Raw genomic sequence first — 70,840 nt, forward strand, 5'->3', positions numbered from 1 at the left:
ATAAATAGATTCTAAGAAAGAGAAGGTTGTCCAAGTGCCATGGTCATGGCTCGAGTGGGTTGAGGTGCGTTCAAAGACATAAATATTTGAGCAGTTGGAGAAAAATGACCTGTCACACACAAGGAACCCCAGGCATAGTAACAGCTGACCTCCCATCAGAATCAAAGATAGGCAGATGACATGTTCAAGTACTCAAAGCAAAAAGCCATCAACTGAGGCTCTTATATCTAGCACAACTATCCTTCAGAAATGAAGATAAAGAAACTTGCAGGTAAACAAAAACTGAGAAGGTTTGTTGTTAGTGGGCCTGCCGAATAAGACATACTGCAGGAATTTCTTTGAGCTAGATGCACAGGACCTCAGACAGCAATTCAAGTCCACATAAACCCATGAACCAAGAGCATGGGTTCCCGGGGGTATGGTTTGAGTCCATCAGGGCCTTTGGCTGTAAATTCTGTTCCATTTTCTCCTGTGTGATTACGTTTCCTAGGATTGCTGTAATGAAGTACACACACTGGGCTGCCTAAAGCCATAGAAGTTTATTTTCTCACAGCCTAGACGTGAGTGCCCTCTGGAGCTCTGGGGGAAGATCCTCCAGCCTCATACTAATTATATAATTAGTATGTACTTAATTATAGAGACAATACAATTACATAATTCTTTTTTTTCCTGACTTAAAAAACTTTGTAGAAAACAGTATCTATAAAATTGTATCATTGGGCCTATAATACACCTGACCTTTGTCACAAGGAGGGGGTAGAACTGATGCTATGTTGTAAACAACAGCAGATGAAACCTCAGATCTACAGAGGGAAATGAAACTTAAAAATAATAAATATAAGGGTTAATATAAAAGTCAATAAACATATTTGCTTCCTACATGTCCTCTGAAGGTGGGGGTCCTCCTCCCAGCCTCCCTTCTCTACCCCCTGGAAACCATACCTGGACTTTGACTGTTTTATCACCTGCCCTGTTTATTTTACCTCCTCCTTGCACAGTGTTGTTTCATTTTGCACGGTTTTTAATGCTGATAAGTTTAATCATACTAAGTACATTTTCTGTTACAAGCGTTTTTTCACGTGGCTTTTTGTGTGGTCACTGACGCTGTGGCCCCAACATTTTTAGGGTCAGACAGCATTCTGGTCACATGTGTCTGCTCATTGCAAGTAGAATTGGGGTTATTTGCAGTTCTATTTGCTTTTTACTGTTATATAGGTCACTGTTGTTATAAATGTCACTGCTGTAAACATTCTTCTGGGGTCTCCTCACACAAGTATTTGTATTCCACAGGAAACACTAGTCTTTGGACAGCCCCCATGCACAGCAAATGAAGACACTCATGGTAGAGGCAGCAGGCCTTGGCTGAGGTCACTGCAGCCCCGCTGGCCTGCCCAAGGGAAACCCCATCAGGGCACATCTACCACCAGGAACTGCATGCTGACTGGAGACCCCCCAGGGCGCTGCATGCTGACAGTTTATGGTGAACAGTGTCCGCTTCGTGATCTCCGAAGAAGATTTAGCTTCGGGACCAGGGGCCAGGCTTGATGACTCAAGAGTTTTTGTGCAGCAGAGTTTTATTAAAGTGAGAAAGCTTCTGACATAGACATTAGAAGGGGGCAGAGAGTGTCCCATCCCTAGTCTTAGCAAGGGAGCTATATACTTTTTAACTGGTTATTACAATAAATCAAAAGAATGTCTCAAGGTTATAAAGATCTTAGTAGACCCAATCCCATAATATACATTTTAAGATAACAGGATTAGTCAAAAGGTTTTCAGGAAGGAGAAACAGGTCCTCAAGCAGGATACATTATTGTTATATAATCCTTACTAAGGAATGTAGAAAAAAAAAGTTTGTCCTTTCCTCCTTGAGAATTCCAGACCCCTATCTCCTCTTTGAGAGCCCCAGACCCCTTTCTCCTCCTCAGGGACCCCGGACTTCTTATCAACCTGCATAGGAATTGACTCTCTCAATGCTGACTGGAAGACCCTCAGGGTGCTGCACATGGACTGGGAGACCCTCCAAGGAGCTGTACACTAACTGGGAGACCCTCCAGGGTGCTGCACGTGGACTGTGAGACCAGGAGCCAGTGAGGCTGGAGGATCTTCCCCCAGAGCTCCAGAGGGCACTCACGTCTAGGCTGTGAGAAAATAAACTTCTATGGCTTTAGGCAGCCCAGTGTGTGTACTTCATTACAGCAATCCTAGGAAACGTAATCACACAGGAGAAAATGGAACAGAATTTACAGCCAAAGGCCCTGATGGACTCAAACCAGACCCCCGGGAAAGGAGCCGCAGCTATTGGGCCAAGGTGGAAGGACACCTGGGCAGCAGTCCTGGCACCCCAGGGACACGGCCGCTGGCCCTGGTCAGGCATAGGCATCTAGATGAGCACGATGTACATCCCTCCAGACCTTGGTTCTAGAACCATCTCTGCAGGTTTCAAAAGGAATCCAGCTCCCTGGGGACGTGGCTGGTCCAGGGCAGAGCAGAGAGAGGGTGAGCTGGAGCCTGGTGCTCAGAGAAGCATAGACACAGGGCTGGTTCCACCGAGTCCTGCCGGCAGTCAGGAGGCCAGCGTGAGCAAATAAAATCTCAGCAGTCACAGGCCACAAGCTACAGAACAAGAGGAGAATCCGCGGGTACCCACAGCAATAAATGCAGGAAAAGTCAAGGGGTGCAGGAGGAAACTCTCCCTTAGAGCAGAAAGCAAACAACTGGAGATGGAACAAGGAAATTACAAAAACCACCGTTACAGAAGTCAGAGTCAGAGTCGTTTTCATTAAGAATCATCAAGGATATTAAACACTTGTAGGTGAAGGTTTAATAAGAAATAGGAAATTTAATTTCTCAGGTATAGGAAAAGCACGTTCCCCAAGAACATGCCCAGAAGATGGTAACTTCTCAGTGGAAATCTTGGTTGATGTCCCTTTACCTGGGAGCTGATCAGCCATGATGTTCCTGGCAGGACATATGGACCTCAGGAGGCTCCTGATCCCATGTCCTAGGAAGGGCGCAGAATTCCTGCCAGGAACACACAGCTTGAAGCTGATCAGGAGGGAACATCAGGCAAACCCAAAGTGAGATGCATTTTACAAACTAAGTGTCCTGATTCCTCAAAAAAGTCGTCAGGAAAGGCAAAGAAGAGGTTGAAGAGGCCTGACAGCCAGACCTAAGACGTGATCCCAGGCTGACCTAGGCAGTAGGGGTGTGTGTGTGTGTTTGTGTGTGTATATATATATATATATAATTTTCCTCTTTGCTGTAAAGCATGCTACTGTGATAATTAAAAGCACTTGAATATGCTCTGTAGATTAGGCATGTTATCTGGTCAATGTTAAGTTTCTGATGCTAATTATGATACTTGCTTAAGTAGAAGCAGACCCTCAATTATCAGGAACATGCAGGCAAGACTGACTGACCTGACCCTACAGAGCCCTGGGGGTGAGTGTCTCTTGGAGGCAACAGCATTTGCCATTGTGGCTCCTGGACCCATACATCCATGGGGGCTGCGGCTGCCCCACGGGGTGGACCTCGCCTCCCAGGTGTCCATAAAGGCTACTTCAGTGGTCAGGGCCATCCTCCAAAGCAGGTGCAAATGCGAGCCTCCAGTGCTGGGGATGGTGAGCTGGCCCATGAAGGGGTCCAAGCAGGGCACTGCCAGGCCCTCCATGGCCACTACTTGGCGTGTGCAGGAGGCCAACGGGATGGATGGGAAAAGGTGCAGAGACACAACACCTGGAAAAGAGGACACAGCACCCGACTGGACTGCACCTGTGGAACCCCCCAGGATGCAGGATAAACGACTACAGAAAATAAGTCTAAAGTGTCAGGTTATGAACTCAGTGTGGGGGGAGATGACCCAGCTTGCAATAATAAAATAACCTAAGACAGAGAAGAATAAAGTGAAACAGTAGACCCTTTGGCATAAACTGAACAAGAGCTGCCCAGAACATGTGAGAAAACCGTGGAACACCCCTGAGGACACGCCTGCCCTGACGTTTCTGCCTGTGGTTGTCCCCTGGGACCCCCACCTCGATGCAGAGGCTCCACCTGCCCCACTCCGGGGCTCAGGCCCTGGACGAGGCTGGGAGGGGGGTGTCTGCACGAAGCCCCGGTGGGCAGCAGAGGGCGCCCGAGGCCCAGCACGGTCGCCCATCCTGAGTGACCATGCATGATTTCTCCAGGCATCCCCCGTCGTCCTGAGTGTCCAGCGGATTTGGTGGGAGGGAGGGGTGCTGACCAGGAGCCCCGCACCCAACCTCCTGCCACGGCCAGGGAGAGGGCCTGGGGGGAGCAGAGAGGGTTCCACAGACAGAGACCGCCCCCCAACTCCAGCCAGTGTCAGATGTGAGAGCCTGCTTCCACATGTACGGAGGACACTGGCGCCAGCCCATGGCCCAGAGAGACCCTCGGTCCTGGTGCTGAGGCCTGGGGTTGTCAGCCTCACGGCTGGGGGATCAGAGGGCCTCATCTCCCTCGGCCTCTCCCTGGATGGAGCCCCAGACCCTGCACACACCCGTAGCCCGGCACAGGGCAGACTAGGGCTCCCTGTCTGCCCCACACCCTGACCCACCGACATGTAGTGGGAAGTGGAGGCTTTAATGGTGCTTCCTTGGAAAAATTTAAAACCATGGCCCCTGGAGGCCACTTTCCCTGGAACATCGGTGTTCTGTTCTGCACATTCTCTCTGGGGTTTGACTGGACAGCTGAGGACGAGCAGAGGCCAACCAGTCCCCACGTGTTCCAGAGAACCCCAGTTATTCACCCCGAGCACACGCCTACCCCCTACGCATGCTCAGCGGCGCTCATCCCAGAAGTGAAGCAAATGTGGGAAAAATGGAGACCAAATGTGGACTCAGGACTGGTGTCCACGTCCTCCGGCCTCGTGGGGAGCTCGCCAGCCAGACTCCAGGCTGGCGCCATGCCCCTACCCCCACCCTGCTGTCATTACCACCCCCACCCCTCCAGCTCCCACCCTGAGCGAGGCGGGATTTCTCTGGACAATTTTTGGAGCTGATGTGGCTGGCCTGAGGTCACACAGCAGGGGACAGGGCTGGACCTCTCCAGTCTGACTGCCCCGGCTCCTGGGGTTCTGGACCTTAGGTAAACTGGCTGGACACCAGTAGCTTCCTAGAGCTGTGGTTCACTCAGACTGAAGGTCGAAAGTGCTCAGTGGCCCTCTGCAGATGCTCTGGTCCTGGGACTATCAGGGCAGGAAGCAAGGAGTGGGCCTTGCTGGCCAGGGGCCACGGTGACCCAGGGCTGAGGTCAGCCTGTGCCTGGCCAATGGAGGGGGCTCCCTCCTTCCTTGGAATCCTCTTTTGTGTATGGGACCCTGGATATGGGGGCCTCACCCTTCTGGAGCCTGGTTGCACCTCCAAGGGGCCAGGACAGGGCTGGCCACCCCACAGGGCTTCTGCCTTGGGACCCCTGGCCCAAATAGCAGCAGGGCAGGAGTGACCTTTGTCTGCAGGAATGCTCTGGCAGCCGGGGCCCTAGCGGGTGGGCTATGGGCCCAAGGGAGACAGTGGTGGGCGGCTGGGTCCGTCGCTTCCTGGGAAGCCCCCTCCCCCTGGGTCCTGGCTGGGCCTCCCACGGGCCCCCAAGTTCTGTCTAAACCTTCGCTGTCTCCAAGGCAGGCAGCCAAGCTTCTCCCGCAGCCTCAGAGCCCATTAGAGACATTTTATTGCCAGATGTTTTGCTTTTTCCACAGAACCAGAGGCCAGCATGAGGTAGCCGGGGTAAGATTAACCCCTCCAGACCTGCTACTGGGTCCTATGTCTCAGCCTCTCCTCCAGATCCTACATCTACCCTCCCAACCCACTCAGGGCAAAGAAACTTCCTCTGTTTACAAGGGCGGGGGGCGCCCTCCCCAAAGACAAGAAGCACCCCAGCAGAAGCCCCTGGGAACTTTGTGAAACAGACGGTTATGGGTGCTCGACCAGCCTTGGACGGGGTATGGTGTGGTTCCCCCATGCCAGCCCCATTCCCCCACTGTCAGAGGCCGTGTCTCAGGGTGACCCAGGGGGCGACCCTCAGCCACAGGTCTATCAGACGGGCAGTGGTTCCAGCCCCACCACCCTGGATGCGGGGGCAGCCCCCACACAATGTCCATTGCAGACAGTCTGTCTGGAGGGTGCTTGCCCCCTCCCCCTCCCTCCCCCGCCCTCCCTCTCCCCTTTCCTCTCCCTCCCTTTCTTTGCCTTTTCACTGTTTTTTCAAACACAACCACAGCCTCTATCTGATTCCAGCCGACCAGAGGACCCGGCTCTTGGCTCTTGAGCAACACGACAGAGTAAATCAGGCCAGCGCATGTCTCTGGGACGCCGGCCAGTCAGACTCATGGATTTTTCTCGGGGCCGCTGGGGTGGGAGGGGTGGGGCAGCCTGGTGACAGCCCCTCTACGCGGTTTCACGGGGAAGCACACAGCCCCGCGCTCATGATGAACAGGGCAGCACAGAGGGCTGTGAGATGAGGCTGAGCCCCTCCTGCCCAGGGACCCGGTGGCCAGAGGCTGGGTGTTCAGAGCCTCCCCTGACAAGTGGGGAGCCCTGCCGGGTCTCCACAAAGGGACTGCTGCCCCTACCCCAGTGCCCCCACAGCCTCCACTGCTGCCAACACTCCCCCTGAGCTCCCCCCAGTTCCGTTCTCTGCAGCTGGTGGACCTCAGACAGTGAAGGGCCCCATAATTTTCTGAACAATCCCTATTGTTGATTTTTCTGGGGGTGTTGCCACATTTTTTCAATTAAAACCCATCATTTTCCTGTTGGTTTTACAAATACGTTTGTAGGATGCCTTCCTGGCGATGAACTGGCTCTAATTCACATTCCCTTGCGGGTGTGCCCCACCCACTCTGCAGACTGAGGCCTTGGGGGCCTCCTGTCATCCGGAGTGGTCAGCATGCGTGGGCATCAGGGGGCACTGCCCTTCCCATCCTGGCCCCTTCTTCCGTTGGCTGTTTGCCTTTCTGTTGCCGGCGAGCACAAGCCCCTTGTCAGTTAGGACCTGAGTCACTCCTCGAGGGGTCCCGCCTGCAGGGCAGCGTGACTCAAATGCCCCATCTACCAGCGCTTCCTCCTGGGCAGGCAGCCTGGCCATGACCGGTCCACACCTCTGAGCCCCAGGAGCCTGGAGGGAGAGGCTGCTCCACGCTGAGGGTGGGGACAGGAGCCGGGCCAGTCTGGTGCCCCCAGTTCCAACCTCTGCTCAGTTGCACTGCCATGGAAACCACATGTGTAGCTGCAGAAAACGTTTTCCTTGATGAATCATGTTCTAAGTTGGGAGGGAATTCACTTGATAGTTGAGGCATTAAAAAGAACTCAAAAGGGTTTTGTTCAACAGATGCTAAGAGGGTTTGAGTCTTTGGTGTTTATAAATGAAGGCAGCTTTCCATCACCCACACACAGGAGCAGGACATTCTGGAAACAGCCTCCATCATCGCTCAGGAAGCCAGGCTCCTGGGACACTCCTCATGTCACTCTATCCCTGGGGCCCCCATCAGTCTTCTGGGCCCTTCTGGTCTAGAAAGTTCTATCAGGAGGAATCTGAATTTTTGGAGACTGTGGAGGACAGCTCACCCTGGTGTGGGTCCAAGTGGCCCTGGGTGGGGCCGGACAGTGTACATTCAGCGGCGAGGGCTCAGCAGTGGGCAGGGGCCTGGGTCTCTGTCCGTGGGTCTCTCATCCACTGTATGGCTGAGACACCCCTCCTCAGTTTCCCCACCTGGACAGTGGGGGTAATCTCTGCCTACCTACCCCCGAGTCAGAGGAAGCCTTGAACCAGGAGACATAGGGAAAAGCCCTTTCGGCCTTGAAAAGCAGTGCTTGCAATTATAAATGTACAGTTTTTCCCAGAAAGCACCGTTCCAGACCACAGAACCAGCATTCAGCAAAGTGGACTTTGCTCCCAAGGGCAGTGCCATCTGACCCATCAGCTGACCGCCGCCGTGGGGACTCTAACCCCAGTATGGGACAGAGGAAGGCCCTCTGGATTCCATCCATATGGTTGCTTCAGACCAGAGACCTCACTGCACATGCCCTGTACCCTGGGCCTACACAGAGGCAGGTGGACTGTTGAAGGTGGACAAGAGGGAGACAGGTGGGGGCTCTGGAGCTGCCCGGACCAGCCTCCACGAAGGGCCTGGGCACCGAGAGTGCAGAGCCAGGCCTGAAACAGTTGGTTGTGTGTTTTGGACCTTACACCAACAGGCTGCCCAGAGAACTGCCACTTGGCTGGTGGCATGGGGCACAACATGGGGTCACCCACAGGCCACCTTCATTGTGGGGACACAGTGCCACGAGCATGTGGAGAGGAGGTTCTGGGGGATACACTGCCCGTGGCAAGGCACACTGCCCGTCTCATCCTCTGTAGGTGTGAACTTGTTCTAACAGCCAAGGAGCAAAGACCTTGAGGCCTGACGGGTGTCTCCACGGCCCACGAAGCATGTCCACATTCCCCACCTGCCCAGGCCACCCATCTGGGAACATCACCCATCTGGGCGTGTCACCCACCTGGAAGCATCACCCACCTGGGAGCATCACCCATCTGGGCGTGTCACCCATGGGGAGCATCACCCATCTTGGGGGCATCACCATTGATGCACCCATGTGGAGACCATAGTGGGAAGTGGTCTGCTTTGCTCTCCCCTCCTTGCCCCTGTAACCTGCTCACCCTCCATTCATAAAGGCCCTGGGCTGTAACCCTGCTGTACTTCCTGGGGGTGACTCTGTCTGTGGGACCTGACTCCTGGCTGGGGCAGGCTGGTAGCTCCCCCCCACAAGATCCTGGAGAGGGTCCCACAGCTGGAGGAGTGGAGGAACATGCCCTGGGGGTCCTGGCACGACCCAGGCCCTGACTGTGGCTGGAGGGGCTGCAGGAGGCCGCCTCCATACTTGCTGCCTGAAAAGGGTGGGAAGACAGGGGAAGGAGGACAGCTGAGGAGAAAAGAAGAATATTAAGTGCAGCTGGTAAAGAATCCGCCTGCTGTGCAGGAGACCCCAGATCTATTCCTGGGTTGGGAAGATCCCCTGGAGAAAGGATAGGCTACCCACTCCAGTGTTCTTGGGCTTCCCTGGTGGTTCAGCTGGTAAAGAATCCGCCTGCAATGCAGGAGACCTGGGTTCGATCCCTGGGTTGGGAAGATCCCCTGGAGAAGGGAAAGGCTACCCACTCCAGTATTCTGGCCTGGAGAATTCCATGGAACATGTGATCCATTGGGTCACAAAGAGTTGGACACGAATGAGCAAAATCACTTCCCTAGAAAAAGGCCCTGTCCTGCCCTGAGCTGTGGTGAGGACGTCCACAGGGTGGAGGGGGCGCTGCTGCTCCATGGAGAGGAGGGAGGGGGCGGGGAGGTCTGCCGCGCCCTCCCACCCCCATCCACTTGGCCTGGGCAGCAGGCCCTTCCCGGCTGCGGACGCCAGCCGTTTCCTCCCAGCTTCCACCCACTCCATGGTTGGGTTTTAACCCCAACAACCGCGCTGGTGGATAACTTCCTCTTGCCTCACACCTACTTTTGAAGACTTCTGGTGACTTAGGGGTCGGGGAGGCTCAGGAGTCCATTCGGAGGGTTTCCCGGAGGGCTCCCGTCAGAGGCCCGGGGCCCAGCCAGCCCCTCAAAGGCCTGAGACCAGGGAGTGAGTCACGCGGCCTCTGGGCACCACAGGGCACAGGACACTGCAGGCTGCACCCTGGGGCCAGTGACCCGTGCTTCCCTGAAGCAACTACCCAGCATGGGTGCAGGTTTCCTATCACCACCCTGCCCTCCCTGGGGACAGCCCTGTCTCCAAGCTCCTAATCCCTCTCCAGGGCCTTGGCTCCCCCCCTGGAGACCTCGGCCGCTGAACAGGGTCACAGGGTGGTGGGGTGGATCCCTTCAAACCTGCAGGAGCCCTGCTACCTGCCCCCAACTCCTGCCCCCCCCCATCCCTGTCCAAGTGGATCTCGACCTGTCTGTCGCTCACCTCTCATGGATGCTGGGTGCCAGGCGCAGTTGGGGGGTGGGGTGGGGCTTGCATCCTCGGGGCCGAGTATGTCCCAGTGGCACCCCCTCATGACCCTGGGTTGGGGGGTGATTCTGGTGCTCCCACCAGGCAGCCTCCCTTGTGGTCCCCGCAGTGCTGTGGGGAAGGCCCACTCCCCCAAGGCTGCTCTCAGACTTCACATGAGTGACACCCCCGCCCTGGGGAGGGGTCAGCAAAGCCCCAGGGGGAGCGAGAGGAAGAGACAGCGGCACCCGGCCGCCTGTCCTCTCTCTTCTCCACAAGTTGGGGACTGCAGAGCCCTGAGCCCCAAACTTCCTCCCTACACCCTGGCAGATGGTCCCTCAGGGCAGCTGTGCTGTCTGCCTGGCTCCCTGGAGCCCTGCAGGGACGGGGGAGGGGCCTGGCTGGGCCCTGCGGGTGAGGGTGTTGACATTGCCAAGGCCAGTCCACCTCGTGTGTTCAGAACCACCCAGACTCACGGTTCCTGGTTTTGCACAATATGGTTCAATTTCTTCTCCAAACCTGCAAGAACCTAAGAGTTGCTATGTCTGCAGATAAAACAGCTCAGACTTGGAGAGGCCATGGCAGGTAACAGCCTCACATGAGGAGCTGAGGCCCTTTGTGTGACTTGGAAGCTGGGCGCCTGCAGCAGACCCCGAGGCACAGAGAGAAGTGCCCACAGCAGGGCTGGTGAGACTCGGGGCGGGAGAAACCACCCTAGTCAGCCCACAAGCTTCAGAAAGTAGGTACGGGGAGACATTGGAAGAGATGCTACAGCAGTCACTGAGACGCACGGTTTCCAAAGTTCTCCCAAACTTCTTACGGTTGCACGATTTCTGCATGTCTTAGACTATAAAACATTTCGGCTGATATCAGACCAGTGTGAACAGTGCCAGCTCTGGGAAAGATCTAGAATGTTCTCTGGGGCAGGGGTGGGGGTGGCCTCACCCGGAGCCCACCCCCAGCAGGCCCCAGGGTGGGGCCTTCCCACCTGTCCTCAGAAGCAGGGCCTCGGCTCCTCCCTGCGTCTCTGTCTACACTGGCACTCCAGCTTCCCCAGTGGCTCAGCTGGTCAAGAACCTGTCTGCCAGTGCGGGAGAATCAAGAGACGCGGGTTGGATCCGTGGGTCAGGAAGATCCCGTGGAGAAGGAAATGGCAACTCGCTCCAGTATCCTTGCCCGGAAAATCCCGTGGACAGAGGGCCTGGTGGGCTACCATCTACGGTGTCACAAAGAGTCGGACACAGCTTGAGCAGAAGCACACACACAAATGTATGTGTAGTTATTGTTCTGCGCTTCCCCAGAGTAAACACGAAAGATCTTTTCTCAATATGTATGTGACTAAACCGTGAAGAGGTATTTATATGACAGCTCGCAAGCCAGACAGATCCACGGAGTTGAAACATTTAAACAAACAGCACCACTTTGTAGAAACTGGTTAGTGAGGAGGAGGTGAAGAGGCGGGTGGATCCCATGGGAAGACTGGAAACGCCCAAAACATGTTTTAGGGAAATTCGTCTTCGGTTTGCACTCTTTTTCAGACTTCTTAAACTCGACATGAGAACTGTAAGCAAATAAAAGTCCTCACAAACCAGGGAGGTAAATCCTCCAGCCGAGCGGCTCCAGGGGGAGGGGAGAGGGAGTGACTCACCCAGAGCTGGGAGAGACACCCCCTACCAGGCTCCTCCTCTACCCTCTCCTCCCTCCACCCCTCCCTCCCGCCTGGGCTGAAACTCCGGAACAGAGCAGACACGACTTCTCTCTGCCCGGCCAGCATCACGGTCACTGCAGCCCACCCTGCCCCCGGCCCTTGCTCCATGGTGACACGACAGCCGGTGACATGAGGCTGCGCCGTGCTCTGCTCCCCCTGCTGCTGCAGGTCTGCTGGGCCTCCGCGCAGGACGACCCCGCGGCCTCGAGGGCCATTGCCTTCCAAGGTGAGTGGACTTGCTGCGTCTGTGGGGCAAGGCCGGCCTGGGCCAGACGCATCCGGCGTGAGGTCCAGGGGATCCGGGCCCCTGCCATGATGCTCAAGTGCTTAGATGCGGCCCAGCTGGTGGGGGACCCTGGGGAGGAGGATGGGCCTCACTGGTCTCAGCTCGTGTGCCCCCTGAGCGTCTGTCCTCAGCGGGCGCTGCACCCCCTCTGCCTCCATCATCGGCTCCTTCTGATTCCTTCCTGGTGGTCAGTCAGGAAACACGGTCACCTGCTCCTACCCACCCTCTCCTGAAAGTCAAGCCCCTCACTGGTAGTTTTAAGTTCAACTTGGAAACACAATGAGAACGGTCTCCTTGCTCTTTCAGAAGTGTCGGGGTACTGGCTGGGCAAGTGGCCAGTGGGGCTGGTGGGGGCTCACCTGGGGAAGGGGGAGCGCAGGGCTGAGCCTCTCCTCCTGTCCCTGGCCCAGACTGCCCTGTGGACCTGTTCTTTGTGCTGGACACCTCTGAGAGCGTGGCCTTGAGGCTGAAGCCCTATGGGGCCCTGGTGGACAAGGTCAAGTCCTTCACCAAGCGCTTCATTGACAACCTGAAAGACAGGTAGGACCTTGTCCTCCTCCTCCCGTCCACCATCCTCTTGGAGGGCGGGGGAGACAGGCTGGTGTCTCCCATGCCGCAGCCAGCAGGCAGAGCTGGGCCTCAGTGTCCCCATCTGAGAAGGGCAGTGTTGGCAAGGCCACTCGAGTCCCCTCCCCTGGGGCTGTGTGGTTCAGATGGGCTAGAAAAAGAGTGAGTTGAGATGGAGCCGGCTGTTTAGCCAGGAGGGCCAAGGCGGACAGTGCTACAGCCTGGGCTCCCCAAACGCAGTGTTGAACAGCTCCTCTCCCCTACCCTGAGCCGGCCTGGGAAGCTGGCCTGAGGCCCTGTGGGTCTGCCTGGTACCTAGAGGGGGCGCCCCTCACCAGCCACCTGGACACTGACGGCTGCCCAAGTAGACGGTCACAGCCCAAGTCCCAGACCCGAGGTCTCAGTGTTCCCCGTGTCCATTATCCTGGTCAGAGGGGCCCCAGCCTGGTGTTGGCTTTGGGGGCAACATGCTCCATCCATCTATCCATCCATCCATCCACCCACTCACTCACACATGGGAGAGGCCCTGGCAGCGGGTGTGGCCGAGGGCGGGACACGCCTGCAAGGAGGCGGGGCCAGGCCAGGGGGCGGGCTAAGCTCCGAACCAGGCTCCACCCCATCTCCCTCACCTGCACGGGCCCCACCCCTCCTCCCACTCTGACCCACTGGCCTGCTGACACAGGCCCCCAGCCTCCCACCCACCAGAAAGGCTTCAGGGAAGGAGGACCGTCTGCCCAATGCAGGGCACTGTGGGACCGAAACCCCAGACCTCCTGAAATGCCCGGGTTTGTGAAGGCCCAGGTGTGGACCAGTTTCGCAGAGCGGGCAGGGGCAGTCAGGTGACCCAGCACTCCACTCTGGGGGCTCTGGCCCCGTACCTCATTCACTCCAAGTGTGAACTGGGGGCTCTTCCTGCCTTTGGGGCTGTTGGTGCCCCACGGAGGCCTCTGTCACCCGTCTGCTGATGGGCTGGAGGGGCCTGGCTACCCCCTGAGATCCTCGGCCAAAGTGGCCGGGGCAGAGAGAAGAAGCCACTCGATCCAGGGGCCCTATCCCCTCCCTCCCCCTGTCCCCTGTCACGGGCTCCACTGCTGTCTATGCAGGGTCTGTTCCCCACTCCATGGCTTGGGACAGGGTCTCGTCTCGCGGCTCCTCATCTGAGGCCCTGCAGATAAGAGGACATGGTGGTCACTAGCTGGCTGGGCCCGCCCTCCTGGCCACCGCCTTCTCCCGGCCAGGTGCCCCCCGGTGCGACGGGGCCACAGGCTCCTCCCTCTCGGCATGAGAGGGGCCCGGCCGGTCGTCCCCCTGAGACCCCGCCGAGCAGGGGAGGAGAGCGTCCGGGGCATGGGGAGGCCCGCTCACCACCCCGGGCCCGCAGGTACTACCGCTGTGACCGCAACCTGGTGTGGAACGCGGGCGCGCTGCACTACAGCGACGAGGTGGAGGTCATCCGCGGGCTCACGCGCATGCCCGACGGCCGCGGCGCGCTCCAGAGCAGCGTGGACGCCGTCAAGTACTTCGGCAAGGGCACCTACACCGACTGCGCCATCAAGAAGGGCCTGGAGGAGCTGCTGGTGGGGTGAGCGCCGCCGCCGCCGCCCGCCGCGCGGCCCTGAGTCACTGATGCCGTCCGCCCATCTCGTCCTCTGCCGCCCCTTCCCCTCCTGCCCTCAGCCTTCCCCAGCATCAGGGGCTTTTCCACTGAGTCAGCTCTTCGCATTACGCGGCTAAAATACTGGAGCTTCAGCTTCGACATCACTCCTTCCAATAAATATTCGGGACTGACTCCCCTTAGGATAGACTGGTTTGATCTTGCAGTCCAAGGGACTCTCAAGAGTCCTCTCCAACACTACAGTTCAAAAGTATCAGTTCTTCGGTGCTCACCCTTTTTATGGTCCAGCTCTTATCCTTTTCTGTAAGCCCACCTTATAGCCGGATCAACACAGAGAAACTGGAAACAGTGCTCTGAGAGCCACCCTTGGGTCTGCACCTCCCTCTGGGGTCTCTAGCGCCCTGCCCCTCACCTCCAGTCTAGGGGTCTCAGCAATGTGGTCCCAATGGGGCCCTGAGCTGTCAGGGTCAGCGGTGGCCTGAGGAGGCTGGGCCATGTGGTCTCCCCTCCTCCACGCCCTGCAGGGGCTCCCACCTGAAGGAGAACAAGTACCTGATTGTGGTGACTGATGGGCACCCCCTGGAGGGCTACAAGGAGCCCTGCGGGGGCCTGGAGGATGCTGTGAACGAGGCCAAGCATCTGGGCATCAAAGTCTTCTCCGTGGCCATCACGCCCGACCACCTGGTGGGGCACCCCCCAGGGCCTGCCGTGGAGGGAGGGGGTACCCAGGGACTACAGTGGGAGAGGGATTGGACACAGCCCAAGGGACGGGGGCTCCAGGGGAGTAGAGGAGGGGAGGGCCCGGCGTTCCCCCTGTCACTGACGTTTGCCCTCGCGCTGGTTGCGTCCACGGCAGGAGCCACGTCTGAGCATCATCGCCACGGACCACACGTACCGGCGCAACTTCACGGCGGCCGACTGGGGGCAGAGCCGCGACGCCGAGGAAGTCATCAGCCAGACCATCGACACCATCACGGACATGATCGTGAGCGCTGCCTGAAGGCCCGCCCCAGCACCCCACCAAGCCCAGGTGCCCAGGAGGGAAAGCTAATTTGACTTTTCTCTCTCACTTTTCAGAAAAATAACGTGGAGCAAGTGGTAAGCCCCTCCCTGCCCTCCTCCCGCCCCCCCACCCGGCATCACCAGCGCCCGTTCCTTCACCAGCCGTCTGAGCGCGGGTGGCCGGCGTGGCCGTGCCCACGCTTCCTGACGTGTCCCTCTGTCTTCCTCCCGTCCCACAGTGCTGCTCCTTCGAGTGCCAGGTGAGTGTTGCCCTTGCCTGCCCCCACCCCTGGGCTGCCCCAATGGTGCCCCCACTGACTGTTTTATCTGTGTCTTGCAGCCCGCCAGAGGACCCCCCGGGCCTCGAGGTGACCCCGGGTATGAGGTAAGTGGCCACATCCTGCTGGTGCTTACCTTGATGGAGGGGGAAGCCTGGGAGAAATATCTTGCAGGCTGGTGCCAGGTCTAGGAGTGCAGCTGGACCCCAGACAGCTGCCCTCAGCACCCACCACCCACCTGCTGTGCTGAGCAAGTGTCTCAGCCATGGGAGAGGGTCTGGGCGTGGTGACCCCACAGCCGATGTGGTGGCCGTGGCTGCTGTGGGGTGGGGTCCACTGCCCCAGCCTCCTTCCCGTGGTGGAGGGCATGGCCTTCCTGGAGTGAGTGTCCCTGTGGTTCTGCTTCTGGGCCTCCATGGGATGGATGCAAACATGGGCCCAAGGCCAGACTGGAAAACAAAATTCATTGCTCATATTCACAACTCAGGAGCTCACTCATGAAATTCTACATTTCTGGCTTTTCCTGCAAAGTGTCAAGTCCAGTGGCCATGGAGCCTTGTGGCCACCTCCCACAGGGGGCTTCCAGGCTGCGTCCACCCTTCCCTCCCACCTGCCCCTGGGGGCCCAGCACGGCAACAAGAACAGGCAGAGAGAAAGGATTCAGGGTTATTTGGGCTGGCGCTGGGCAGCCCCAGGGCTTGGTGGGTGTGTAGGAGAGACCCTGGGCCTGGCCTCACACCCTGGGCCACAGGAAAGGTGCCTGGAAACCACATAGACATTGGAGATGGGATGGAATAGCTTCATAGATCTCCTTTTGTTAGCAAGCAGGGGCTTCCTTTCACTAGCTTTTTAGAAGTAAATGGAATTTGTCCTCTGACCATGATCTGCTCTTTGTTCTAGGGAGAAAGAGGGAAGCCGGGGCTCCCGGGAGAGAAAGGAGAAGCTGGAGACCCTGTGAGTGCTGGGTACCTGACTGAGGGGTGGGGACGCTGAGAAGCCAGAGGCCAGGAAGCCAGACTGTGGAAACTTCCAGAAGAATGACTGGTTTCATGAGCACCATATGGCCTGATCCTCAGAGGACACGGCTCCTGTGGGTGATGAGGACTGGGGGGCACATGGCACAGCTGGCCCTCCAGCACCCCCACCAGGCAGACCCCACGCCCCTCAGCGACCCCCGCAGGCCTGCCTGCTCACAGAGGACAGGTGGCAGGGGTCCCAGCAGGTGGCCTCTGCTTCAGCCGTGGTGGTCTCTGCCCTGGGCAGGGGGGTGGCCCTGTGTCTCTCCCTCCCTGGAGCTCCACTGAGAACCCCCAGGAGTGGGGTTGGGCTTCCATAGCAGGGCGCTTCTTGGACACAGGTCAGTGGTCAGCCTGCCGGGTCTCTCCAGCTGACCAGGCCTGAGTAGGGTGGGGATTGAGGGGACTGGGTGGAGGTTTCCTGCTCCCAGGGCTGTCTAACACGCCCCGCTTCTCTGCTGCAGGGAAGACCTGGGGACCTTGGACCCGTCGGCTACCAGGGCATGAAGGTGAGTATCTCCTCCCCCACATGGCCTTGCCCTGGGCCTCTGGGCATCAGGCCTCCGGCACCCCTCACAGCCCCTTCCTCTCTTCTGTTTGCTGTGTAGGGAGAAAAAGGGAGCCGAGGGGAGAAGGTGAGTGACCTGCGGCTTTGGGACGTGTCCCTGGGGCACGGAGCGGCCCCCCACTCTGGACAAGGACACTGCTGCCCATTCCCGGCATGGCGGGGCTGCAGTGAGCTGGGGGTGCCTCCCCCTACGATGGGGAGACCAAGCCCCTCACCCTCCCTTTCTATCTCCACAGGGCTCCAGGGGACCCAAAGGCTACAAGGTGAGATGCCAGAGGGGCACAGCCAGTGGGGACACTCCCCTGTGGGGGTGCAGTCTGACCTTCATCTGACCTTTGATTTTTGCTCTTCTCAGGGCGAGAAGGGAAAGCGTGGCATGGACGGCGTGGATGGCATGAAGGTCACCTTCATCTCGGGGAGGGTGGAGGCGGGACACACATTTCGGGGAAGGGATGGTGGGCCAGGCTGGCTATCCTCAAGGAGGTGGGTGGGTGGGGGTCTCGCGTGTGGCCACCCTCAGTGACTCTGAGGTAGCATGGAAGGCAGAAGACATTTCTTGCCAAGCCTCAGGCCCCGTGGACCCTGAGCTACCCAGCAAGCTCAGAGCGTCTTCCACTGGGGGGAACATTCTTGGGAAATGGTGGATGAGCCAGAGCTGAGAGGCTTGACCCCCAAACCCACCTTCCTCCTTGCAGGGGGAGACAGGGTACCCTGGCCTGCCAGGCTGCAAGGGCTCGCCCGGATTCGACGTAAGTCACTTTCTCTCACCCACATCTTAAGGCTGTAAGCTCTCAGGAGTGAAAATTGCCTCAGCCCTCCTGCCAACTGTGCAAAGTCACGCATGCTGTGTGGCCTGGGGACCTGCCCTGCTGGCTTGTCGCTCGCCGGCAAGTGGCTGCCAGTGGCTGCTGTTTCAGACTGTGGTCTGACTCTGCGTCCTCTCCCCAGGGTATCCAAGGACCCCCCGGGCCCAAGGGCGACGCAGGTGCCTTTGGACTGAAAGGACAGAAGGTCAGTGATTCGAGCCCACAGAGGGTGGGCCCACCTGGGGCTTCACGACCCACCCGGCATTGAGGAGAAATTCCTTCTGGAAGCAGGTTCTTGGCTTTAGTGTGGGGGCCAGGCCCCACTGCCCTTCCCAGGCTGGCAGGGATGGGCATTGGAACCTCTGCCCAGGAGAGCTCTGGGTACCCAGCCTTGGGGGTGTCCTGCCCCCATTGCACTTCCTGGACCTGCCCATCCGTCCGAGGCCTCTCTGGATACCTCAGGACCATCCATGCAGCCTGCAGCCCTCCGGTCAGCCCAGGATCAACCTGCTCACGTGAAATGTAAACTCAAGAATAAGCAGGGAGATACTCACACTGCGGTGGGCAGAGTGGTGAGGCCTGAAGATTCACCTTCTGCCTCTAATTCGAATCTGTTGCTGATATTTCTCCGGATTTTCAGCAACAGGAAATGCTGAAAAGTTGGAGGAGTAACATGGATTCTGTCCCAAAAGCATCCTAGCAACATGGATGTCCTGCAGTGTGGTTGAGGTCTGAGGATGCCAGGCCTCAGCCTGGCGACTCCAGGCTTTCACTCTCGAGGGCCCACCTGGCCCCTGCCACGGGCAGTGTTTGAACCTGGGAAGTGGGTTTGGTGCAGAGATGTGGGTGGCTAGGGTCATCAGGGACCGCAGCCTGAAGCCTGGGTGAGGAGGGCCAGCATGGGCCACGGGCCCCCAGGACAGCCGGGCATGGCCTCCTGAAGGCTGACCCTCAGATCTTTCCAGGGTGAGCCTGGAGCAGACGGGGAGCCTGGGAGGCCAGGGAGCACGGGACCCCCCGGAGATGAGGTGAGTGTGCACGTTTCCCTGATGCAGTGGGGGTGCCCGCGCCTGGGAGGGCCGCAGGGTCAGAGGAGATGGTGTGCATTGTCATTCCCAGGGTGAGCCTGGAGAGCCCGGTCCTCCGGGAGAGAAGGGAGAAGCCGGCGATGAGGTAGGAGCCCTCCCGCCCGCGACGCCCCAGACTCAGCAGAGATCGTGCTGCTGACGAACTCACGTCGATTCCTCTTACTCCAGGGAAACGCAGGGCCAGACGGAGCCCCCGGAGAGAGGGTGAGCAGGTGCCCCGAGCCTCACCAGTCAGTGGCCGGTGTGACTGGTGTGGCCCACGTGGCCCCAGGTGGACGGGGCAGGGCATGAGACGGAGAGACCACCCGTCCTGGCATCTGTTGGCGGGGAGCAGCGACCCCAGGCCCCCGGCTCCCACCCCACACCTCACTGCCTCTGCTCCCTCCACACAGGGCGGCGCTGGCGAAAGAGGACCTCGAGGGACCCCAGGTGCCCGGGGCCCAAGAGGAGACCCGGTGAGTCACTGTCCCCAAGCTGGGACCCCCATGCCCTCGGCTGGAGGCAGACACCGGGCCAGACTGGGGTCAGGCCATCAGAATCAAGAACAGGCCACCATGACCCTCTGGCCCTGAGATGTGGGTGACCCACACCCTGGACTCCCACGTCCCACAGATCCCCGTCTCCTGCCCACCGCCTCTGTGGGACCTCATCCCCCCAGGCCCCGAGCTGCAGAGAAAGGTCAGCAACAGATTCAAACTAGAGGCAGAACGCGAATCCTTAAGCCTCCCTGCTCTGCCCACCAAGGAGTCAGCACCACCCTGCTTGTTCTTGGGTTTACACTTCACAGAGAGGAGTGTGGCCGGCACCCCCCAACCCCTGCCGGGGGGACAATGAGCTGCCTTCAGGCCTTGGCAGGGGTATCTGCCCCTCATCATGGCCCCTTAAAAACACGAGTCCCCTCATGGCCAAGCACGTGCCACGTTGGACGACAGGGGTGAGAGGGAAGCAGCAGCGGATGACAGAAGCTTCCGGAACCTCAGCCGGTGGCCCCCAGGGCAGCCGTCCTCCTCCGTCTCCTCCTCAGTGGCTTTTCCTCCCCAGGGTGAAGCTGGACCCCAAGGTGACCAGGGACGAGAAGGCCCCGTCGGCGTCCCCGGTGACCCGGTAGGAAGCCTGGCTGGCAGGGGTGGGTGGGGGGTGGTGCTGCCAGATGGGAGCAGCTCACAGATGCAGGGGGAGGTCTCTTCACTGCCAGCCCAGGTGCTTCCTCATGGGGATATGGCCTGGAGACTTGGGGTGCCTGGGGTTGGGGGGACGGTGGCCGGGGGCCTGGTACAGATTGGCAAGGTGGACCAGTGCTCACAGGGGGAGCTCTGTCCCTGGGTGGGCACTGCCAAAATGCAGCCCTGAGCAAAGACTCCCACACTGCCCCCCACGCTGCCCTCGGACTAGGGAGGGTGCCTTGGTGTGGCTAGTGCAGGAAGAGGTCAGTGAAGGTGGAAGCCAGGTAGTGAGCCATCAGCACCAGTGGGGGCAGGGCTGGCAGCAGCAGAGGCGTGCTGGAGCCTGGGCCCTGGGGACCCCACCAGCCTGGGGAGATGGGCAAGGTCTCGGAGGACTAAGCTCAGACAGGCACCAAAACGGAGATGAACTGTGTAAACCTCCCTCAGGGTTTGGAGCCCCGGGGGTGAGATGCTGGCAGGAAGTTGACTTGGGAGTGTCAGTCCAAGGCACATTCCAGAATTCCTTTGCGTGACCTTCTAGAGGCCATGCTAGGGGAGGGGAAGACAGCGGAGGCCTGAGGAAGCAGTGGGCTGGGCGGGAGGAGCAGTCGGGGAATAGGCTGGAAGCGATGAGCGACTGGATGGGAGAGCTGAGACTCCTCCCCCAGGGAGCGCCGTGCCTGACCGCCCCCCCACCCAACCGGTCCTCTCAGCCCATCTTCTCCAGACCCTGACTGGGTCCTGCCCCAGGTTCGCAAGTGGAGGGCACGTGGGGCGAGGCAGGCTGGGATGGGCTGTCACCACTGTGCGGGCCTCGGCCAGAGGGACAAGGCAGGAGCCTGACTGTTGGGTTTGTCGAAGCTGCCACACCACACTGATGGGTGGTCTTGGCCAGGCCATGCTGGGGCTCTGGTGGTGTCTTGGCACTCCTGGTGGCCAGTGGGTCCTGGAAGAGGTCTGCAGAACCCACTTGAGCTCCAGCCCGCCCTGGGGAAGCACTGGAAGGGGGGCACACAGCCTGGTGCCACCCTTATGGGACAGGGGTGCTGGCAGTTTGGTGGGGAGACAGACCATACACACATGAATACAGCAAACGGACCAATGTACGTGGTGTGGGTGCATGGCAAAGGAGCTTGGTCCTGCGAGGCCCCGGCCTCCACCCACCACCTCCCGTCGGGTGAGGGCTGCACCCAGGACCCACAAGCCCCTGAGGGCCCCTGAGATGCAGGGCGCAGCCTGGGTTGGGCACCTTTGGCCTGCGAGGCCTCTTCCTTGGCGTCCTTGGAAGGGTCTGCTTCCTGCCCCTCATCATTCGCATGGACTGTGTGTAGATTGTCCGCAGTGTTTTGCTTTACAGAAAAATACTGTCAAAAATCAACATCCATCTGTTGTTCAGTCAGCTCATCTGTCCATCCGTCCGTGTGTTTATCCATCTCCATCTGTCCATCCACCATCACCTGTGTACATGTGTCAGTTCAGTCCATCTGACATATGTATCAGTTCAGTTCAGTTCAGTTGCTCAGTCGTGTCTGACTCTTTGCAGCCCCATGGACTGCAGCACACCAGGCTTCCCTCTTCATCACCAACTCCTGGAGCTTGCTCAAACTCATGTCCATCAAGTCGGTGATGCCATTCAACCATCTCATCCTCTGTCATCCCCTTCTCCTCCTGCCTTCAATCTTTCCCAACATCAGGGTCTTTTCCAATGAGTCAGCTCTTCATGTCAGGTGGCCAAAGTATTGGAGCTTCATCTTCAGCATGGGTCCTTCCAATGAATATTCAGGACTAATTTCCTTGAGGATTGACTGGTTTGATGTCCTTGCAGTCCAAGGGACTCTCAAGAGTCTTCTCCAACACCACAGTTCAAAAGCATCAATTCTTCAGAGCTCAGCTTTCTTTATAGTCCGACTCTCACGTCCATACATGACTACTTTAAAACCATAGCTTTGACTGAATGGACCTTTGTTGGCAAAGTAATGTTTCTGCTTTTGCATATGCTGTCTAGATTGGTCATAGCTTTTCTTTCAAAGATCAAGCATCTTTTAATTTCATGGCTGCAGACACCATCCTCAGTGATTTTGGAGTCCAAAAGAATCAAGTCTCTCACTGTTCCCATTGTTTCCCCATCTATTTGCCATGATCTTAGTTTTCTGAATGCTGAGCTTTAAGCCAACTTTTTCACTCTCCTCTTCACTTTCATCAAGAAGCTCTTTAGTTCTTCTTTGCTTTCTGCCATAGGGTGGTGTCATCTGCGTATCTGAGGTTATTGATAGTTCTCCTGGCAATCTTGATTCCAGCTTGTGCTTCATCCAATCCGGCATTTTGTATAATGTACTCTGCATAGAGAAGGCAATGGCAAGCCACTCCAGTACTCTTGCCTAGAAAATCCCATGGACGGAGGAGCCTGGTAGGCTGCAGTCCATGGGGTTGCTACGAGTCAGACATGACTGAGCGACTTCACTTTCACTTTTCACTTTCACACATTGGAGAAGGAAATGGCAACCCACTCCAGTGTTCTTGCCTGGAGAATCCCAGGGACGGGGGAGCCTGTTGGGCTGCCGTCTATGGGGTCACACAGAGTCGGACACGACTGAAGTGACTTAGCAGCAGCAGCAGCAACTCTGCATAGAAGTTAAATAAGCAGGGTGACAGTATATAGCCTTGATGTTTTGGAACCAGTCTGTTGCTCCATGTCCAGTTCTAACTGTTGCTTCTTGACCTGCATACAGATTTATCAGTAGGCAGGTCTGAGAAGGTCTGATATTCCCATCTCTTGAAGAATTTTCCACAGTTTATTGTGATCCACACAGTCAAAGGCTTTGTTGCATACTAAATAAAGCAGAAATATATGTTTTTCTGGAACCCTCTTGCTTTTTGTATGATCCAAAGGATGTTGGCAATTTGATCTCTGGTTCCTCTGCCTTTTCTCAGTCCAGCTTGAACATCTGGAGGTTCACAGTTCGTGTACTGTTGAAGCCTGGCTTGGAGAATTTTGAGCATTACTTTGCTAGCGTGTGAGATGAGTGCAATTGTGCAGTAGTTTAAACATTCCTTGGCATTACCTTTCTTTGGGATTAGAATGAAAACTGAGCTTTTCCAGTCCTGTGGTCACTGCTGAGTTTTCCAAATTTGTTGGCATGTTGAGTGCAGCACTTTCACAGCATCATCTTTTAGGATTTGAAATAGTTCAGCTGGAATTCCATCACCTCCATTAGCTTTGTTCATAGTGATGGCTTCCTAAGGCCCACTTGACTTCGCATTCCAGGATGTCTGGCTCTATGTGACTGATCACACCGTTGTGGTCATCTGGGTCATGGAGATCTTTTTGGTATAGTTCTTCTGTGTATTCATGGCACCTCTTCTTAATATCTTCTGCTTCTGTTAGGTCCATACCATTTCTGTCCTTTATTGTGCCCATCTTTGCATGAAATGTTCCCTTGGTATCTCCAATTTTCTTGAAGAGATCTCTAGTTTTTCCCATTCTATTGTTTTCCTCTATTTCTTTGCATTGATCGCTGAGGAAAGCTTTCTTATCTCTCCTTGCTAGTCTTTGGAACTTTGCATTCAAATGGGTATATCTTTTCTTTTCTCCTTTGCCTTGAACTTCTCTTTTCTCAGCTATTTGTACGGACTCCTCAGACAACCATTTTGCCTTTTTGTTTTTTTTTTTACGATGTGTACACATGTGTGTATCTGTCCATCTGTCCATCCACCCATCTGTCTAGTCATCTGTCATATATCCATGGGTGTATGTATCCATCCATCCATCTATCTGCCCACCCACTTGCTCGTCCATCCATCCTGAAGAACTTCCAAGGCAATATCCAGAATGTAAATTCTTAGCAGCAAAATGTCTCAGCCGATGTTATGTGTATGAGTTGACATTTGCCAAATACTGCTGCCTACCCGCCCGTCTGGCCCCCACTCACACTCCCCCAAGAATGCAAAACAGGCTGCACACATGGCTCTGCCAACATGAGCTGCTATCAGACTCTGGCTCCGCACGGTTACTCGTCTCCTGGTTGGACTGTTGATGTGTTTGTGGGCTGAGTGTGGCCTCTGCTGGGCTGTCCATGCAGTTGATCACTTCCCGGCAGGGTCTGTGTCCCCGCGGTGGTGGGGGATGGGGGCTGCAATGGTGCAGACGCCCTCATCTGTCCTCAGCTCGTCTGGGGTGCCTCGTAGTTGAGGTTGCCCTGCTTGTGTACAAAGGTTTACAGGTGCCCTCAGCCCTTTCAGTGTGGTTTCGCTCACATCTGATTAATCGTCGGGAGCGCAGGCCGCATTGGTGGAAGCGGGGTGGGCTTGCCCTGCGTGGCTTTTTCAGTGAGCAGCCCGCTGGCACAATGCGCACGAGCGCAGTCCGCCTCGGTGATTGAAATGTGGTTCCCTCGGGTTTAAAGCCCCTCTCTCTGTGTGTCTCTTTCTGGAACGACTGCCTCGCGCCCTGCTCTTTCCGTGTCCACCCCGTTCCCACAACTGACTCTTGTGGCCTCAGGCTGAGCAGGCCCTGCTGCCAGGCCCCCTCCCAGGCCCTGGCCTTCCTGGACGGTAACTGAGGAGCCCTGACCGCTCCCAGCCAGTGGCGCTGACAGTCTGCCAGGTTCTTCCTGTGGCACCGTCAGGAAGTCATTCAAACTCTAAAGGCACAAAACACTGGAAGCGGGACCCGGCATGGGGTCCTGGGTGCATCCCGACCGCGTTAGTTTTCAGACTAGTTGGTCGCTGCAGTAAAAGGAAGCTGCCGAGAGTGTGGGGCAAAGGGAGGCCCCTCCTAGGCCGCAGGAACCCTGGACACTGCTGGGAACGGCTGCCTCCTTTAGGAGGGGGCCCTGTGTCACCCTAACCTGTGACCAACTGGGGATGGTCACCCCGGACCTGTGGCTCCCAACCCAGGTGGCACTTGGTCACCTGCACATTCAACTTCCCGGCCCCCAGGTCTTCTGCTTCTGAACTCCCGACCCTGTCAGGGGTCCCACAAGCCCCTCCCGACTCCAGACCCAACAGGAGATCGACTCTGACACCAGGGTCCATGCAGAAGGTCCTAGGAAGTGTGTTTTCCCAAATCGCAGGAAAAGGCAACTGAGAGCCTGAGGATAGGGTCCCGTTCTGTTGTGCACCTGGCCACCAGGCCTTGCCCATCCCATGTCCCCCTGCAGTGGGCATCCCCATGCCCCCACAGTGGGTGCCCCAGGAGCTCCCCCCAGTTTGGTGTTTCCATGTCTCAGGCAGTTCCTTGAGTTTCCAGAATGCGCTACTGGGGACCAGGAGGCATCACCACACAGGGCCACTCCCATCCCTTTCCTGTCCCAAGATAGGTCAGGGGTCTGTGGTGGCCTTGGGGGACCAAGAGCCTGGACGGGAAGGCAGGCAATGACCCCCAGAGAGCAGCAGGATGGAGCAGCCAGCAAGGGTGGGGTGTGGGGCCAGGGGCCACTGTGGGTCAGAAGGGGCCCATCAGGTGTGTCCTCTCTCTGCAGGGCGAGGCTGGCCCCATTGGGCCGAAAGGATACCGAGGTGATGAGGGGCCCCCGGGGACTGAGGTGAGTAGCCCTCCCTGCCGCTATCCCAGGAGGGACTAGCCTGACCCCCATCCCCACCCCCAACCCAGGCTTCTTTGGGAGAATCCCCTGGGCTCCTACACATAAATGTTTCATTTCACTTCATGGAATGTGTGACTCTGACGACATTTAGAAAATGTAGAAAAATATTAGAAAGAGAATTGAAATCTAACCCCCCCCCCCCCCCCCCCCCCCCCCCCCCCGCCGCCAAGAGAGAAACTGCAACAGTTTGGCTTATTTCTTTCCAAATTCCTTTTTTTTCTTTCTTTGCTTGTTATGCCTTATGAATTTGACTTGAGAATGTTTTTTGTTGTTTTCTCATTATGAACTCAGACCTTAACGATTTTTCAACTTTGCTGACGTACTGGCGCTGGCCAAGCCTGTGGTGTGTCTGTTGGCTCCTCCACCCCGTCTGGTTGGGCTCTTGGGTGTGAATTCCCCACAGTGACCCCATGGGTCCCTGTCCCTGTTCTGGTCACCTCCTTCTTGGGTCACTCCCTGGGTGGACATGGGGCAGGTGTAGCCTCTAAGGCCCAAAGGTGGCGTGGCCTCCAGGATTCCAGGTTTAAAAACCTTTCTTTGAGTAATTTATGTGCTGCATGAAAACATGTTATCTTATTTAATTCTCCTCTTTCCTCCAGGAGGCCTCGTGCCTCTGAGCCTGTGTGGCTTGCCACCCAGAGTCCACTTCATTTTCTCCTCCTTAGGGCCCCAGAGGAGCTCCGGGGCCTGCAGGCCCCCCCGGAGACCCCGGGCTGATGGGTGAGAGGGTGAGTGATGCAGGGCAAAGGGTACATCCTGTGTGGGAGATTGCCTGGGGCCCAGAGTCTGGAAGCAGCTGGCCTGGGCGAGTCCTGCAGTGGCTGGACTCCATCTGCTCTCCCAGGGTGAAGACGGCCCCCCCGGGAATGGCACTGAAGGCTTCCCTGGCTTTCCCGTGAGTACCCTGAATCCTGCCTGACGCCCCCTTAAGCCAGTGGAGCACATGGCTCTCTGGCTGGGGCTGCCCCTCTGGTGTGACTGGTATGACTGATGTGACTGTCCCGCCTTCCCCCAGGGCTATCCAGGCAGCAGAGGTCCTCCTGGGATAAACGTGAGTACACACCATCTGCACTGTTGGCCATGGGAGGTGCACACGGGCACATACACTCGTGCAAGCACATTGCTCCCACACCTGAGCAAACACGTGCAGACACACACAGCCCCACCTCAGTCCTGCTCATCGCCAAGGCCTCCGCCTGTGTCTCTGTCTCCTTAGGCCCTGCTCAGCCCCAAGTGCCCCTGCTGGCTGACACGCCCCTCAGGATCTGTTCAATCCATGGCCCACCCCAGAGGCCTGCCCCCTAGAAGCCCAGAGCTGCAGCACCCACCCCAACCCTGGGCCTGCTCCCCCTAACTATGTGCTCTCCATCACCTGCAGGGCACCAAAGGCTACCCCGGCCTCAAGGGGGACGAGGGAGAAGCCGGGGACCCCGGAGAGGATGTGAGTGCAAAGCCCACTATGCTTGGTGACATCCCCGGTCAACCTCGGCCTCAAGTGCCCAGAGCCCACAGACCATGGGGGAATGTGACTCCGAGGGCAGCTGAGCATTCTGGGGGTCAAGGGGGTGGTGGCCAGGCTCATAACAGGTGGTCTGGCCATGTGTGGCAAGCCTATGACACTGCACTGTGTCTTTCCAGAATAATGACATTGCTCCGAGAGGCGCCAAAGGAGCAAAGGGCTACCGAGGTCCCGAAGGCCCCCAGGTGGGTCCATGGGCGGGCGGGCACCCTCCCTGAGGCTGTGGAGTCTGGGGTGGTGGGAACCAGGGAGCACGGCTCTGGAGATGGGCTCCAGGAGGATTGGAGGACATGCCGTTTCAGGGTCTGAGGGGCAGAAGGGGAGGGCAAGTCCCCGGGTGAGCTGTGACGGGCATGGCAGGGCTTCAGGTGGTGCCTGGGTGAGGCCAGGCACCTTGCCCATCAAGGTGGTGCCGTTAGACCTGCCAGGACACTCTCCCGTGGGGGGCTGAGCTCCCACCAGGAAAGGACAATCAGAGAGTGGTCACCAGGTGGACGACAGTAGCAGGTTCCCCAGCCTTCAATGTGCAGAAGCCTCGGCTCCCCCTAGGGTTGGGGGACCCTGCATGAAGGGGATCAGCCAAGGGCTCCTGTCAGATCTGTGGCCCAGGAATCAGCACGGCCCCAGCGTCCACCCTGATGATCCTTCTCCTACCCTTCTCTGACAGGGACCCCCAGGACACGTGGGACCACCGGGGCCAGACGTAAGTATTGTGAATATCCCTGGGGACTGACCACTCTGACCAAGGCTCCTGTGGCACTGGGGAGCCTAATGGCAGCAGAGATCACCAGATGGACACAGGGAGACATGTGAAGGCCATGGGGGACATGTGGAGGCCGCCGCAGGGACACAAGGGCCATGGGGGATGTGACAGTCATGGGGGGCACCTGGAGGCCACAGGGGGACACATGGAGGCCCCAGAGGGGCAGGTGGAGGCCATGGGGGCACATGAAGGCCACAAGTGGGAAACATGGAGGCCATGGGGCATGTGGAGGCCACAGCAGTGACACATGGAGGCCACAGCTGACACACATGGGCCATGGGGGCACGTGACAGTCACAATGGGGATGTGTGCTGGTCGTAAGGGAACATACAAAGCCATGAGGGAGACACATGATGGCCACAGTGAGACACCCGTGGCCACATATCAGAGGCCACATCAGATGTCCATGCCCCGCAGGCAGGGGCCTCACAGGTAGAACAGGGCATGCCCTAGGAAGGGGGACACCCTGCCCAGCCCAGCCCCTCTGTGGGCCCAGCTGGAGTCCCAGGGGAGGGGGACCTGGAGGGCTAACCTCACCCCCTGAGCCCTGGGAAGCCTCTCCCTCTGCCCTGGGGAGCCACAGGAGAACAAGTTCCATCTCCTGGGAGTATCTCTTCCCTCACCCCCAGGAATGCGAGATTTTGGACATCATCATGAAAATGTGCTGTGAGTGTCTCCCCCTTGATACCTACCCTGATGAGAAAAGGCGTCCTGCCATATGCTGACTGGGGGATGTGGGCAAATAGGAGGGCAGGCATGGGCCCATCCTGAGAGGAAGTTGGGGGGAGGGGGCAGGGGGGCCTGGCTGGGGGTTGAGTCTCAACGCCTGCCCCTCCCGTGAGAAAGTCAGGAGGGGTGCAGGGGGCTGGCTGGGGGGTTAGTCTGACACCACATGATCTCCTCTTTCTTCTCTTCCCAGCTTGCTGTGGTGAGTCTGACTCTTCACCTGGGGGGCGGACTCACCCTCCTCAACCCTGGATTGGCCCTGGGTGCTGGCCTGCCGGTTCTCCCCTGGTCATTCACGCAACCAGGGATGGGGGGACCGGAGTTCCCTCCATGACCCCCAGACCTTGAGCCCCCACCCCTCGCTGCCCTGCTTTGGAGGGATCTTGGGAGGGGCTCCGAGGCTCACCACACCCCTGCCGCCTGCAGAGTGCAAGTGCGGGCCCATCGACATTCTCTTGGTGCTGGACAGCTCTGAGAGCATCGGCCTACAGAACTTCGAGATCGCCAAGGACTTCATCGTCAAGGTCATTGACCGGTTGAGCAGGGACGAGCTGGTCAAGGTGAGGTGGCCGCCCTGGCCTCGTTTGGGGATGAAGGTTCCCAGGGAGGCAGGGATCTGTCCTGACAACAGGGTGGAAGGGCCGGGTGCTGGGGACCGCAGGAGAGATGCCTTGTTTCTCAAAAGCCAGCCCAGCAGAGCACGAGAGCCACCTGGGGGCCGGGGGGGCCAGTCCAACCCGGGGCGGGGGTGGGTGGAGGCGCGACCTGAGCAGGGAGAAGCACCAGCACCCCGGGGATCTCTGGGGGTGCTCCTCACGGCCGCGGCTCTCTCGCGCAGTTTGAGCCTGGGCAGTCGCACGCGGGCGTGGTGCAGTACAGCCACAACCAGATGCAGGAGCACGTGGACCTGAGGGACCCCAGCATCAGGAGTGCCCAGGACCTCAAGGAGTGAGCGCGGCTGCCCGGCGCCTGCACGCGCGTCGTAGCCCACGGCCCACTTGGGCCCTGACTCCTGACCCTGGCCCTGCCCTTGACCCCTGGCCCCCTGACTCCTGGTTCCCGCCCTAACGGTACTGTGGCCCTGCAGGGCCATCAAGAAGCTGCAGTGGATGGGCGGGGGCACCTTCACGGGCGAGGCCCTGCAGTACACCCGGAGCCGGCTGCTGCCGCCCACCCAGAACAACCGCATCGCCCTGGTCATCACAGATGGCCGCTCGGACACCCAGAGGGACACCACCCCACTCAGCGTGCTCTGCGGCCCTGACATCCAGGTGGGGCGGCCTCCGTGCCACACTGTCACCCTCACGCCCAAGGGCTCGGGGGACTGTCCCCACCAAGGGCCACGCCAACGCTGTCCCTCCCCCCAGGTGGTCTCCGTGGGCATCAAGGATGTCTTTGGCTTGGCCGCGGGCTCCGACCAACTCAACGTCATCTCCTGCCAAGGCCTGGCACCCCAGGGACGGCCGGGCATCTCACTGGTCAAGGAAAACTACGCCGAGCTGCTGGACGACAGCTTCCTGAAGAATATCACCGCCCAGATCTGCATAGGTGAGCGTAGCAGGAGGACCCCATTGCTCTGCTCTCAGCTCTACACTCGCTGTGACCTCCTGCTGCAGCAGCAGACGCCCATGGCCAGCAGCATGTCCACTCCCCCCTGAGCTGCTCCCCATTCTTACTCTGGAGGTTGTGGCCTGACTCCCTTGTGGCTCGGCATCCACACAGGTGTGCCCCGAGTGTGGGCTGCACCATGGCACACTGGGGTGCACACGTGCACACTGGGGTCCGAGGTTTGGTGCACCCGAATGTGTGGGCAGTGGTGGGCCTTGGAGCCTGAAACCCCTCAGAGGTCCCCACGTAAGGGACACACTTGTCATGTCCATCTGGTCTTGGACAAGGATCAGAGCTGAGTCCACATTGCAGCTGCTGGTCAGCAACTAGAGAGTGCTTCAGGCTCAGACTCAGGGCCCCAACTGGCGCAGTGGAGTCAGCATTATCTGGGGCCTGTGGCATGGGACCTGTGCTGTAGAACACCCTTCCTCTGCCCTGAGCTTGGTTTCCCTGTTCTTGCAAGGGCTGGTGCCTGGAGGACCCTTCCGTCACTCAAAGGCCCCCTCTGGAATAAAGGACACCCCTCTTGTTGGGTGGAGACAGTGGTGGCCATGCCTTCCCCCTCAGAAGCACCAGGTGTCCTCTTGCTGGGGGGTTACAGAAGGATCAGCGGTCCCTGTGATCGCTGGTTCATGCTGTGGGGTTTTCTCTTTACAGACAAGAAATGTCCAGATTACACCTGCCCAAGTGAGTACTGGGGGATGGATGGGGCGCTCATGGGGGGCGCTGGGTAAGAAGGGTCTGGAGGCCATGGGGAGCGGGGCAGGCTCCCAGGGCCTGCAGTGCAGCTCACAGCTGCTCCGCCCGCAGTTACCTTCTCCTCCCCGGCCGACATCACCATCCTCCTGGACGGCTCAGCCAGCGTGGGCAGCCACAACTTTGACATCACCAAACGCTTTGCCAAGCGGCTGGCAGAGCGCTTCCTGACAGCGAGCCGGACAGACCCGGGCCAGGACGTGCGTGTGGCAGTGGTGCAATACAGCGGCACGGGGCAGCAGCGGCCGGAGCGTGCGGCCCTGCAGTTCCTGCAGAACTACACTGTGCTGGCCAACACGGTGGATGCCATGGACTTCTTCAATGACGCCACCGACGTCATGGACGCCCTGGGCTATGTGACCCGCCTCTACCGCGAGACCTCCCCTGGCACCGCCAAGAAGAGGCTGCTGCTCTTCTCGGATGGCAACTCGCAGGGTGCCACGCCGGCCGCCATCGAGAAGGCAGTGCAGGAGGCCCAGCGGGCGGGCCTGGAGATTTTCGCCGTGGTGGTGGGCCGCCAGGTTAACGAGCCCCACGTGCGTGTCCTGGTCACCGGCAAGGCGGCTGAGTATGATGTGGCCTTCGGCGAGCGCCACCTGTTCCGCGTGCCCAGCTACCAGGCGCTGCTGCGGGGCGTCTTCTACCAGACGGTGTCCAGGAAGGTGGCGCTAGACTAATGGCCTGGCTCCTGCCACCGAGACAGAGGCAAGAGGGGACCCAATGTTCCTGACCAACCCGACTAGCTAGAATTTTTTAAAGGGAAAGGTTGAAAAGTCGTGATTCAATGCTCTATTCTTTGCCCACCCCACCCCAGAGCAGAGTGTCGGTGCTGGGGTTCTGCTGGCCCCCACCTGCCACCTGCCTGAACCTGCACCCGAAGTGCCCTCCTCGTGCTGCCTGTCCACGTCCCCTCATCCCAGTCAGAACCCTGGCACCTGGTTCTCTTTCCTTTCTGGAGTCAGCGGTCACTGCCTTCCCTCCCCACCACCCCCTGGCCCACCATCCAGAGCTTGACTTCCCTCCAATCCTAGAGTCCTTCAGGAAACACTCGCTCACCCCAAAGTCAGGTCTCCCAAGGAACTTGCACAGGAGTGTGAGCCCTGGTGAGCTGACCCCCCTCACAAGGCTCTTGTCACTCACGCCTGCCAGCAGAAACCACGAGTCCTCCTTGATGGCAAAGCCCAGACCGCAAACCCCAGAGCGAAGGTGCTATCCTGCCCCGCCCCACCCCAGGACCGGAGGCCTGGCCGCACCCCCTGGGGCGCAGTGAGGCGTTTAATCAGAAACAAGCAGAAGCCCTTTTTCCTCAAGGAAGTGATTGGTTCTACATTTCATTGAAGATTTTCTTGGTTCTTTGGTTTTACTTTTACTCCTCTCTGTGTTTTTTCTCAACCGTGTTCATGTGGGCGACTTTTCCAAATAAAGGTTTTCACTCTCCTGTGCGTGGTTGTCATCCTGAGGAGTTAAACCCCCATTGTGCTTGCCCTTTGCAGCTACAGGAGGACTCAGAGGGGCTGAGGTGTCCAGGGGCCTGAGAGGTGCCTCCACAGCCAGGCGCCGTCCATCCATACCCCTCTTCCGGGTCTGGGGGACAATCGGGAACTTGAAGGGCGTCCCCGGTACTTGGGGAGGAGCTGGGAGGTCGAGCCTGACACCCTGACTGTAGAATCAGAAGCAGGTTCAGAGGCAGTGGGGGCCACTGGGAGATAAGTCCCCCCAAATGGCCAGCATTCCAGCCCCAAAACCACCCCAGGATGTCTGCAGGGGCTGGGCAATCCAGCCTGGATTCAGAGCAGACTGCAGAGAGGCCCCGCCCCCCACCCCGAAGCCCCAACCCCTGTCTTCTGGAGAAGCCCCCCATGTGAAGATGGGTTAAGGCAGGTAGAGGGCTGTGGGGGGAGGAAAGGGGAGAGGTGTGGCGCAGGCTGCAGCTGAAGAAAGAGGAAGGAGTTTGGGCAGGAGTCGCCCAGGCGCCTCCACATGGGCATGGCAGGAGTGGGGAAGGGACCCTGGCGAGTATCCTTGGGCGGGGCCCCTGGGGGGTGATGGTTCCCCCCCGACACCACACAAGATGGGGCCATGAGAGCAGGGCAGCCGGCGGTGGGGATCCTGACTCTCGGGGAGCAGCACCCCTGTGGAAGGCGGGCGTCAGGGATCTCCCGGGGGCTCGACCCTGACAAATGCCACACTCAGCTCCGTGGGAACCTGGCCACTGCTGGTGGTAAGGGTCCACCGCTCACTGTCACCAGTAGGAGCCCCGGTTTGAGGGGTGACCCCATCCTCGGGCCCCCCAGTGGTGTGACCGTGAGCTGGTCACCTTCACCTCAGTGTACTCAGCCATAGCTGGGCTCATAAACTGGACGCACCCGCCCAAGGGGCAAACAGCGTGCGCCTCTCTGTTTGGGGCCCAGGCCTCTAGAGGCTCTGGGTGTGGCCACAGCGGGGAGGCCAGAGGACTGACAGGAAAGGGCAGCTTTAGGGGGTGAGCCTGGTTGGGTAGGGGGTGCCAGGGCTCCGGGAGTCTCTGCAGGACCCCTGCACCCCCACCTTCCACCTCCACAGCCCCCACTGCTCTGACTGCCTCCTAGGGAATCTCAGGTCTGCTCCTGGGTCAGGGGGCCTTGGCACGGGCCTGGGTGCTCTCCCCACCCACCTGGGGGTGGTCACCCCAGAGACCTCCTCCTGAAGGACAGTGAGAAATTGGAAACTTTGCTTTTAAGGAAGGATGAGCCTTAATCCCTGAATCACCTCTAACTGGACTCCCGGCTGGGACCAGGCTTCGGGCTCCTCCTCCCAACACCCCCAGATTAGGACAAGGGTCTTCCTTCATTCTTTAAAACTACGGTGAGAGAACCTGGGGCCCAGCATGCCCATATGCTCTCTGTGTGTGTGAAGGAAATGTTCCAGACCCTTGCTTGAAGTCCCGCAAACCAGGGCAAAACAGGTTCCTGTTCCTGTTCCTGTCTGTGGTCGGGCTCCCATTCCTTCCAGTCTTGGACATGTGGCTCCAATGCCTGCTTCCCTCCCTCTGCACACAGTGGGAGCTACAGGGCACCCTGGGGTGCGGCCACCCCTCTTTGTCCCGACCCACAGCTCTGGGGGTGACATTGGCCTCACTCCTCTGAGCCTCGGCTTCAGCTTCCTCCTCCTCCCAGGAAGCCTGATCCTTGAAGTGGGGTCTGGGAGTGCTGGGAGGCCCCCTGCCAGTCCCCCTGGAAGCTGTCCAGGATCCATCAGCCAACGGGGATAGACAGACAGGGCACACACAGCCTATGGGTCCCTTCACTCTGACCTAGCCCACAGTTTGTCCAAGTGTGGGGAGGGAGGAGGTCAGAGGGCCAGAAGTTTGTGAAATCGACCTCGAGGCTGTGGCCTCCACGGGGTCCGCCCGGATGCCCCGGCCGGTTGGCAGAGGGGCCGCAGCCTCGACCGCCTTGGTTTGCAGATGAGGTCGCAGCCCCTCTCACTTTCAAACTAGAGACACGTCCATCATCTGGGTGAGTGTTCGACCACGGCCTGCAGTGGCGTCAGCCCCGTTGTTGGCCCTTGCTCTTCATGGAGACCCAGTCATCTCCACGCTCACAGCTACAGCCAGGATCTGGTCTTCATGGTGAGGTGTTTTTTTTTTTTGCTAAGCATTCACAAAAAGGAACACTTTTCCATCTGTGATTTTTTAGGACGGGGCGGGGGGGGGCGGGCGGGGGCCATGGGTCAGATGGCTGCTGTTCTGCTCTCTGATGGAGACCCTCACCTCAGACCCAGGCGCCTCCACCCGTATCCAACTGTCTGGTGGTCACTGTCTAAAGGAAGCGATGCCCTCCTAGGGTGGTATTTAACATTCAGTGACTCCTCTGTCTTTCGGCTCCTGGGTGACGACACTTAATGGTTCCCAGAGACTGAGAGGCCCTCCTCCAGTGAAGCCTGGACAGCTGCTCCACTCGGGGAGCGAGATGAGCCAGGACAAGACACCGCCAGGGGTCAGGAAGGCGTGAGGCACAGAGCTGCACCATGAGAGGCCGTGGGAAGCGGCACCACCGTGTTAGAACCCCAACAGGTCCCTGGGTCACTTGCGCTTCCCACACAACCCATCAGCCCAGCCTGAGCCCTGTGTCAGCTGACAGGAGAAAGGACAGAAAACCACAGCCCATCCAGACCGATAACTCCACACGCGACACCTGGAGCAGGTGGCCAGGTGAGCCTCACGCCCATCATGTTGCATGAAAGACTCGGGACTCACACGTGTGTGTGATGCATGGTCCCGCATGCGAAGCTCCAGGGCATGAAAGCAGATGAGTGGTGATAAGTCAGGCAGTCTCAGCCTCTGCGGATGGGACTGGTGGGGAGGATAATGGAAGTGTCTTTTGTCTGGATGGCATGGGGGTCACAGGGATATGCATTTGTCACAATTTTCAGAAATGTACATGCACAGATGCTTTAGATTAGGAAAAAGAGAGGCCAGAATCTCTGCCAGTGGCTCACCACCTCCATGGTCTCCACCAGCTCTCGACTCCTCCTTCCGCTCCCCCAGCACGTGGTCATCCCCCCGGAGGGGCTAGAAGCGTCCCCCTTGGCAGCCACATGGCCCTTCTTACAGGCAGAGCAGGGTACCTTTTATTCGTACCAACCCGTCCCCTGAGTGCAAGTCAGCTGGGATGTCTGCCAGAGTCTCTGCAGGGTGACCAAGATCCCAATCAGTCAACTCTGAGTGGAAGAGTCTCCTGGGCGGGTCAGGTCCAAGAGACCAGAGAGAGTCTTCTGAACTGCTTGTGGAGCCACAAGAGGGGACTCTGGCCTGCAACATCTAGGATCTGAACCCCACCAAGAACCAACTCATCTGAAAGAGGGCCCCAACCTCAGACGAGATGGGCCAGCACCCTGGTTCCAGCACGTGACTCTGAGCAGTACCAGCAGAGCTGTGCCCAGACCGCTGACCACAGGGCCCATGAGATGGTCTATTTGTGTTATTTTAATCTGCTAAGCTGACAGTAGTTTGTTAAGTGGCTGAACTGGTTAGAAAACCGTACACCCTATCTCCACCTCTTATCTCTGATCCTTCAAAATTCTCGTTGTAATTTAACAGTTGGCACCCTCGCCACACCCCTCCCTGCTGGAATTAGGCCCACCAACCTCAGTGGGTGCAGGAGAAGGGGGCACCTTTCCCCCCCCCCATCTTCCTTCTGCAAGTCTCTTGTCAGGGCCCCTGAGACCACTCACCCACCAGGCACAGCCTGGCTGTCAGACCTGATCAGAGACGATGTTTGCCGAGGGCCGCAAGCACCAAGCACTTCTTCCCGTCTCCTGTTGGTCTCCACCTCCCTCTACAGTTTAGGTTCTCTCCAATAGGGGTTCATCCTGGGTCATCTGAGTGGGCCTGATGTCATCACAGGGTCACACTGTTTGTGGGGATTTGCTGCAGGGGCCAAGGGACACACTTTCTCCCTGAAACACAGAATCTCTTTCAGGATTGACCTTGTGGCCCCATCAGATTCTCTGAACTTTCCTCTCCAGTCAAGCATGAGAGAATCTCCCAGATGGTCTAAAATGGCATCAGAGTCAACAAATAAGAAACTGATATGCTTGTAAGAATAAAGTTTATAACTTGACTTTGCTCCTCAAATCCTGATGGTTACTTCACATTGGCTTCTAACTTCTTGGGAACTTGGACAACTTGGACAAAGTGCATGAGGGTCCTCGGTCTGGGGATGGGCCAAGACAGAGATCCAAGCTCCCAGCTTTCCCCAGAGAGATGCACATCTGGAGCGAATTGCCTCACTGACTCGGGCATCCTGGAGTCCCAGACCCATCGCGTGGGAACCTAGTGAGAAGGAGCTGCCAGTTGCCCGTGGATCCACCAGTAAGCTTACGGTCTGATCTGAGAAACCCTGGAGGGTGGGGAGAGGTATGACATAGTGGACAGGCCCCAGCATCAGGCCACGTCCACCTGGCCAGGCTCTAGGCAAACCCCATAGGCCTCCGGTGTGCCCCTCACCAGCAACCCCACACCCCTGCCTGACCCCACACACCCTCCTCCTGCCTGACCCCACCAGTGGGTCTCTCTGGCCCAGAGGAGCTGCTGGGCCATCCCTGAGGCATCCATCCTGCTTTCTGGAGAAGCTGTTGGCTGAAGACAAGACCATCTGGTTTACGTAGGAGGTGAGCACAAACTTGGCCAGCAAAGAAGAATGGATCCTTATGAGAATAAGCCCTCAATAGCTTTTAGTTTTTTGAGGAAATGCTTATTTGGGGTAAGTAATGATGCTAAAAATAAGGGGTCAAGAGACTTCAAGAGACTGTCAACCACCTGAGACCCCCGCCCTCACTCCCAGCCCTCACATCTTGCTTCTCAAGGACCAGCTTAAATGCCTGCCCTGCTCATCCCTGATCTAAAGCAGATCCTCCTTGTCCTTTTTTAAATTGATGACAAGTTGAAATTATAGTGGCACGATCACAGTTCCAGGGAACAAAAATGGAGTCAGGCAGCCACCAAGGGTCTGCTCTCAGACACATCCCTACCCCAGTGACACCTTCAAATTTCTCTGAACCTCACCAGACCAAAAGCACCCCCAGCCATACTCAGGACAGCAGCTACAGCTGCAACCTTGAGGTCTCAAGGTCGCCCCTTGAGACTGAGCAATTGTTTCAGACCCCAACCAATCCTCACTTAGCAAGCAACGCCTCTTGCCAGCCGCAATTATAATTCTTGATAAACAACTCATGTGACTCACTGTGGCCCTGTGGTTTTGTCTCTGCAGGCCTTCTCTCCCATTTTGCAATTCAGTGCAACATAGTTCAAGTGTTTCTTGAATCTGTGTCCCAGGATGCAGTCCTAACAAACCCCAAATAACCTTTTTTTTTTAAGTTCAATCAGTTCTCCATTTCTGAAACTTTTAACAAAATCATCATCGTGATTTTCACTCATGAAATTTTTCAAATCTAGATCAGCAAGAACAGTGCAATGGCCACCCTGTACTTCTAGGTTCACCTATGACCATCTTCCAGACCTGCTTAAATGACTTTATGGTTGAAATATTTTAGAGTAGGTTACAAACATTATGATGTTTCACACAAATACTTCAATATTCATCTCTAAAAAATAAGAATTGCTTTCTGCATGACATGATACCATTAGAGAATCAAATTCAAAATAGAACACCACACTAAAAATAGCTCATAAGCATCATCATATACCCAGGCCATATTTAAATTTGCATAATTTTCTGAAATTGACTTTTACAAGCTGTTTGCCCCTTAAGCTCTGAACAAAGTTTAAGGCTCTTTTCCAGTCCTTTCTGCCCTGTGTCACACTGAGAATGGGCGGTAAAGCTACAGTGTTCTAAATTACTTGAGATTATTTTTTTCCTCCTTCAGTTTATATTATTAATAAGATATGCAGTTAGGGTTACTTTATCTTCGCTGTTCTCAGTATTAGGAACTTTTACTTTGCAATTTAGTTGCTTAAATGTTTGAAATATTGACTTGGTTCAAAAGTCAGGGGTCAAAGAGTACCTGGAGAGGTCACGTTCCCCCTACCTCACTCCCATCAGCTCCTATTTTTATTAGTTTCTAGTTAGTTCTTTGGTATTTTGTTTTGTGACACAATTTCTACACAAAAGAGAGAACATGGAATTCACCCACCTGAACTCTAGTTTTCCCTTAACAACCCTGGATGGAAGTTCCTTTATATCGGTGTCCATTCCCTGCAGCAATTGGGTTTTCCATCTTGTGGATCCACCATGGTTCCGAGAAGTATCTCAAACATTTGGGTGGTTTCCAATCCCACAGCTGCAAAGAAAACCCCCACGCATGGTCATTTCCTGCTCATGAACATGTGTGCATCCTTAGGACAGATCAAGGGAAGCACGTTTGTCGCTTAGTTAGATCCAGCCAAGTTCTTCCGTAAGCTATGATGTTTTGCACGTGCACTGTGCCTGGCACCACATCCCCACCATTTAAATTAGCTGTCAAAGCTCTGGTCAATCTGATGGCTGAAAACCAGTGCTTCAGAAAATGGGTACGCATTTCTGTCACTGCAAATGATGCTGAGCACTTAATGTGCTGAGGCCCCTTGACATCCGTTTTTTCTTAGAAAGGAGTATTCCTGACTCTTGCCCATTGATCCGTTGATCTTGATTTTTATCTTCTCTGGTTTTGGAAAATCTCTTCCTATTAAGTAGATTAGCCCATTAGCCCTTAGTAACAACTTGCAAGTGTTTGTTCTCAACCGTCACTGGTCTTTGCCATTTTGGTGGGCGAGGGGTGGCAGGGGGTTCAGGAATGTTTTGTATTTAAAATAATTGAATTTGTTGATCATCTCCTCTGTTGATATTTAGAACAATTTTTAGACAGGATTTCCCCATGCCCAAGTTATAAAGCAATTCACATGTTTTCTTCTAGTACTTCTAGGGTTTCATGTTTTATATTTGTATCTCTGATCCACTTGGAGTTTATTCTATAGTGGATAGGATAACAGAATCCAAGATGGCTATCCAGATTCCCCAATATCATTTATTAAAATGTCTATCTTTCCCCCAAATTGAGGTGCTGCCTTTATCATGTCTAAATTCCACACATGTATGTGGGCCCATTTCTGGGTCTTCCAATCTATCTTACTGTTCAGTCTATTTATGTACCAGTACTATGCTATAGTGGTAATTATGGACACTCTATAGGGAAAGCCCCATTCCTCTCTCCATTGCTAATCATTTCCAGCATCTTCCTGACTCTTCTCATGTATTTTTTCATATGAGCTTTAGAGTCAGTTTTTCTAGGACTGTAGGAGAGGAAGAACCTTTTGGTATTTATAAATTAAAACAATCAGACATCTTCTTGATAACAAGTGTTCCTGTCCAAAGATATACTCTGTATTTTCACTTGTTTGTCTAATTCACTATGTTTCAAAGTAACGCTTACTTCATATAAGTTTTGTGTGTATGCATGCATGCTAAATCACTCAGTCGAGTGTGATTTTTTGGGACCCTATGGACTGTAGCCCTGCTCCTCTGTCCACGGGATTCTCCAGGCAAGAATACTGGAGTGGGTTGCCATTTCCTTCTCCATAATTTTTGCGTATTTATTGCTAATTCCTGGCTATGTTATCTGTTCTTGCTATTGTTTGATCATTGTTTCTATGAAGACTACTGATTTCTCTATGTTAAGGTTGCACCCTGTTATGTTAGTGAATTCTCTTACTGTTTGAGTAGTTTCTCTGCCTTGATTTTATTAGAACTACAATCTGCACTGGAGAATGGAAGTCATTTTACCTCTTCCTCTCCGGTTCCTGTGTCTGTGTGAGTGTCTCTGTGAGTGTGTCTGTATGTAAATGCACCTGTGCATGAGTGTGTCTACTTGTGTGTGTCTGTGTGTGCTTGTGTGCAATTGCATTTGATGATGCTTCCAACAGGATTAAGTAGCCAGGGTGATGGTGATGGTTGGTCATGTTTCTGACTTTGCTGGCAATGCCTCGGTGCACCCCATTAAGATACTGTTCTTTTTCTATTTATCCATTAAAGATCATGAAATGAATCTTCTTTAGCATATATGGAGATGGTCATATAATTTTCTGTTTAGCTCCCTTTGAAACATGCAAGGATGGGTGGTGGAGAGGAGTAGTTAATTAATAAAAGATCATTTTTCTATGTGAATTTGTCTGCTTAGACATTCTGTATTGACTTAGCTTTGGTAAGCAATAGAAAATTATCTTTACATCCAGGTTTTCAAGTGCTTTTGTAGTTGTTGTTCAGTCACAAAGCCGCTAAGCGTTGGACACGACTGAGCGACTTCACTTTCACTTTTCGCTTTCACACACTGGAGAAGGAAATGGCAACACACTCCAGTGTTCTTGCCTGGAGAATCCCAGGGATGAGGGAGCCTGGTGGGCTTCCGTCTATGGGGTCACACAGAGTCAGACACGACTGAAGTGACTTAGCAGCAGCAGCAGCACTAAGTCGTGTCCAACTCTGTGGCCCCATAGACTGCAGCACAACAGGTTTCCCTGTCCTTCACTGTTTCCCAGAGTTTGCTCAAATTCTATCCATTGAGTCATTCATGCTATCTAACCATCTCATCTTCTGCCACCCCCTTCTCCTTTTGCCTTCATTCCCAGAATCAGAAACTTTTCCATTGAGTCAGCTCTTCATAACACGTGAACAAATTATTGAAGCTTCAACTTCAGCAGCAGTCCTTTCAGTAAATATTCAGAGTTGATTTCCTTTAGGATTGATTGGTTTGATCTCCTTATTGTCCAAGGGACTCTCAAGAAACTTCTCCAGCACCACAGCTCAAAAGCATCAATTCTTCAATGCTCAGCCTTCTTTAAGGTCCAACTCTCACATCCATACATCATGACTGACCTAGAATTATAAGTAATCCCTTAAGATTTATTTAATTTTCTTGATGATCATTCCTCCTCATTTTAGGATATTTGATATGTATATTTATGGTTTTATTTTTTCTGGATAAATTAGCAAGCAATGTACCTATTTTGTTGGTAATTTTCAGAGAACTGAGTTTTTGCTTATTTCTTTTGTTTTTCTGTTTTCCAACTCAGTCTTTTTCAATAAGACTTTGCTTTATTAATGGCTACTTCCAGTTCATTGAGTAGTTGTTAAATTTTTGAGTTGGACACAATTCATTCATTTTTCTTTTGTTTTTTCGTGTTATAAATATAAGGCTACAAGTTTGTCTCTGACTACTTGACCTACTCTCCCTAGATTCTGATATGTTTTCATGATCACATTTCCTACCATTTCTGGAATTGGTTCACATTTACCCTTTGACATAAGAGTTTTTAAACAAAGTTTTAAAATGTACAGGAAAAAAAAAAAACGTTTAACATTTCTGTTTTGATCTCTAGCTTTATCATGTTGTCTACATTACTTCTGTCTGGAATTGAGCTTTTTATTGTGGCCTAATTTATGGTCCATTTTCATGACAATTCTAGTGAGCAGTAGTGAAGTCGCTCAGTCGTGTCCCATCAACTGTAGCCTACCAGGATCCTCCATCCACGGGATTTTCCAGGCAAAAGTACTGGAGCGGGTTGCCATTTCTTTCTCCAGGGCATCTTCCCGACCCAGGGATCGAACCCGGGTCTCCCGCATTTAGGCAGATGCTTTACTGTCTGAGCCACCAGGGAAGTCCAATATCTGTGACTACTCTGTGTGCCCTGGAAAAGACAAGGTTCTTCTCCCCAGTCAAAGCACAGGTTTCAACAGTTCCACGAGGCCCACCATGCCGCTTTGTCAAGACTGACACCTGGTTCCTCGCTTTTGACGCCTTGGTCTGTATTGAACTGAGAGAAGAGCATTAAATCTCCTAGAGCAGGATTTCTTTCTGTTTCTCCTGTTACCCCCCGCGGTTTCTGCCTTGTGACAGTTGTTGGTGTCATCTGTGGCATAAGTCGTCACTGCCATAACACAGCTGTCCGGAAGAGTAGAGCACACTCTGATGTCTTCTCACCTAATGCTTCTTGGCCCCAAATCTATCCTGTACAAATCAAAATCATGACCCCTGTATTCTTTCACTTAAATCAACTTTACTGAAACACATTTGCATACAGTGAAATGAGTCCATTTTAAGTGCATAGTTAAATAAGTTTTGACAAGTATATACTCTTGCATGGCCCCCACCAGAGTCAGGAACATTTGCAACACCCCCAATCTCAGTCAGCCGCTGATGCCTTATCAGATGCTCTGATCCCAGGCAGCACTTTCTTTCTGACACTGTAGATTAGGTTTGTCTCTTTACAGGTGCATATTGTGGAATCATATGTACATATCCTTCTTGTCTGACATTTTTCACTCCATATCACGATGTTTTTGAGGTCCAGCTGTGTTGTCACGTGCCTCAAGAGTCTGTTCCTTTCTATTGCTGAGCTGAGCCAGTTTCCAATGTATGGTGTTTGGATTATCCTTGACACACTGATAGTAATTGTTTCTAGGTTTGGACCCCTGTAAATGAAACTGCTGTAAAACTTTTCTGTACAAGTCTTGCTTTAAGCCAGTATTTTCATTTTTCTTGGGTAAATACCTAAAAGAGGAATTGCTGGATTGAATGGGAAGTAGCTGTTTAACTTTTTAACTAGCTGTTCTCCGAAGTCTTTGTACCATTTCATATTTCCATCAGAAATGTATACATCACAGCTACTGCATCTTTGCCAACACTATTCTGGTGGGAGTATAGTGCTATCTCATTGTGGTTTTAATTTTCCCTGATGACTAATGAAGTTTAATACTTTTCATGTAATTATTGACTAATAACTCCATTGTGGGGTACCTATTGCAATTTTTCCTAATTTTATTGGGTTGTAGTTTTGTGTACGTGTAGCTGTGCATTTAGTTCTTTTGATGGTCAGAATACAAGTCCTTCATTGACATACTTTGCAGATATTGTCTTCTACTCTATGACTTGCCTAGTTATTATTTTCTCAATACTGCCTTTTTATCCTATGGATAGAGCAGCCTAGTAGGCTACAGTCTCACTGGGTCGCAAAGAGTTGGACACGAAGGTAGCGACTTAGCACACGTCTTTTTATAAGCAGAAGATTTTAATTTTTATAACTTCTAGTACCCAACTTTATTTTATAGTTACTGCTTTTTGTGTCCTAAAAAGTCTTTGACTAATCTCAAGTCATAAAGATACTCTTGTATCACTTACAATTACAGGCCTCTGATCTACCTCAAATTACCTTTGTGTGTTTGCTGTGTGTGTGTGTGTGTGTGTGTGTGTGGAGAGGGTCTGTAAAAGGAGAGAGCTCAGACAGGGAAAGATATTGACCCACAAATCTGCATATCAACTCCAGATCCTTGGCTGACCTCTGAACTGCATGTGTTTAGGAGAGAGTGCAAGAGATCCAAAGAAAAGCAGAAGCTAAAAGAGAGCAAAGACTTAAGCTGGTGAGCAAAGAAAACTCTTTTCAACTAATGGTGAAGGAAAAACCAAACATTCTTTATTTTTTTTAAACCTCCTAGAAGGTATAGACATCTGGACTTCCTGATATGATAAAGTAAAAACGATAAAAAGGATAAAGTAATCAGAACCCAATCAAGGGGAAACATCTAACTCCCCCAAGTTGAGTGATCGTCTACAAAATAACTAGCCTGTATTATACAAAGATGTCATAGTCATGAAACACTGAGAGGGACAAAGGAACTACCTCACATTGAAACAGACTAAAGATATGACAACCAAATGCAACATGTCATCCGGGGTTGGACCCTGTTACAGGAAAAAATACTGTAAAAGATATTATTGGGATGATCATCAGAATTTGATTATGGTCTCTAGATTAGATGATGGCTTTGCATCAATATTAAATTTCCTAATTTTGATCATTGCACTCTGGTTATGTAAGAGGGTATTTTGTTCTTAGGAAAACACGTGGAAATATTTAAGGATAAAAATAATACCAACTATATTCAGTGATGAAATTAACTTTTATTTAGAAATTGTAATAAATAATTTTGCAAATGTACCAATGATCACACAATTCAAATACTTTCAGCAAAGTTTCCATTTGAAATAAATTTACTAATACCACTTAATTTTGCAAGGCAAAGAGGACAAGTAAAGGAATATCCCAACAATCATACAACTAACATATTTCATTGTGTATTTCTGAATCAGTTCAATTTCTATTGTCTTCAGAATATCCAAAGTAATCCAAGATGTTCCAGATGAAGGATGTGACCACAAAGCCAGTCTCACACAAGATAAGGACTAAGTTTCTCTTGGGAGGAAAAAAGATAGATATTGCTAAACTGTCCCCCCACAATGTTTGCACAAATGAGAGTCCTACTGACAGTACTCAGCCAAGACCATTTCTCCACACATTCATTGGCTATGAGCATTTGTATGTAAGTCTTTGTGTGGACATACACTTTCATTTCTCTTAGGAAATATATTTGGTAACTTTTAAAGAAACAGACACACTTTCCAAAGTGGTTGTAACATCTTACACCCTTACCAACAATGTGTGAGAGTTCTAGTTGCTTCACATCCTCAACAATATTTGTTATAATCAATCCCTTAAATCACAGCCATTTCAATGTATAGTGGTATCTCTTTTTGTATTTCCCTTATGACTGATGATACTGAGAATTTCATGTGTTTATTTGTTAACATATATCTTCTTGAGTTGTTTCCATGTTTTGGCTATTGTAAATAATGCTGCAGTGAACACATCATTTCTAATTAGTGCTTTTTTTCCCCCCGAAATTGCTGGATCACATGATAGTTCTATTTGTAGTTTTCTGAGGAACCTATACACTGTTTTCTTTAGTGGCTGTACCAGTTTGCATTCCCATGAACAGTGTAGGGGGTTTCACTTTCCTGAATATCTTCACCAACACTTATTTGTTGTCTTTTTTAATAGCCATTCTGAGAGATGTGAGATGATATCTCATTGTGATTTTCATTTGCATTCCCCTAATGATGGCTAGTGATGCTGAACACTTTTTCATGGGCCTATTGGCCATCTGAATGTCTCCTTTGGGGAAAAAAACATCTATCCTGATCCTCTGCCCAGTTTTTTATCAGGTTGTTTGTGTTTGTTCATTAGCTATTGTGTTGTATGAGTTCTTTGTATATTTTGGATATTAACTCCTTATCAGATATGTAGTTTGGAAATACCTTCTCCCACTTTATAAAGTGTTTCATTTTGTTGATAGCTTCTTTCACTGTGTAAAACCTTTTTTAGTCTGACATAGTCCTGTTTCTCTTTGCTTTTGGTAGCCATATTTATATAAAAGTGAGAATGATGGCAAAGAGACCACTGTCTACATTTTCTTTTAGAAGTTTTATGGTTTCAGGTCTTATTTTAAACTTGTTTCTATGCAAGGTGTGAGACAGTAGTCCAGTTTGATTCTTTTGCATGTAGTTGTCCAGTTTTCCCAACACCATTTACTGAAGAGGTTGTCTTTCCTCCGTTGTATATTCTTGCTTCCTTTGTTGTAGATTAATTGTTCATATTAGCATAGGTTCATTTCTGGACTCTTTATTCTTTTACATTGAACTATGTGTCTTTTTTTTTTAGAAATATTTAGTGAATTTACTCAAATGAAGAAAACTTAAATGATACAGAACTGAAAATATCAAAATCTATATACAATAAAAAGTAAATATAAATTAGTCAATTCTATAGACATTTCCAGTTAAGCATTATACACTTACAGATTCTCTTTTTTCTTATATATAGGAGTAACACATACATACATACATGACGTGATTCTGGCAAAAAAAAAATCAGAGATACTAAAAATATTCTCAAGTTTTAAGAATGATGTGGAATAAGTTTTAACAACATTCTACATGAATGGAAACCCCTGATTTAATTCCATGATTTTATCATGCCAGAAGCACAGTTGCTTTTAATTTTCTTAAACAGATATTGGTATCATACACATTGGCTTATTAATAATTAAGGCATTTTGCATACACAGTATCTCAGTGTGAACGAAAAACTTTTAGTACTGATTATTTGCTATAATGGTTTAAACTTTCAAAGTCTTTTCAACATAAGAAAATAGTAGCTGCACACACTTAAGTGTTTTCTTATAAAACACAATCTTAAAAAAAAGTAATGATGATTGGTCTCTGTGATTCCTAGTAATAAGTCCTGTCTTATTTTTCACATAGTATAAATTATATGGCTTGAAGCTCAACATTCAGAAAACAAAGATCATGGCATCTGGTCCCATCACTTCATGGGAAATAGTTGGGGAAACAGTGGAAACAGTGTCAGACTTTATTTTGGGGGGCTCCAAAATCACTGCAGATGCTGATTGCAGCCATGAAATTAGAAGACGCTTACTCCTTGGAAGGAAAGTTATGACCAACCTAGATAACATATTAAAAAGCAGAGACATTACTTTGCTAACAAAGGTACATCTAGTCAAGGCTATGGTTTTTCCCGTGGTCATGTATGGATGTGAGAGTTGGACTGTGAAGAAAGCTGATCGCCGAAGAATTGATGCTTTTGAACTGTGGTGCTAGAGAAGACTCTTGAGAGTCCCTTGGACTGCAAGGAGATCCAACCAGTCCATTCTAAAGGAGATCAATCCTGGGTGTTCATTGGAAGGACTGATGCTAAAGCTGAAACTCCAATACTTTGGCCACCTCATGCGACGAGTTGACTCACTGGAAAAAAATTTGATGCTGGGAATGATTGGGGGCGGGAGGAGACGGGGACGACATAGAATGAGATGGCTGGATGGCATCACCGACTCGATGGACATGAGTTTGAGTGAACTCTGGGAGTTGGTGATGGACAGGGAGTCCTGGCGTGCTGTGATTCATGGGGTCGCAAAGAGTTGGACACGACTGAGCTACTGAACTGAACTGAACTGAACTGATGTGGGAGCAGTAATAAAAGCCACAGTAGAGTGCTGTCCTGAAGATTACAGTGATCCTTGTAAAGCACCTAGACAGCGTCTGGGCATGGTAATTGTGACAGAAAGCATTTAAATCTGCAAATTCGATAAAAATATCTCTTCCATGGCTGTGAGATGAAGGGACAGGGGGATTATAACTGCACCTTACACTCCAGAAGTGCTAAACACATACAAGCCACCACCATACACCATCTCCTTTTGCAAGGTCATTCCTAGGTCAGATTCCCACTACTTTTGCTTTAGGGTTGCTTTTCTGTGGGTACTGTCCTTGTGTCCTGCATCTGTGTTCATCTCTTGCCCACTGGCTCTAAGTAGGTTTCCTCTCAAGACTGTGTTTGATCTCCACTTCCACCATATGGTCCCCACATGTGACAGGAGAGGCGCAGGAATGACTGTGATAGTGTTGTTCAGAATTCTTTCCCTGGAGGAGCACATGTGGAATGGCTGGGCTGAGAATGGCAAGCCTCAAACTGCTAGAAGAGACAGAGGGTGTGATGTCAGCAAGACACATGACTGACTCCATGTGTCAGGCCACACCCCACTGACTCAGAAACCATGTAGATCCAGTGCATAAGTTCGCAGAGAACTGGAGCAGCACGTGGATTCCATGGGCTTCCCTGTCTTCCAGGCCTTCAGAGCTGAGGTTCTCGGTTGGCTTCCAGATGCATAACGGCCAGGGTTGGGAGGGGGATCTTAAAATCTGTGATGCCAGGCCCCGCCCTGTCCATGGACTAGAGCTTAGGCCCAGCCAGCTCTGGAAAGAGCCTAGTTGATTTTAACGAACAGCCTCTGACTTGGAGGAAAGGCGGCCTTAGCATTCCTCACGTGCTCTGGAAGCTACAGAAACCAAACGAAACAGTCCAAACGCCATCTGGAGGAAGAAGAGAGCCGCTCCCTTTCCCAGCATTCCTGCCGTGGGGGATGAGCGTGCCGCCAGCTTTCTGGGGAACTGGGGCTGGAAACGCTGCTACTATATTCACTCTTTCTCACAGACCAGCTTCCCACACGAAAAGCCCTTGGACATTGCGGAGATGAGCGCGTCAACACGAGCTTCAGGAGTGAGGCCTGGGATACCTCGTAGACACTGATGGGAGTCTGAGGGCAGAGAGTGGTTTGGGAGCCCATGACTTCCCCAGGATCCTGCCTGTGTCTCCAGCACACCTCACGGGACCCCATGGGACCGCATGCTGGACCACTGTGGACACATGCGCCTGCACAACACTGAAGCCAGCTCCTCCAGTCCTGTCAGTAGGAGAGCCCGTCCCAGAATCCCTTAGGAGTCTCGTCCTCATATCTCATTGGCCAGAGCCCCATCACGTGCATGTCTCTAAGCCAATCAGTTCCAGCTCCATAGAGGACGCGCCTCAGCCTCAGGGGCACCAGCTGACATGCTGAAGCCAAGTAAGCAACGTTGAGGTTCTGCCGGGTCTGAGAGACGTTTCTTAGGCTGCGTGGTCCTAACCCTGGCCCCAGGGGTGGCCACCTGAACAAAATGGGACTCCCAAAGGAACAGGAAACTGTCGGTGTCGGATCCCAAGCTTGTGGGCTTGAAGCACTCTCGTTTCCTGGTGGTTTGTCCAGCAGTGATAACATTTATTTGAGGCTTCACAATGTGCCAGATGCAATTCTAGCAGTTCAGTGTCCATCAGGTGGTGTGACCACCCCTCTCCCCCAAAGCACCTACCTTGAGTGAAAAGCTTGAATGTGCTCACTGGACAGATGAGAAAACTGAGGGCAGAACCCAGATCTGAAGTCCAGGTTGCCTAATTTCAAACCTGTGGTGTTGCAGATTCCATTGATAGTGCCCTGTGGTCAGTCACGTGGTCAGCACCTCTCACATGTGTGCACCTTGCTCCTCACTGGAGATTCACTTAGGAATGAAAACCACAAGCATAATTGTGTCAGCTGTTCTGTGGGCTATTGCTGGACACCGTTCTAAGTGCTCTGATACAACCACCTTATGAAATGACTCTTATTCTTTCCATATTTACCAGATGAGAAACATGAGTGCTGGACAGGTTAAAGGTACTTATCCAAACTGACATAGCTAAACAGTTGAGGATCCAAGATTTGAATCCAGAATGACTGAATTCAGAGCACTGCACCATTATCTAGGGTGGGTTTCAGAATGGTTTCTAGGCTGGGCGTGTCATTCGTTGGTGGTCAAATCAAGTCTTTCCTAATCTTCCAGTGTTTGGATGGACTCAAACCGCTCTCTGTACCAGGAACTTAAGAAAGGAAAGAGTCCCTCCAAGTCTAAATGTAGAAGGTGTTCCTCACTGGAGCAAAGGAATCTCCATGACAGAGGTTTCAAATTTCCATCTTGGTAACATGAATCAGGTGTGGAGAGACAACTGGGACTCCAAGACCTAAAGTCTACAAGAGAACATCTTAGCTGTATAGCCTTTCTGATTGGCTTCTGCTGTTGCTGGTCTGCTTTGCTGCATTGACAGGCAGCAAAACTGCTTTCTTTAAAATTCTTTGCTTAAAAGAGCACACAGGAGAATGTATCCCACTCATGCTGATATCAGAGGAAATGGGGACCCCAGGAGAAGCATTTCAAGAAAGAGAAGATGATATATGTGGAATCTGAAATACGACACAAATGGGCTTATCTACAAAATAGAAACAGACTCTCAGATGTGGAGAACAGACTTGTGGTTGCCAAGGGAGAGGGGAGAGTGAGAGGGATGGACTGGGAGTTTGGGGTTAGCAGACGCAAACTATTATATACAGAATGGATAAACGACGAGGTCCTACTGTATGGCACAGAGCACTGTACTCAATATCCCGTGATAAATGATAATGGGAAAAAATATGAAAAAGAATGTATACGTGTGTATAAATGAATTGCTTTGTTGTATAGCAGAAATTAAACCAACATTGTAAATCAACTATACTTAAATAAACTAAAATTTTTTAAAAAATGAATGAAAACCCAGCTTGAGAAGTCTGGGCTCAGCGTGGGAAAAGCATCATGTTTCCCTGATGTTTTGGTTCAGAGTGAATGTGTTTAATGAGACAAGGCATCATAATGCTGGACTGGTGGTTGTGGACAAGCTGTAAGAGCTTTGCATGAAAGGCTTGCTCCCTTGAGCTTTATCCTGCAGTGTGAGTGCCCTAAGATCAGAAATAATTGCATGTGGGTTCTAAGGTGTGGGTCAAAGGTATGTAATGCCCCAGTGTTTTCAAAAATTAAAACATTAAAGATAACGTCAACCAGTAAGGAAATGGCAAAATAAGCTCTGGAATGTTCATACTGAAGGATATCAGGCAGTCATTAAAAAGAATTGGAGGCCATCATAGAAGTACAACTTAAATTAATGAAGCTCTACCATACATCTGACTAAATGGCAGAAATCTAAAAAGATTCAAAATACCAAATGTTGGTCAGGATTTAAAACAACTGGAACTCTCATACACTGATGGAATGTAAAATAGTTCCACTACTTGGGAAAACTGGCAGTTTCTGCTAAAGCTATATGTGTACCTTCTTATAATACAAGGCCACCCAAGGTAAAACTAGAAAAAATAGCATATATGTCCACCAAAATAACCTCACAAGAACATTCATGTTGGCTTTGTTCATAACAAGTCAAAACTTGGAAGTACTAGTCCATCAACTGGATAATGAATAAATAAATTGTGGTATAATTCATTGATGAAATATTCAGTTCAGTTTAGTTCAGTCGCTCAGTTGTGTCTGACTCTCCATGACCCCATGAATCACAGCATGCCAGGCCCCCCTGTCTATCACCAACTCCCGGACTTCACTCAAACTCATGTCCACAGAGTCGGTGATGCCATCCAGACATCTAATTCTCGGCCGTCCCCTTCTCCTCCCGCCCCCAACCCTTCCCAGCATCAGAGTCTTTTCCAGTGAGTCAACTCATCGCCTGAGGTGGCCAAAGTATTGCAGTTTCAGCTTTAGCATCAGTCCTTCCAATGAACACCCAGGATCGATCTCCCTTAGAATGGACTGGTTGGATCTCCTTGCAGTCCAAGGGACTCTCAAGAGTCTTCTCCATATTACACAGCAGTAAAAAAAAAAGACACATGACAATATAATGAACCTCACGGACATTATTTGAGCAAGAGAGGCAAGACACAACACAATGCATTCTACATGGTTTAGTCACTAAGTTGTGACCATCTCTTGTGACCCCATGGACCATAGTCCATCAGGCTCCTCTGTCCTGAGGATTTCCCAGTTAGGAATACTGGAGTGGTTTGCCATTTCCTTCTACAGGGGATCTTCCCAACCCAGGGATCGAACCCAGGTCTCTTGCATTGCAGATGGTCTCTTGCATTGCAGGCATACTATATGCTTTCAATTATGTTAAACAAGAACTGACGAAACCAATCTATCATACTAGAAATCAAAATATTGGTTATCTCTGGGAGGGAGCATTGACTGAGAAGAATCATAATGGAAATGTCCTGTATCTTGATCTGAGTGGTGGTCACAAAGCATAAATGTATATAAAATTCACTGGGTTATAACCTTAAGATTTGGGTACTTTGCGTTAAGAAAATTATTCCTCAATAAAGAGGAAGACAAGAGAAGTTAACAGCAATTACCTTAAAGATTGTTTTTATTAAATGTGTGTGTGTGTGCATGCGCGTGTGTGCCAAGTTGCATGTAAGTCATTAGTTTCGGGAAAAAAGTGTTTAAAAATCTAAAATTATGAGGTAATCCTGCTTGTGTTCACAAGGTAAGGTGCCCATGACATACTGTTAACTGGAAAAAGCATGTAGTAAAATACCAAGAACGGGAGATTTCTGATTCAAATCCAGATGGGAAGGACATTCATTCCCATGGGGACGAGAAGAAAAACCAAGACAAAATAAAAATTATGCTTTAATACAAAAGTGAGAAGAGAGGAGGGTGGAGGGAAGCCTTGGGAACTGGATTCCGGAAAGAAACTATCTCGAGTAAGCAGAGACACATGACAGCTCCCTGCTTCCATGCAGAGGTCTGGACGAAGTCGGCCTGCCACGGATGAAGACCCTTCATGGTAACAGAGGGCTGTGAGCGGGACTTCGGACGGCAGTATGGACTGAAGGCACAAACTGGAGTCTAGAAGAGCCACAGGCGAGGAGAGAGGACTCAACCTGAACAATTCTTCCCCACTCCAAGTTTTGCCATGAAAATGGCATTGGAGGAAGGGTTGCTAAGCACAGAGAAATCAACAAGTCCCATGCGTTCTTTTGTTTAATGAAGTTGAAACTACAAGCAACCCTTCCCAGCACAAACACTGACAAGATTCAGAAGACTGTAGCTCAGATTGAGAGATTGGGCTAATTCACAGGTTAACTCAATCTGAAGAAAGACACAACTTCTCTAGCTCAGCTAGCACTAGGAGAAAGCTGAGAGACTAGCGCCTCATTTTTACAGAACTCAGAGGAAATGGATTGCAATCTCTAAGGAACAAATAGAACAAAACAGAAGTACTTAACTATTTATTATTCTTTTTTACACAATGTACAGAATAAAAATAACTGTTAAACATGCAAAAAGCAGGGAAATGTGCCCTGTATTTAAGAGAAATTGCTTTAGGAGAGATCATTGATGGTTCAGTTACTAGAATAAGAATAAACCAAAACAATGATTTCCAATCTGAGCTAACAGATGGTATAATTTAGGAAGTGAATGGAAAACTAAATTTTAAAAAAAGAGGGCTGAAAAATAGACTGGAAGAGAAAGCAATCAATGGATGGACTGGATAATGTAGAAGACAAAAATCAGTGAATGTGGTCAATGGAAAATATCCAGTTTGGACAAGAGAGAGAAAAAAGTTTTATAAAACATCTGTGAAGTGCAAGATCCATATCAAGTAGTCTGAAATATAAGTATTTTGGAATCCAAGTACAAAAGGAAAGAGAGATCATAGAAGAAAAATATTTGAAGAATTCTCGGCTAAAATATTCCAATCTTATGAAAAAAATCTACAAACTGCTGAAGGCCAAATATAAAGAAAAACATCTAAAAATCTGGCAGAGAAAGAATATGCATTACATAGAACAGTGACTTTTTTAAATGGCTGGTTTCATTGGAAACATTTGGAGGCAGAAGGCAATGGGGCACCATGCTTACAGTGCTGAGAAATAAAAACTTCAGCTGGAATTCTTTAACTGGCAAAAGTATCCTTCAAAAAAGGAAGGTGAGATAGAGACTTTTCAGATAAAAACTGAAGCAAATCAACAAACAAACCTCTGCAGCAATTGAACCTCCACTACAAGAGATACGAAAGGTAGGTTTGGGGACTGAAGGGAAATGATACTGAATATAAACATGAATTTACAGCAAGTGCTCAGCTGTAACGCTGCTGACATTTGGGGCCAAATAATTCTCTGTTGTGATGCAGAACACTGGACCCTGGTTGTGACAACCAAGAACATCTACAATAGGAATGAAGTCTGCAGAAGAAATGAAGAACACCACAAAGGGCAACTGACGGGCTGAATGTGTTCCCCCTGCAAATTCGTATGTTGAAATTCTATCTCCCAGTATGACTGTATGAATAGGTGAGGCCTTTGGGTGGAGCCCTCATAAATGGGTTTAGGGTCCTCTTGGCAGAGAGCCACCTGTGCCTTCTGTGACATGAGGACACAGTGAGAAGTCAGCCATCTGCACCAGAAAGGGCTGCACTACGTGGCCCTGCTGGTACCCTGATCTTGGACCTCCAGCCTCCAGAACCGTAAGAAATATATTTCTATTGTTTATAAGCCACCTAATCCACGATACTTTGTTATAGCAGCCCAAACTTATTGACAGGAACTATGTAAATAAATATAAAGGAATATTTTTCTGAATTTTTACTTTTTGAAAGTAAATTTAGTTAAAAACAATGATGTCAATAGTGAATTTTGTGGTTTGTAGTTCAATTAGAAGTAAAATATAAGACAAGAATAGTACAAGGTCAGAAGAGGATAAATAGAAATATATTTTTGCTATGTTTTTATATTACAATGAAATGATACATATTAATTTAAGGTAGACTGATAAGTGTACATGAAATTTATAAGACAACCACTAAAAGTATATAGTTAAAATCTAATAGTGGAGAAAGAGTGGAATACAAAAATTTATCAGAATAGTTACTTTAGAAAAAAGCAGGAAAGGAGAACAAAAATAAATAGTAATAGGCAGTAATGCTGTGCTTTACACAGCATTGTATAAAGCAATTGTGTGTTGTCTGACTCTTTACGACCCCATGGACTATATAGCCCGCCAGGCTCCTCTGTCCATGGGGATTCTCCAGATAAAATACTGGAGTGGGTTGCCATGCCCTCCTCCAGGGTATCTTCCCAACCCAAGGATCGAATCCAGGTCTCCAGCATTGCAGGTGGATTCTTTACTGTCTGAGCCACCAGGGCCTTATCAATAATTAGAGTAATGAAAATGGCCTAAATCCCCCAATTAGAAAATTGAGATTAGTAAGCCAGATTTTTTAAAAAATAAAAGCCAATTAATTATATGTTGTTTGTCAAAGATTTCCTAGAGATATAAATAGGTTCAGATTTAAGCAATGAAAAAGTTATACCATGAAAACATGAAAGAGAAGAAAACTGAAGTGACTGTATTCATAAAAACCAGAGTAGATTTCAAGACAGGAAGTGTTGGTTGTGACAGAAAAGCACTTTATAGTGATAAAAGCATTATTTCATGAAGAAAATATAACAAATCTAAATGTATTTATACCTAAGAAGAGATAGACCCATTATTATTGCTGGAGATTTAATTCTCTTCTCTTAGACAAAAAAAAAAATTAGTAAGGATATATAAAACTTGAAAAACTGTCAGTTAACTTCATTGACTGTGTGGATCATGACAAACTGTGGAAAGCTCTTAGAGAGATGGGAGTACCAGACCATCTTACCTGTCTCCTGAGAAACCTGTATGCAGGTCAAGAAGCAACAGTTAGACCCCTGTATGGAACAACTGATTGGTTTTTGTTGATCAAGAAAGGAGTACAACAGGGCTGTCTGCTGTCACCCTGTTTGTTTAACCTACACACTGAGCACATCATGAGAAATGCTGGACTGGATGAGTTATGAATTAAATCAAGATAGGTGAGAGAAACATCAACAACCTCAGATAATCTCATGATACCACTCTGATGGCAGAAAGTGTAGAGGAGCTAAAGAGCTTGCTGATGAGGGTGAAGGAAGAGAGCGAAAGAGCTGGCTGAAGACTAAATATTAAAAAAAAAAAACCACTAAGATCATAGTATCCAGCCCCATTACTGCATGGCAAGTATAAGGGGGAAAGGTGGAAGCAGTGACAGATTTCCTCTTCAAAATCACTGTGAATAGTGACTGCAGCCATGAAATCAGAAATCAGAAGATGATTGCTTCTTGGCCGGAAAGCGATGACAAACCTAAACAGTGTGTTGAGAAGCAGAGACATTACTCTGCCGACAAAGGTCCATATAGTCAAGGCTATGGTCTTCCCAGTGGTCGTGTACAGTTATGAGAGCTGGACCGTAAAGAAGGAAGAATGCCAAAGAATTGATGCTTTCGAACTGTGGTGCTGGATAACACTCCTGAAAGTCGCTTGGACAGCAAGGAGATCAAAACAGTCAATCTTCCTGAATATTCCCTGGAAGGACTGATGCTGAAGCTGAAGTTCCAGTATTTTGGCCATCTGATGAGAATGGAGTACTCATTGGGAAAGTCCCTGATGCTGGGAAAGACTGAGGGCAGAAGGAGAAGAGAGCATCAGAGGATGAGACGGCTGGATGGCATCACCGATGCAATGAACATGAACTTGGACAAACCCCAGGAGGTGGTGAGGCACAGGGAGGCCTGGCATACTGCAGTCCATGGGGTCACAAAGAGTCAGACACTAATGGACAGCTGAGCAAAAATAACAATTGACAAATTTTAAAACTATACCTAATGTTTGAAAACTAAATATTATTTTCAACTTCACATTGAATATACTCCAAGATAGGCTATATAAATTCAGCCATAAAATAATGTCAATAAAAGTAATAGCACTGAGATAATATATGATATGACCACTGGAAAAACTATAGCCTTGACTAGACGGACCTTGGTTGACAAAGTAATGTCTCTACTTTTTAATATGCTATCTAGGTTGGTCATAACTTTCCTTCCAAGGAGTAAGCATCTTTTAATTTCCTGGCTGCAGTCATCATCTGCAGTGATTTTGGAGCCCAAAAAAATAAAGTCTGACACTGTTTCCACTGTTTCCCCATCTATTTCCCATGAAGTGATGGGACCAGATGCCATGATCTTCGTTTTCTGAATGTTGAGCTTTAAGCCAACTTTTTCACTCTCCTCTTTCACTTTCATCAAGAGGCTTTTTAGTTCCTCTTCACTTTCTGCCATAAGGGTGGTGTCATCTGCATATCTGAGGTTATTGATATTTCTCCTGGCAATCTTGATTCCAGCTTGTGCTTCTTCCAGCCCAGAGTTTCTCATGATGTACGATGCATATAAGTTAAATAAGCAGAGTGACAATATACAGCCTTGACGTTCTCCTTTTCCTATTTGGAACCAGTCTGTTCATGTATGGATGTGAGAGTTGGATTGTGAAGAAAGCTGATCACCGAAGAATTGATGCTTTTGAACTGTGGTGTTGGAGAAGACTCTTGAGAGTCCCTTGAACTGCAAGGAGATCCAACCAGTCCATCCTAAAGGAGATCAGTCCTGGGTGTTCATTGGAAGGACTGATACTGAAGCTGAAACTCCAATACTTTGGCCACCTCATGCGAAGAGTTGACTCACTGGAAAAGACTCTGATGCTGGGAAGGATTGGGGGCAGGAGGAGAAGGGGACGACAGAGGATGAGATGGCTGAATGGCATCACCGACTCGATGGACATGAGCTTGAGTAAACTCTGGGAGTTGGTGATGAATAGGGAGGCCTGGCGTGCTGCGATTCATGGGGTCGCAAAGAGTTGGACACGACTAAGCGACTGAACTGAACTGAACTGAATATAGGATATGGAATTAGTTAGAAATCAGTAACAAATGTATCTGGCTCAGCAGCTTTAACACACTGGAGGCATAATTTGGTAGAGGTGATGACTCCCAGAGATGCTGAGAACATTATTTGCTGGGTCTTTGATTGTGGAAGATGAGCTCCATCCCCCCCACCTCCTACTCCCAAGGGTCAACTGGAAGGAAAGATGCAACTGGGAAAGACCTGCATTTCTGCACAAGGGAAAAGATCAACAAAATGATAGTAAACCAGACAGCAATACACAAAGAAAGGGTAATCCATCATGACCAAGTGAGGCTGACAACACCCGATGCCCATACAGATGTGAGGGGCTGGCCATGCACAGACCAGTCATGATACCATGATACCATGCAATAAACAAGGCTGCAATGAACACATTCTGTGTCCTGAAGCGCCCTCTAGATTGGATATTTATGACACACGCTATTGTATTTTTCCTTCCTGTTGTGAGCTTGCAGATTCAAGCCCTTAATATGGAGTGTTTGGCATGTGGCCTCCAAGCCAGATGTGACCCCAGTGAGGTTATCACAGAGCTCAGGCAACATTTTCAAAGCATGAGGCAAGATCTGGCATCTCTTACAAACATCTTCATTTTCAGGCAATCTGCTGGAAGGAGGCTATCCAGCCTGCTGGGGTTTTCACGAGAAGAGATTGGGTCTCTTCCTCTGCTCTGACCCATGGCTTTCTTAGCTCTGTTGGCAGCAGCCTCAGGTGGGTTGCAACACCAGCTTGATGGAGAATGGACAGCTGAAACACATGCATCCCACAGTGAGTTGTTGTATTTTACATCAATTAATTTGTCTTTCCAGAGCCCTTCAGTGCATATACTTTGTAGTAAAGGAAGTAAATTCAAAGTGTTTTTAAAATCCACGTGTGTATTACCCTGCTTTTAAGCAAATATGAAGTAAACACACTTTATTCATGCAGGGACCTTAATCCAGCTGGAGATGGCCCCAGTGTTAGAGAAAATGAACCAGCCTCTGACCAGAGCACAGCAAGTGCCGAAACCTCACTCGTGCTCTGCCTTCTCCAGAGCTTGCTCAGAGGCTTCCGAGGAACGTTACTTGTTCCTCATTAAACTCGCAGAGTGAGCCAGGGACTGGAGCTGGCTCTCCTTCCATAAATCTTCTTCCCACTCAAACAGGAGGCGGTAGCCAAGAACAGCACACCCATCTGCTTGGGAATACCCAGAGAAGCCAGGGTGCCCTGGGGTCTTTGGATGCCCCGAGGATGAGGGACATGAAGGGTTCTCTCCCCCCGCCCTTCATCCCATCTCCTGCTCCGGATGGTGTGGCGCTTGGAGTGTTGGTTATAGCACCCACGTCCCCAGCCTCAGCTACCTGTCCAGCTGCTGTGGGCCCTAAACACCTCCATATGCCCTTTAAGGAAGACGGTTCAGATGGCAGCAGTTTGCCCAAGAGCACAGCTGTCAGTGGCGGTCTGTATTCCAGCCCAAGTCTGCCCATTTCCAAAGTCTGTTCTCCTCCAAAGAGCATCCCATGCTCCTTGGCACCACACCATTGATGGGATGAGAGAAGAGGGTAGAATCCCTGCCAAGGCACAGAAGGACCTAAGTTTAGGTGTGGCTTCTGTCAGATGTGGTCTCTGCAAGTTGAACCACCACACTGTTTGTGAGAGAATGTATCAGCTTAGTCTACAGGGAACAGAGTTGTATAAACTTGAAAGAAGGCTTCAAGTCCCTGAAGTTCTACAGAAAGGAAGTAGGCCAAGAACACCCAGCTGCAAATGCTGGTCATTTCCTGTGGAAGACAGGGGTGACTTGGGGGCCATCCTGGCTCAGAGAAGAGGGAGGAGAATTTCTCAAGAGACATGGGTCAGCAAGTTGGCATGAGATGGATGCCCAGCGGAACTTGAGACCTCTGTGAACCATGAACTGCTGCGTGCCCCCGTGTTATCCCTGTTTGCACAGGAGCATTCATAGAGATGGTCCCGTTGGCATGTTGAGTGTGCAAGGAAGAGGGTTTGTCCCTTTCCCATAAGCCTGGGGCTTCCCCCCAGGAACCCGAGGGTCTCGGTCACACCTGAACTTGATTAGGGAATAGAGCCTCGACTTTGAATGTGTGCCCGAGAGCATGAGGGAATGAAGCTGTTTGGGGAAGAAGTGCGTCCGTCCGCTTGGGGGAGGGACACAGTAACTTCTGTCTGGAGACAGATGGTGGCAGTTTTTACTCTTCTCCCTTCAGAGATGACCGTTTATGACCTTTCTTCTGAATCTGCGTGAGCCTGTGACCCCATCCACTAACGGCACAGTGGGAGGGACACGATGGGGCCTCTGAGCCTGGACCTTGATGAAAGGCGGTGCCACTGCCCCCTGGAGCAGGATGCTGGCTTCTACCTTGCAGTGGCCGTCCTGTAAGGAGGCCGTACTTGTGTGCTCTCGTCAACACTTCCAGTTGGGCCTGTCCTGGGGGCCACCAACCCAGAGACCAGGCGTGTGAGTGAAGAAGCTTTCAGCTGATTCCTGCCTTCAGCATTTCAAGTCACAGAGGCCTCAGACATCTGGAGCAAAACAAGCTGTTCCTGCTGAATTCTGTCTGAATTACTGACCTGCAGAATCTGAGAGCATATACAACAGCATGTTTCATCGTGTTTTGCTAATCAGCAGTAGGAAACCACAACAAAAAATGAGAAACCTTTCTATCTAAAGGTCCTCACCAAAAGAAATATTAAATGACATACTTCAACCAAAAATAAAGTGGATTTGAAGAAATGGCGTAGGTTATAAGAAAAAGGGTTTACAGTGGCATCTAACTATTTGAAAGTTTAGTTAAAACTAAAACAGACAATAATAATAAGATAGGGCAGAGTTCAATGAATAGTTAAATCATGCTAAGGTTTCATGTTCTGGAGAAGTATAGAAATCCTGAGCAATTTTACTTTCTTAGAAATTTTATAGTGTATAATAAAGATATAAGGTAACCTTGGAAAGAAAAGAAATATAAATTTTAGCTTCCGAACTATCAGAGAAATATCAGAAGTCAAGAAAGAGGGAAAGAAGTCCTAATAAATAGAAAATCCAAAATAAGATGGTAAGAAAAAAGCTTACATGTGTCAGTAATTACTGTAACTGTAAATAGATTAAACTCATATTTTAAAGGATAAAGATTAATGGACTACATGAAAATAAAATAATATTCAATTAATGCTGCTTACATGAGACATACCTGAAATGAACCACACTGACAGGCTATAAAAATAAAGAGAAAGAAAAATATAGACTAGATAAGCACTAACTAAACAAAAAGTCTATATTAATATTAGACAAAACACCATTTTAAAAGCTGTTTATAAGGATGAAGAAGGACAGAGCAGCCCTGCCCTCTCCGGCTCCTGAGTAACCACAGCCCTTAACCTATTTGCTTACCATTAGCGAGCAGCTGGGGTGAGACCTTCTTGTGGCCTCTGGAAAACACACCCTCTGTGGTGGGCACCTTTGTCTTGCTCCTGACTGCAATGGAAATGCTCTGGCTTCACTAGTGTGTTTGATATTAGCTATGAATTTTGGGTAAACTTCTTCCCTCAGGTTAAGGACATTTCCTTCTCTTTCTACTCGCTGATATTCTGAGTGACTCTTAAATGTTATTAAGTGCTCTTTTTGTACTTATTATCAGGATGGTGTGGGTTTCCTCTTTAATCAATTCCTATTGTGCTATCAGTGAGTTTTACAGTGTTAAACAGAACCATTATTTCTTCTTTAAAGGTAATTGCCTTTTGGAATCAGGGAAGAGTACGTGAAGGCTTGGTTGTATTCACAATGTTTTATTCTTTAAAAAAAGCAAATGTGACAAAATGCCACCTTACGTTAAGCCTAAGTGGTGGCTCCATGGGTGTTGATAACATTGTTTCTGTATTATGTTTGACATATTCCACCACTTTTTTAATGGAAAGAGTGAATATCAGTTTGGATTTTACAGAAAACCAGATCATTTCAGAGAAAGGCTCAAGAAAATTTCCTGGGACACAGAAGAAAACATGAAGTGAAAAAGCACAAGAGAAAAACTAAGATATATGGAGAATAGATATGAATATCTTATGTAGAATATCCTTACCTCACACCATACATAAAAATAAACACACATACACAGGTGGACAGTTAGCGACTGGGTTTATCTGTCAGAGAAATAAGTAAGAAGTAGAAACTCAAGAACAAGGAAGACACAAAAGGAAACAGTGGTGAGAAGTAAAAATTTAGCAAGAGGTGAGTTGGGTTTAATAATGTGCTGTTTACTTGGTTATAAAATTTAATTCAAGTAAATTTTTAAAATAAATTATGTGTTTAAACTTCAAATTTATTATGATCACTAGTTTTTAAAATTTATGTATAAAATCTCAGATCGTTTCAACAAAAACTAGGAGATGGGGTGTAATTTCTAGATTTCTTATTTTTTATACCTGAGTTCAAAATATTTGTGCATCCCTTTCTGTGCCCTCTTTATATTTATTAGGCAATTTCCCACTACCATTTGAAATTTGCTCGTGGAGTGGCACCTAGTTCATACCAAGAAAAGCAGCAGTTGCTGTTGTCACATCCTTGGGTTCTAGGGGCCAAGCACCTTCGTGGTGGCCAGTCCTGTTTCCCTTCATGTCTCCATCTAGTGAGTTCTACCAATCGCCTGGGCACCAGGCTCCTGAGTGGGACCATTAGAGAGATGAGATTCGACTGGGCGCACAGTCCTTGGAGGAAGGTGGCCAGAGGAAAGGGAACTTATTTAAGTGGAGGATGAGAAATCCCATCACCTCAGAGAGCACACAGGTGGGGCAGCTTTGCAGAAAAGGGAGGCAGGCTGGATGCCCAAGAGGGAAGTGGCTACAATCCGAAGCCCTCAGTGGCCAGAGGCCCCATCCAAGATCCGAGTCTCGGAGAAAGGAGGATGGAGAGGAGGGCAGGAGAAGGTCTGTCATTGATCCTCACGGCTTCAGTCCGGGTGGAACACAGTCCGCTCCCTTTAGCCGGTAGCTTTAGGCCCTGTGCTCGCTCCAGCTCCTGCCCAGAATGATTTCAAAGTACCTGACCCAGTGGCAGACCCAACGGCCAAGGCGCCTAGCTCCAGGCGTGGGCCTCCAGTGCCGTGCCACACCCCTGTCTCCACCATATGCCACCTCCCACCTTGCCTTCCTCCGAGAGTGAAGTAGTCTGGGAGATGGGGAGTGTGGTCCTGGCCAGGAGAGCAGACCCTCTCCACAGCATGCGGTGGGGTGGGGTGGGGCGGGGGTGCTTTTCTCAGCCCAACAGAACTGCCCCAGGTGTGCTGGCTTCTCCCCTCAGAGCCTCTGCCCGAGGAGAAGAGCGACCCCTCCTTTCACAAGAAGGCGCGGACCCCGCCTCTGCCCACGGAGATGTGGTTGCTCCAGCCCCGGCAGGGCCCCGCTTGGGCTGGGGAGAGTGTGGGACGGGGAGGCTGGAGCCTGGGAGACCTGCGGCTGCATCACCTGAGCAGGTGAGAGAGTGGGCAAACCCCAGGGCAGGATCCCAGGCCCCCTTCTGAGTGCTGATGTGGCCGGCTCTGCTCCCTCCTGGTGGAAAACCGGTGGGTGGGGTTGAAGGTCACGCCGCAGCCCAGCCAGCCAATTCACAGCCCTCTGTTGAGGAAGGACCAGGGATCGCCTGGCCAGATACCACCCCACATGGAGAAAGGGCAGCTGCCTGCCCGCTCTCCCTAAGGGCTCCCACTGTGGGGGCAGGGGGCTCTTGTTCTGTGGGGACCATCTGCCGGGAGAAGCATCAACCTCAAGGCCAGTTCAGGGTTGCTGCCACAAGAATGCTCTTCCTTTGGAAGGAGAAGGGCCCTACTGGCAGAGAAGGGTAACAGCCCAGAGAAGACACGCTGACCCTGGGCCTGGTGGACACAGAGCCCAGCCTGGGCCTGTCCCCACCTCTCACCTCACACCCTGCTCCACCAAAGTCACGGTTAAATGCAATGACACTGCTGCACGGAGGGTCACAGGGGAAAGCTGCTGCCTGCCTGTGGGCGTGGGTGGCAGGGATGCAGTACAGTAGTGGGGGACCTGTGCCTGCTCTTGGGAAAAGCAGCCCTGTATCTGCCAGGACCAGCCAGCCACTCTCGCAGACACCCAACAGGAATATCAAGTATGCCACTCAGCTGAGCCACAGGTGTCCGTTTGAGACAGGGTAGCAGATAGAGGCGTGGGTGCACGCGTGTGCTCAGTCGCTTCAGTTGTGTCCGGCTCTTTGCGACCCTATGGACTGTAGCCCGTCAGGCTCCTCTGTCCATGGGATTCTCCAGGCAAGAATACTGCAGTGGGTTGCCATTTCCTCCTTCAGGGGATCTTCCCGACCCAGGGATCAAACCCGCAGCATCTCCTGCATCTTCTGGCTCGCAAGAGAATTCTTAACCGTGAGCCACCTGGAAAGCCCAGATAGAGGCGTATTCGCAGGAAACCTGTAGGGTGACAGAGCACAAAGCTTGGAGACAGGGTCTCGAAGATGCCACATTGACAGCAGAAGCCAGACTCTATTTAAAGAAAGTTCAAGGCCAGCCAGCCCCGCGGGTCTGCTAGGAATCAGGACATGGCCACCCGGGGCGTGGTAGCTGGAGGCCCAGTGCTCTGTTCCCCATCAGGACGCAGTGCACTCGCGCCCCTCCCAGGAACTGGCTGCTGTGTGTGCACAGTGAGTGCACTTTTCCGTATGTGCCACACGACACTCTCCACACTCATTTCTGGTTAAAAAAAACAAACAGTGTCTGTGCCTGAAGGTCACGCCCTGGCCCAGTGAACTAATTCACAGGCGCCCTTTGGAATCTGCAGAAGGAAATGGCAACCCACTCCAGTATCCTTGCCTGGAGAATCCCATGGATAGAGGAGGCTGGCGGACTATAGTCCATGGGGTCGCAAAGGGTCGGACACGACTCAGCAACAAACACACATTTGGAATCTGGCTTCCGAATGGACACCTGTGGCTCAGGTGAGTGGCACACGACGTTCCTGTTGGTTGCCTGCCACGGTAACAACAGCAGGCACACCGACCCTCCAGAGAGCCTGCTTGCTCCCGGGCACTGCACTTCTCAGGGTTTTCTCAGCTAAGATGACCCCACATGCACCTGAGGAGGCCACCACTATTCTAAGCCCTGTTTCAGGGAGAAGGAAACTGAGGCACGTGGAGGTTGAGCTGCAGCCCCGGCAGGGCCAAACGCCACTGTCCACCGCTGTGCTGAGGCCGGTAGGGCTCGTGACTCAGGCAGCCGCAGGTGGCCACAGGATCTGCGGTGAGAAGATAGCCTGCAGGGGTTCAGGCAGAAGCGACTGCCAGCCTGGGCACCACTCCATGCATTTTGACCCCACGAAACAGAAAACAGAGTGGAAGGTGCACAAAATCACAAGCCAAAGTCACCTCCTTGTTCCTTCTCTGGCAACATCTTCAATGACACAGAGGCCCCTGTCATCCTTTGCAGTCTGGGGTGTCTGGGGTCTGCATCAGTCAGAGGGGCTGGGAAACAAATAGCCACAGAACATCAGAAGTTGAAAACAGAGGTTCCATTTTTATGTCTCATTTGCTCACTGCAAGTCTGGGGACCCGGCCCAAGTCAGGCTCACTCGGAAGTCCTCCTGGGCATGTCACGTTTCCTGCTGCAGAGGGAAATATACAATGACTTGAGCAGGGCTTTGGGTCACTTTGTGACCTCGCCCTGCTGCTGTGTGTCAGAGGACACCTAGGGACAGCACCAAGGTCAACCAGGGGCAGGATGGTGCGGGGCTTGCCCACCCACCATCAGAGCTGCTGCACTGGCCTCTTGCTGCCCATCAGGGGGCAGACGTGCCCCTGGTCCGGGCTGTTGGACCCATGTGAGGCATCCCGTGGTGTGGAGGGGAGGTGGGAGATGCTCGCCCACCTGCCTGCACGAGGCCCCCACTGGGAGGTGGGTTCCACAGGGCCGAGGCCTGGGTCCGCCTGCCTCCCCCGTCCCCTACTCCTGCTCACTTCGGGAGGACCTGGGCCTCTGTGAATCATCGCTTCTCTGGAACATGTCAGCTGACTCTAAACAAACAGGCTGAGAAGAACACATCTGCAGGAGCATTTCTTCTGAATTAGAAGAAAGGAAATGGGGCCCCAAGAGGAGTGTGCCAAGTCCCGGCCGGGGTGCACCGAGGGGACCCAGGACACCAGGATGGGGGAAGCTCCTTCTCACCATACAGCCACCATCCAGGGTCCCTCATCACCCACCAGAGACCCACAGAGCGGGGAAGGTGGGGGCTCCCAGCAGGAGCTGGGCATGCCCCACCCCTACACCTCCCCCACGAGATTCCAGCAGTGTCCTGCTCCGGCCTCACAGTCTCATCCAGATGGAGTGTCTGGCGATGAGGGCCTCCTGACTTCCTGGAAGCTGCCCCATCGGCCTTGGAGGTGCAGACTGACATGGGCTTTTGGCGGGTCACCCGCAGCACGGGCCCAGCTGGTGGGCTCAGATCCAGGGTTTGCTGGGAAACACGGGCCCTCAGCAGAGGGCACGGATCGCTTTCCTAGACGACTCAGCATCCATTCCTGGAGTAAAGCATCCTCCCCATGGGCCTCTGACTGCAGGAGCCTGCCGTGTGCTGTCTGTGTCCCTGCAGGCCCCCACACTGTCGCCGGGTTGGGAGAGGATGCCCTTCCAGGGCAAGCCGTGACTTTCCCCGAACCACTAGCTATCAGGTGCCCCGGGGAGATCGCAAGTTGCCTCCAGAGGCCAAGGCAGCAGAGGAGGGGCTTGGAGGCAGGGCAGAGACAGGGAAAAGTGACAAATCTGGACAGACAGGAGTGGACTCCCGAGGCCCACTAGCCAGGCATTTCCAGGACTCGATGATGCCTGAAAGGGTCACCTGACTTGGTGGCCATGGAAAGGACAGTGACAGTGCAGACAAGGGAGTGAGAGCCTCCAAGTGCCAATCTGAACCAGCCACAGCCTGAACACAGTCCTGGGGTGGGGGGCGCTGTCACTGCCTCCTCCGAGGACAGACACCAAGGCACAGAGTGGCAGGCACACACAGGTGAGCTCCCCTGGCTGGGTGGTCCCACCTTACTCCTCACCAAGATGTCCACCCCATGGGTGTGGGGGCCCTGGACGACCAGTTGGGTGACCATGGGCTTCAGGGGAGAGGACTGGGCAGCTGGATCCAACATCTTCCGAGTCCAAACCCTAAATTCTTCTGCCACCATCGCTGCAATTCTTCAGGTACTTCCAAGGACTTGAGGGTCACCAACGGGCCAGTGACAAGGATACATTTATTGTGTTGTGTGACCGGGCAAGGGTTCCATGGCTCAGTGTTGACCCAGATGACCCACGTGGGGACCCACCTGTCCCTGCTCTCACTGTGACCCTGAGGGCAAGCAGGGCACTGCAGGCGCAACACCACTTCCCCCAGAGACTCCGCCTCAGTGGTTTTGTCCCATCTCTCTGTCCTCAGGACACATACGCACACACAAGAACACGCACCCACACCGTGTGCATGACCACAAACAGGTGAGCACCAGGCCAAGACAGCCCGGCCCCTACACAGGGCGTGCCCCCAGCTCCTCACTGAGCTGAGCATGAAGTGCCCAGTGGGGCTAGCAAGTCCACCTAGGGGAAAACCCAGACCCCTTGGAGGAAGCAGCTCTCTAGGTGGGGTCCAAGGTGGGGTCCAAGGCGGGAGCCACCAGCCAGCAGCTGTCCCGGAAGCCTGTAAACATCGAGGTTCTCAGTCTCCTGCTGGTGAACCATGATTCTTCCAAAGCCCTTCTCCTGTAGGTAAGCATAGCAACAACATGGTTGGGCCATAACCCACAGCTAGTGTTTCTTTTTCAGTTTTGATGACATTTTAATCTTCCCAATTAGTGAAAATTGAAGACACGAAGCACTTTGCCCTCCTACTAGAGCACTCTGAAAGGTAGCTGGGCAGCTTCCCATTCTACCCGCAGCTCGGGGCTCAGCCCCAGGCCCTCCATACACACTGAAACCCACCCACACCTGCTCTGGGGCCAGGGATACCCTTCCCCTCCTGGTTGATACTCCCAGGGGCTGTCAGCTTGGCCCCACTGGGGTCCTCTCTCAGTGGCACCCACTTCCTTCACATGTCTGTCCTGCTCTCTGCAGACTGAAGCCACTCATGATAGGAAGTCAGGAGGGACACCTCTCCCAGGTGCAGTCCTTGTCTTTGGACAGTGCTCTCTCTACTGGTTTATTTTTTTTAACAGCAATATATATTTATTGAAATGAAAAAGGTTTGTATTATAGTCATACATGGGGGAAAAGCAAGTTACAAACAGGTACCTGCAGAGGATCCTACTTTTAAAAACAATGCATGAATGTGCAGATGTTTGGGAAATATTGTGGAAAGTTACACAGAAAATTATTATAAGTGGATAGGATTGTCAGTGGGGTGGGCTTATGGGTAATTTATAATTTATTTTTTTGTACCTTTTGTAGGCTCACATTTTCTCAGGAGACATGTGCAATTTCTTTTTCACTTTTCTTTCTTTTTCTTTTTAAAAGTAAGAGTACAGCAAATTTTTTGAGATATAATTTACACACCATAAAGCTCACCATTTTAGAGTGTACAATTCAATGGTTTTTGGTATATTCGCAGAGATGGGCACATTACCGTGATCTAATTCCCAGATATTTTCATCCAAAATGAAACCTTCTACCTATCAGCAGTCATTCCCACCCACCACACCCAGCGCCTGGCAACTATTAATCTACTTTCCATCTGTGTGGATTTTCTTATTGTGGACGTTTCAAGTACATGGACTCATACAGCATGTGACGTCGTGTGAATGGAGCACTGACTTACTTTAATGTTCTCATGACTCATCCACGTTGTAGCGTAAATCAGTACTTCATCCCTTCTTGTGGCTGAGTAAAACCCCACTGTGTGGCTGGACCACCTTTTGTCTATCCAGTCATCAACTGACTGACATATACATTATTTCCATTTCAGGGGCTATTATGAGTAATGCTGCTATGAATATTTGTGTACAAGTTTTTGAGTGCATGTTGTTTTCAGTTCCCTCAGGTGTATCCGAGGAGTAGAACTGCTAACTCATATGGTCACTGCGCTTACCTTTTTGAAGAACTGCAAAACTGTTTTCCAAGGTCTGATACACCATTTAACACTTTCACCATCAGTTTATACAACTTCCAACTGCTCAACATCCTCCCAACACTTAATAATACCCATGTCTTTTGTTTTTAATTAATTTATTTATTTTTTATTGGAGGCAAATTATTTTACAATATTATATTGGTTGGTTTTGCCATACACTGACATGAATTCACCCCGGGTGTACATGGGTTCCCCCTCCTGAACCCCCCTCCCACCTCCCTCCTCCCTTTATCCTCCCTCTGGGTCATCCCCGCACGCCAGCCCCGAGCATCCTATAACATGCATCGACCCTGAACTGGTGATTGGTTTTACATATGACAATACCCATGTCTTTTATTCTAGCCTTCAGTTCAGTCGCTCAGTCGTGCCTGACTCTGCAACCCCATGAATCGCAGCACGCCAGGCCGCCCTGTCCATCACCAATTCCTGGAGTTCACCCAAACTCATGTGCATCGAGTTGGTGATGCCATCCAGCCATCTCATCCTCTGTCGTCCCCTTCTCCTCCTGCCCCCAATCCCTCCCAGCATCAGGGTCTTTTCCAATGAGTCAGCTCTTTGCATGAGGTGGCCAAAGTATTGGAGTTTCAGCTTCAGCCTCAGTCCTTCCAATGAACATCCAGGATTGATCTCCTCTAGGATGGACTGGTTGTATCTCCTTGCAGTCCAAGGGACTCTCAAGAGTCTTCTCCAGCACCACAGTTCAAAAGCATCAATTCTTCAGCACTCAGCTTTCTCCACAGTCCAACTCTCACACCCATACATGACTACTGGAAAAACCATAGCCTTGACTAGACGGACCTTTGTTGGCAAAGTAATCTCTCTGTTTTTTAATATGCTATCTAGGTTGCTCATAAGTTTCCTTCCAAGGAGTAAGCATCTTTTAATTTCATGGCTGTAATCACCATCTGTAGTGATTTGATGTGAAATGGCATCTCTGAGAGGTTTTGATTTAGATTTCCCTAATGACTAATAATATTGATTTTTTCCTGTACTATTAGCCGTTTGTATGTCTTCTTTGAAGAAATGTCTATTCAAATTCTTAAGTCCACTTTTTAGTTGGGCTATTTGTCTTTTCATTATTGTGTTTTAAGAGTTTTTTATATACTCTGGATATGAGTTCCTTATCACATATATGATTCGAATTTCCCTATGAACTTTAAGATCATCCCATCAATTTCCATTAAAAAAAAATGCCAGATAGGATTTTAATATGGACTTTGATGAATATGTAATTACTCAGAAGTGTTAACCTCTTAACAATATATGTCTTTCAGTCCATGTACATGGGGTCTTTCCATTTACTTGCCTAGTCTTTAATTTCTTTCACCAATGTTTTGTAAATTTTGATATATTAGCCGTTCACTTTTTTTGTTAAATTTACTTACAAGTATTTCATTCTTTTTGATGCTATTGTAAGTGAAATTGTTTTCTTAACTTCATTTCAAATTATTCATTGCTAATGTATAGAAATGCAGTTGATTTTTATATTAATTTTGTATCTTGTCACCTTGCTAAACTCATTTATTAATTCTAACAGTTTCTTGTGTTTCTTCAGAATCCATAAACAAAATCCTACCAATTGCAAATAGAGAAATTTTACTTATTCCATATACTGTCCACAGAAATTAACCACAAATATGATTATATAGGCAGGTTGAAAGTAAAAGAATGGATTAAGATATATCATGCAAATATTAATCAAAAGAAAGAGTGACAACATGAATATCAGATAAAGTAGACTTCAGACCAAAGAAAATAACCAACAGAAAGGAACACTGTGATGAAATGTACATCTCTCAAGAAAACATCACAATCCTAAGTGTTTACATATCAAACAGCAGAGCTGCAAAATACATAAAGCAAAGCACTGAAAGGAGAAACAGACAAATACACAGTTGTTGGTTAATTCACCACCCCCACATTAGATTCTTGTTGTGGTGATCATAGAATACCAAAAATTTAAAAGAACACAAGTCTATTTTTGTGGGAGGTCAGAGGTCTTAAATAGGTCTCCCTAAATTAAGATGGGCAGATAAACAGGTGCAGACACACAGCAGGGCACGCTGAGCAGTACCGAGGCACAAATGGCTGGTTCTCACACAGAATGGGTGAAAGTCAAAATGCTGTGCTGAGGGATGGACGCCAGACACCAGAGCTCATGCAAAGTTCTGGGCAAAATGAATGTATATGATGGAAATCAGACAGTGGTCACTCGGAGGTGGGGTTACAGTGTTGAGAAGAGATGCATTAGCTGGGGTTCAGCTGGGGGGTGGTGTGTGAGCGATAACAGGATATTCA

General features: G+C 51.3%; 1 protein-coding gene across 1 annotated transcript; it reads left to right on the plus strand.

The window, feature by feature from the left end:
* Positions 1 to 11,622: 11,622 nt before the first annotated feature.
* On the plus strand, positions 11,623 to 32,500 carry COL6A1 (collagen type VI alpha 1 chain). Its single transcript, XM_055415696.2, has 35 exons — positions 11,623 to 11,920; positions 12,391 to 12,520; positions 13,929 to 14,129; positions 14,687 to 14,846; positions 15,019 to 15,147; positions 15,240 to 15,260; positions 15,404 to 15,424; positions 15,505 to 15,549; positions 16,343 to 16,396; positions 16,923 to 16,967; positions 17,067 to 17,093; positions 17,263 to 17,289; positions 17,382 to 17,426; positions 17,722 to 17,775; positions 17,975 to 18,037; positions 18,798 to 18,860; positions 18,952 to 19,005; positions 19,089 to 19,124; positions 19,313 to 19,375; positions 19,962 to 20,024; positions 25,564 to 25,626; positions 26,352 to 26,414; positions 26,531 to 26,581; positions 26,702 to 26,737; positions 27,065 to 27,127; positions 27,325 to 27,390; positions 27,873 to 27,908; positions 28,598 to 28,634; positions 28,888 to 28,896; positions 29,121 to 29,254; positions 29,533 to 29,642; positions 29,782 to 29,965; positions 30,062 to 30,242; positions 30,960 to 30,989; positions 31,113 to 32,500. Exons 1-35 carry the CDS (start codon positions 11,824 to 11,826, stop codon positions 31,733 to 31,735), a joined length of 3,084 nt encoding a protein of 1,027 aa, XP_055271671.2. The 5' UTR covers positions 11,623 to 11,823; the 3' UTR covers positions 31,736 to 32,500.
* The last annotated feature ends 38,340 nt before the right edge of the window (positions 32,501 to 70,840 follow it).

This window comes from Moschus berezovskii, chromosome 1 (assembly GCF_049115385.1).
Source record: "Moschus berezovskii isolate FMDL1 chromosome 1, NW_MosBer_1.0, whole genome shotgun sequence".
Classification (NCBI taxonomy): domain Eukaryota; kingdom Metazoa; phylum Chordata; class Mammalia; order Artiodactyla; family Moschidae; genus Moschus; species Moschus berezovskii.

Excerpts from the sequence above, each read along its gene's own strand:
- COL6A1 (XM_055415696.2), top strand. The coding sequence starts at position 11,824 with ATGAGGCTGCGCCGTGCTCTGCTCCCCCTGCTGCTGCAGGTCTGCTGG. Across the intron at positions 16,397-16,922 it reads AAGGAGAAGCTGGAGACCCT|GGAAGACCTGGGGACCTTGG; the intron begins GTGAGTGCTGGG and ends TCTCTGCTGCAG. Across the intron at positions 27,909-28,597 it reads TGGGACCACCGGGGCCAGAC|GAATGCGAGATTTTGGACAT; the intron begins GTAAGTATTGTG and ends CCTCACCCCCAG.